Genomic DNA, 72,089 nt, shown 5'->3' with positions numbered 1-72,089 from the left:
AGAGAAGCACATGGGGGAGAGAGAGAGAGAGAGAGAGATCCTCTGTTGGGTTTTGAATTTGAGCTTGTGTTCTGATTGGTTGTCAGACTCCCATGGGACCATGCAGGGGTAACTCTGTAGGTTGCATTTTGAGTCTCAAGATTGGTTGACTCTTGCTGGGTGATGATGTAATGAAAGGGCTTTAGGCAATTCCTACTATGGCTCTGCTTGAAGGAGTAGATCTTTGTTATGTAGAATAGACGGCCCAGGCCTTCATGGCCCATTGACAAAAGTGGGGAGGGGCTGAGTTTCTGTCTCCCTTTTAGGGGAAATATTCTGCCTTTTTAATATTTCCTAAAATATCTCATTTTCCTAAGAGAGGGGTGGCTGCTACCTTCCTACGGTGGGAAGATGCATACTACAGTAATTGTGGTCATGTTGTGTGGCCTCTTGACCGAGGCAAGGGGGGAAATTAGATCATAAGTCCTCTTTTTCATGTCCCTCTTGATTTTGGACAATCCCTAAGTGACTGGATTTTAGTCAAGATCTCAAGAACTATCTGTAAAGTGATATTCAGATTAATGGAAAGTCAAATTAATTATATGTCAAGCCACTCCCCAAATTGTACCAAGGAGATAACCGTATTAGTATAGCTAGTATTATTTTCAGGAGAGAAAAAAATGTTAGCTCTAACAAAGAACGGATATCAGATAAATAAGAAAGTCAGAAATGGAGGTAGAGATGGGAAAGAATTTAATTTTACTTTAATTTCCATTAGAACAGGAACACTAACTGAAGGCTTCAGGGAACACAATTTAGTTTCGGCGCCAACCTCTCTCTCTGCAGTTGTATTTCTCATTGAAACTGAGGGAATAATCATTTATTTAATAATGGTCTGTTTCAAGGGTGAAATGCTACCGGTTAGACCGGTTCAGGCGAATCTGTAGTACAAAATGCTACCGGTTTGAGCGAACCGGTATTTCCAATGATCAGCTGGGCGACCATCAGCTGTGAAGAGCAATTTATATTAGCTAGAATTGTATTTCCTGCTTTCTAGCTAATCTAAATTGTATGGCACAGCGGATTCCCCACCCCTCGCTGTTCTACTTACCTTTGCAGACTTGGAAAGCTTCAAAATGTTCCTTTTTTAGCGCTGCACGGGCACGCCTCAGGCATGTATGTATGTAAAGGGCACACTCAGTAGCAGACTCAAAGATAGCAGACTTCAGAGGATTTCACCGTTGGTCAGTTCGTCCCAAGTTTGACAATTTTAAGATGTGTAAACTTCAGTTCCCAGAATTCCCCAGTCAGTTGCCAAGATGGAACTCTCAAAAGCCCGCATGTTGACTAGGGAATTCTGGGAATTGAAGTCCTACACATCCTTAAGTTGCCAAGATGGAGGAACATTGCTCTGACAAGAAGCTAGATGTAGCATTCAGAGAAGCCGATACTTGTGGATTTTTTTAGTTTGCACACTCCCTATCAAGATGCAATCAAAGCATAATTATATTTTGAGAATTATGCATTATGCAAATATGGAAAATTTCTACAGAAAGATCTATGTTAGAGAAAATAGGCCGAAAACTCATGCATATTAAAAGTAAAGGCAACGCCTGATGACGAACGGACGTAAATGTATTGTTGGAAACAACATGGAACGTGTTAATCCAGATTGCTTTCAATTAGAATTGCCTAGTGGTTTTCTACCCAAGTACTAAAAAGATATAATTCTTCTTACTTTTCTTTTCTTTTTTCTTTTCTTTTTTGAAAGGTCAGCTAGTTTCTGAAAAGTTCTGCATTCTCAGTTTTTAAGGCTTGTCGAGTGGAAATTATGAAGAATATTTTTACAATATTGTTCAGTCAGCCTAAAAACAGATATACATTCTCAAACGTGTCTACAGCAACTCAGGAGTTTGAAAGTCTATTACAGGAACAATAATATTTTTTTTTGTCCTGTGAAGAGAGGAACTCAAGCAGAATTATACAGGTAATCCTGAACTTATGACCACATTTGAGTTCCCAATTTCTGTTGTTATCTGAGACCTTTGTTAAGTGAGTTTTGTGGGAATGCTGCAAAAAAATCATAACTGTGAAAAACGGTCATAAGTCACCTTTTTCAGTGCTATTGCAACTTTCAATGGTCACTAAATGAACTATTGCAGTGTCCTGGGATCATAGGATCACCTTTTGCGACCTTCTTATGAGCAAAGTCAATGGGGAAGCCAGATTCACTTAATAGCCATGCACTGATTAACTTAACAACTGTGGCAAGAAAGGTCGTAAAACGGGGCAAAATTCACTTAACACTTAGCAACAGAAATTTTGGGTGCAATTGTGGTCATAAGTCAAGGACTACCTGTACCACTAAAAATGTGGAACATATAGAAAACTTACTGCTGATAAAATTAGCCTGACTAGGTGGCTCAAGTGGCTAAGACACTGAGCTTGTCAATCGGAAAGGTTGGCAGTTTGGCGGTTCGGATCCCTAGTCTAGGTCTCCTGTGTGAGCAGGGGGTTTAACTAGATGACCTCCAAGGTCCCGTCCAACTCTGTTACTGTTTAAATCTATTTCCTGTACAAATGTTATATACTATTTACTTGCTGCAGGAGGACAGTGAGAACCGCCGATTTCATTGCAATATGCAGTTCCCTCGTGAATGTAAAAGCTAACGTTACAAAGTCATCAGAAAGCCAAGCTTTTAATTAGGAATGAATTAAATGCTATGAAGCTGCTAATAAAAACTGCTTGAACAAAAAAAAAATGATTAAAATGCATCCGTAGTAATCCATTAATGTTTCACCGTTGCTTTTATTTGAAAACTAGTTGCCCAATCCATTTGAAATGCCTGTTAGGTACTTACATGAAATATTTTCACATTTCTATTTTTGCCCGGTAGAAATTGTTTTGAAAAAGGATTTTAATGGTGGAAGCACAGAGCTCAATTGTATGATTTCCCTGAGTTTTGTTACTGCTTAGACTCATCTCGCCATAAGTGTTCATGGGGTACATGTCTTTGCGTGTGCAGATGAACACACGTGCAGGCAAACATATTCATTTCAACGACAGGCTATCTATGGAGATACTCAGTCATCCAGGTCATGGTTGTCCCAAAGGTGCTGTCATGTCCCACTCCCACTCCGACGAACGAGTCAAGGAAGTCCGTAACAAACTTGGCAACAAAACCTTTGCAACTTGCCAAGTTCCTTCGAGATTTATCAAGGCAGGCAAGAGTCCAAGTTGTGATTTCAGCAATAGAGTCCGATATCAGCAAACTAGATAAGACTTTGCTTGACTCATGGTTGGAATGCCAAAAGCAGGTCCTTTATATAGGCTGTGGGGTGTGGCTCCATGACTCAGCATTTATCCAGGCCTGCCCCACCCCTCCTTCTGCTGGCGTCACCTCTCAGATCTCCGGAAGCGAGGATCCTCCCACTCTGAATTGTCTTCAGCTGGATCTGCTGTCAGCTTCTGGGAAAGGGAGGGGTCAGAGGGAGTAGGGCCGAGTGATTCCAGCACCTGGCTGGCTTCCTGCTCTGAAGGCTGAACCACACGCTGTATGAGTGAGGTTTATTGGGCTTGTCCTTTCACTCCTGGAATCTTCTCCGGGCATGGGGCCAGGGCCGGGGGCTGGAGGCATGACAGGCCGTTCATCTTTATTATCAGACTCGGAGTCTGATAAAAGGCCCGGTTGGAGACGGGAGGGGCCCGGCTGAGGAGAGGAGGGAGGACGAGTCACAACAGGTGCTTTTTTAAGAGGCAACTGGACTTTCTTTGTTTTTCCTTGAAGACATTTCGCTTCTTAACCAAGAAGCTTCTTCAGCTCTTTTTTCTTGGATGAGAAGGAAAACGACTTCAAGAAAAAAACCAAAGAAAGTCCAGTTGCCTCTTCAAAAACCACCTTTGGGACATTCCAAGGAAGACGTACAAATTTATTTATTTTATTTATTTATTTATTCAAATTTTTATACCGCCCTATCTCCCAAAGGACTCAGGGCGGTGTACAGCCAAATAAAAACATAGAAAAATACAAGTAAAAACAACAATTAAAAAACTTATTAAATAGGCCGAAATTAAAACATCGCTAAAATAATATAAAACCCCATTAAAACTAAATTTAAAACTAAAACCCTAGGCTAGCCCTGCGCAAATAAATAGATGTGTCTTAAGCTCGCGGCGGAAGGTTCGGAGGTCGGGAAGTTGGCGCAGCCCTGGGGGAAGCTCGTTCCAGAGAGTGGGAGCCCCCACAGAGAAGGCCCTTCCTCTGGGTGTCACCAGCCGGCACTGCCTGGCGGACGGCACCCTAAGGAGTCCCTCTCTGTGAGAGCGTACGGGTTGGTGGGAGGCAATCGGTGGCAGTAGGCGGTCCCGTAAATAGCCCGGCCAATAGCCCGGCCAAATGTTGCAGATGTGTCATCTGCATCAGATGTTGGCATCTCAGGAAGTTATGGTGAAGTTTTATGATGATGTCATATCATACAAGTCATTTCCTGCATTGACTGCTGTTTCCGCCTCCCTTCCCAAACCAGTGATGGGATTCGAAGTTTTTTACTAATGGTTCTGTGGGTGTGGCTTGGTGGGCGTGGCCCAGGGTTTTGACAGGCAGCACTTGGCCTCCTGCACCACCTGGGAACAAAAACAGGCTGGGGGGGGGACGCCCACCCCACCCCATTTAGGGCCTTATATATATTATCTAATATGTACTCAACAAATAAATAAAAAATAAAAATAAAGTCCTTTAGATGGTTTCATCCATCAAGACGAAGAAGAAAGGGAAAAAGGATAGAGAAAGAGTTTGTGTTTTAGGAACCTGTCTTTAAGACACAGAGACCTTAACTCCTGATGTGGAGATGCATTTAGAATAGAATAGAGCTGGAAGGGACCTTGGAGGTCTTCTAGTTCAGTCCCCTGCATATAAAACATTTGCTAGACCAATTCTTGAATACAGCTCGACTGTCTGGAACCCATACCACATTTCTGACATCAATACAATTGAACGTGTCCAAAAATATTTCACAAGAAGAATTCTCCACTCCTTTGAATACAACAAAATACCTTAAGCCACCAGACTTGAAATCCTGGGTTTAGAAAATTTAGAACTACGCCGCCTTCGAAATGATCTGAGTTTAATTCATAGAATCATCTATTACAATGTCCTTCCTGTCAAAGACTACTTCCGCTTCAATTGCAACAATACACGAGCACACAATAGATTTAAGCTTAATGTTAACCGCTCCAATCTTGATTGCAGAAAATATGACTTCAGTAACAGAGTTGTTAATGCTTGGAATACACTACCTGACTCTGTGGTCTCTTCCCAAAATCCCCAAAGCTTCAACCAAAAACTGTCTACTATTGACCTCACCCCATTCCTAAGAGGTCTGTAAAGGCAGTGCATAAGAGCACAAACATGCCTACCATTCCTGTCCTACTGTTTCCTTTCGTTATATCCAATTAATATAGTTATTACATACTCATACTTATATATATGCTTATATATTGTATAGTTATTTCATGCTTATGCTTATATATACCGTGTGACAAAATAAATAAATAAATAAATAAATAAATAAATAAATAAATAAATAAATAAATAAATCTCAAACAAGTGGCTTTCCAGTCTCTTCTTAAAAACCTCCAGTGATGGAGCCCCCACGATTTCTGAAGCCAAGCAGGTTCCATTGATCAATTGACTTTGTATATAATATACAAATGGATGAAGACTATTGCTTAACACATTGTAAGCCGCCCTGAGTCTTCAGAGAAGGGCGGGATATAAATTCAAATAAAAAAAAAATTGTCTTCACTGTTAGGAAGTTTCTCCTAAATTCCAGGTTGCTTCTCTCTTTGTTTAGTTTCCAACCATTATTTCTTGTCCTGCCCTTTGGTGCTTTGGAGAATAATTTGACCCCTTCTTCAGGGGTGAAATCTAGTTACCTTCCTTACTGGTTTAAAAATGCATGCGCTGCGTGCGCGCACGCTTGCTTTGTTCGCGCATGCACACATCACATGCATGGTCAGACCTTCTGAGCATGTGCAAAACCATCCGCAGAAGGTAAAAAACACATTACTTCCTGTTAAAACCAGGAAGTAATGACACCCAGGCGGGTGGGCAGAGCTTTGCTCCGACATCGCTACCGGATCGCCAAACTACTAGCCACGATCGCTACCGGACCGCGCAATCTGGTCCGATCCAGGAGCATTTTACTCCTACCCTTCTTCTTTGTGGCAGCCCCTCAAGTACTGGAATACTGCTATCATGTCACCCTTAATTCTTCTTTTCTTTAGACTAGCCTAAAGTGACCAGATTTCAGTGATGGCAAAGCCATTGACGGGGGGGTGGGGCTGCACATGCGTGCTGAGTCTTGCTACCTGCCTGAAGGAGGAGGAGCGTCTGCTGCTTCTCCACTCTTCCAGGCAGGCTCGGCTCTCCTCGGCTCCCCTCTCGGCTCTTCTCTTCCTCTCGGGTGAAGTCAAGCGGCATTTCTCCTCCCTCTCGTGCCCCCTTCTCCGCCACTCCCCCTTCTCCGCCTCCTCCTCTTGCGTTGCCGCCTCCCATTTTCAGAATGGGAGTGAAACAAAAAAAAAACAGGACTTTTTGGAATTGCCGCGGGACGCGGGACAAATTATTAAAAAGTAGGACTGTCCCGCCGAAAGCGGGATGTCTGGTCACTATAGACTAGCCAGACCCCCAAACCTGCAGCCCTTCTTCATATGGTTGAGCCTCCAGGCTTTTGATCACCTTAGTTGCTCTTCTCTGAACTTTTTCCAAAGTCTCAACACCTTTTAAGTAGTATGGTGACCAAAACTGGTTGCAGAATTCCAGTTGTGGTCTTACCAGAGTTTTGTAAATTGGCACCAATACTTCACACGATCTTGATTCTATACCTCTGTTTCTACAACCCAGGATTATATTACCTTTTTTTTGGCTTTTACTCCCCACCCATTTTCTACTCCCCACCCATCCTTGAGCAGATAGGAAACCACACAGCCGTGAGAACCGCTGTACTCGTTGCTGATCCATCTACATCTCCGTTGGCTTGTCTTCCCGGTGACTTAGATCCAAAGTGATGGGTGACAAGATCTAAATAATTTTCACACCTTGAGGCTGTCCTTGCCCACCGTCAAGAGAAGGGGGAAAATATTACTTTAATTCTGGTACAGCTCAGGATGATTTAAGGTTGTCTTCACCCAGGGCAGAAACAAACATGTTTGTACGGCACTTAAAGAGTACCTGTGGGTTGGGGGGTCAAAATGCTGGCCACCATCACTTCATCAAAGTGACATCCCCTTTTAAGGGGTCTCAGCTAGCTGGAAAAAGGGGCAGGGCTGCCACGTTTTGGACCACCGTGAGGATTTTTTAACAGAGTAGAATAACAGAGTTAGAAGGGACCTTGGAGGTCTTCTAGTCCAACCCCCTGCTCAGGCAGGAAACCCTAGACCAGGGGTAGTCAACCTTTTTATACCTACCGCCCACTTTTGTATCTCTGTTAGTAGTAAAATTTTCTAACCTCCCACCAGTTCCACAGTAATGCGCCGTGTATTGTTGTCTGCGCATGCCTCTCGCGCATCGTGGATTGGGTTTGGGGGGGGGCGCCGGCTACCAGTTCTGCTTGTCTGTTACAGCTGGGTGGTGTGGGGGGAGATGCGCGAGCTATTCTGGGACGAGGCTCTTCTGTTTGCGGTCGCACTATAGCGCCATTTAATTTCACTTACGTAACACGAACTAAACTTATGCGCGGGCGATACTAATAGTATATTTTCAGAAATTTAAATTGTCACGGGGAATTTTATGAAAACCTAACGAAAATGTTTTTAAATAATGCTATGACAATTTTTAAGAAAGTCAATTAAATTTTTTTAAAAAAGGAAAGTGCTTCAGTATCGGACAAAATCCCTACCACCCACCATGAAAACTGGAACACCCACTAGTGGGCGGTAGGGACCAGGTTGACTACCACTACCCTAGACCAGTGATGGCTAACCTTTTTGCAATTGCATGCCAAAAGCGCGGGGCGGAGTCCGGGGTGGCAGGTCATGCGCACGAGTGCCCATACCCATAATTCTATGCGCCCTGCCCCACACACATGCTCCCCCCCGCTCCTCCCACTTTTGGCACGTGATGGCCCGGTGGGCCCGGTAGAAGCTTACAGACAACCGTGACAACCAGAACTGGATGCAATATTTCAAGGGTGATCTTATCAAGCAATTATAAAATGGTATTAACACTTTTGTCAGATAGAACCCAGCCCAACAAGTTATAATATATTTCAGTTCCGCTCAACATTTTATTGTTTCACTACATCGTTAATTCTCTGCATTGCTTTCCTTTCCTTTGCTGCGGATCATTTTTGCATCCTACTCCTTCCTAGTCACATTGTTTTTTGAACTGCCCAGTTCTAAACAAAGGCATAAACTGCCTTGTTTTGTTTTATTTGCTGAAGAGGCAGGCAGACTTCCAAGTCCCCAAAGGAAGATTTGGACTGAAGCCATCAGTGATTTTTACCTCTTAAGGAGGTCTTCTGGAGCCTAGGTGGTTCTCCGAGGCAATCGTGGAATTGAAGACAACGCTGGAAGCTGCTGCTTTGCTTTGGAACACGCCAGATTCTCACTGAACTTTCTTTTCTAATTAAAAGAACCAAGGGAGGAAAATAGAAATAAATTTAAGTGGGGCAGAATGCCATGCTGACATCAAGGAAGGGACATCGGGGGGGGGGGGGTTTGCAGGGGTGAAATCCAGCAGGTTTGGACAGGTTCTGGAGAACCGGTAGCGGAAATTTTGAGTAGTTCGGAGAACTGGTAAATACCACCTCCAGCTGGCCCCAGAGGAGGGTGGGAATGGGGATTTTGCAGTATCCTCCCCCTGCCATGCCCACCAAGCCACACCACGCTCACCAAGCCACGCCCACAGAGCCAGTAGTAAAAAAAAAATAGATTTCTCCACTGGGGAGGTTGCCTTGCCGTCAAGTGGAGATCCCAGCAGGAAGCATAGCACATAGAATAATAGAGTTGGAAGCAACCTCAGAGGTCCTCTAGTCCGATCCTCTGCTCAAGCAGGAGACCCTATACCAGTGATGGTTAACTTTTTGGAGCCATGCCCAAAGCGCACAAAAGCACACAAATGCATATCCGTGTGCCCGAACCCCCAATATGCAGTGTGAGTGCCCCGCACACATACGGCCCACCCCTTGCATGCGCACACGTCTCCCATGCATGTGCGTGCATCCCTGTGCATGTCCTCCTCCCCCACCGCGCATGGGCCCCAGGTTCCCTGTGCCCCATTTTGGCTTCCAGGTTGGCGCAGGAGGCTTTTCAGGCCCAAAATGGGACACGTGGGCGCTGCGGGAGGCCCTCCCATGCCCTGTTTTAGACCTGGAAAGCATCCCCTGAGCATGCGCCCCACCCCCTTACGCGCATCCCCCACATATACCCCCCCATACATGTACAGCAGAGACCTGAAGACCAGCTGGCCAGCGGGAGGCATGCAGAGATGCGCAGTGGAGCTGGGCTGGGGCGATGGCTGGCATACCCGCAGAAAGGGCTCTGCATGCCACCTGTAGAACGCGTGCCATAGGTTCACCATCACAGCCCTATACCATTTTAGACAAATAGTTGTCCAGTCTCTTCTTAAAAGCCTCCAATGATGGAGCTGTCGTGTCCCACTCCTCCGCTGACGGCCGGGTCAGGGAAATCCGAATCAGGCTTGCCTCTGCAGCTCTGCCCAAAGTCCTAGCAAAGTCCTCAGAGCAGGCAGGAGACCAGTAAGTGACTTCAGCAAGATAAGTTCGACTTTGCCTGACTCAGAGACTGCCAGAAAGCAGATCCTTTATATAGGCCATGGGGTGTGGCTCCATGACTCAGCACTCATTAAGGCCTGCCCCTCCCTTCCTTCTGTTGCCTCCGCCTATCCAGTCTTCTGATGCGAGGGTCACTCCAATCAGCTGTTGGAAGTAAACTTTCCTCAGGCTCACATGCTGTGGAGGAGGGGGAGGGGTCTAGCTGCTCCGTTTGCCTGGGCATGGAGCCAGGGCTGGGGCCGGGGGATGCCCCCTCCTCTGCAGCCTGCTTGGGCATGGCGCCAGTGCTGGGACCGGGAGGTGCCCCCTCCTCTGCAGCTTGTCTGGGCATGGAGCCAGGACTGGGGCCGGGAGGCATACATTCCTCCGTGTTCGGGAGCAGATAAGCAGACCCCGGCTGCGGTGAGAGCAGACAAGACACAACAGGAGCACCCAAAACTTCCGAAGGCAAGCTATTCCCTTGGTTGATTGTTCTCACTGTTAGGAATGTTCTCCTTATTCTAGGTTACTTCTCTTCTTGGTTAGTTTCCATCCACTGTTTCTTGTCTTGCCTTTCGGTGTTTTGGGAAATAGTTTGACTCCTTCATCTTTGTAGGAGCCACTCCAATACTGGAAGTTTCTAGTCCTTCTTTTCACTAGCCACTCCAATACTGTCTCCCCTAGTCCTTCTTTTCATTAAACTACACATATCCAATTCCTGCAACCGTTCTTGGGGGTGAGGTCAATAGTAGATAGTCTTTGGTTAAAGCTTTGGGGATTTTGGGAAGAGACCACAGAGTCTGGTAGTGCATTCCAGCCATTAACAACTCTGTTACTGAAGTCATATTTTCTGCAGTCAAGATTGGAGCGGTTCACATTAAGCTTAAATCTATTGTGTGCTCGTGTATTGTTGTGATTGAAGCTGAAGTAGTCTTCAACAGGAAGGACGTTGTAACAGATGATTCTATGAGTTAAACTCAGGTCATGTTGAAGGCGGCAGAGTTCTAAATTTTCTAAACCCAGGATTTCAAGTCTGGTGGCATAAGATATTTTGCTGTAATCAGAGGAGTGGAGAACTCTTCTTGTGAAATATTTCTTCATATGTTTTAGCCTCCAGCCCCCTAATCATTTTGGTTGCTCTTCTCTGCACTCTTTCCAAAGTCTCAACTTATGGTTGCACCCTGGATGGATTAAGTACAATGCACTTTAATGTAGTCGGTTAAAGATCTGGCAATCTATTGGCACAGAGCTCAAAGGCTGGTCAATTTTCACCTTTTTTAAAATTTGTATTTTTTGTTTTGTTTTATTTGCTGAAGAGGCAGGCAGACTTCCAAGTCCCCAAAGGAAGATTTGGACTGAAGCCATCAGTGATTTTTACCTCTTAAGGAGGTCTTCTGGAGCCTAGGTGGTTCTCCGAGGCAATCGTGGAATTGAAGACAACGCTGGAAGCTGCTGCTTTGCTTTGGAACACGCCAGATTCTCACTGAACTTTCTTTTCTAATTAAAAGAGCCAAGGGAGGAAAATAGAAATAAATTTAAGTGGGGCAGAATGCCATGCTGACATCAAGGAAGGGACATCGGGGGTGGGGGGTTGCAGGGGTGAAATCCAGCAGGTTCGGACAGGTTCTGGAGAACCGGTAGCGGAAATTTTGAGTAGTTCGGAGAACTGGTAAATACCACCTCCAGTTGGCCCCAGAGGAGGGTGGGAATGGAGATTTTGCATTATCCTCCCCCTGCCATGCCCACCAAGCCACACCACGCTCACCAAGCCACGCCCACAGAGCCGGTAGTAAAAAAAAAATTAAGATTTTTCCACTGGGGGTTTGCCTTGCCGTCAAGTGGAGATCCCAGCAGGAAGCATAGCACATAGAATAATAGAGTTGGAAGCAACCTCAGAGGTCCTCTAGTCCGATCCTCTGCTCAAGCAGGAGACCCTATACCAGTGATGGTTAACCTTTTGGAGCCATGCCCAAAGCGCACAAAAGCACACAAATGCATATCCGTGTGCCCGAACCCCCAATATGCAGTGTGAGTGCCCCGCACACATACGGCCCACCCCTTGCATGCGCACACGTCCCCCATGCATGTGCGTGCATCCCTGTGCATGTCCTCCTCCCCCGCCGCGCATGGGCCCCAGGTTCCCTGTGCCCCATTTTGGCTTCCAGGTTGGCGCAGGAGGCTTTTCAGGCCCAAAATGGGACACGTGGGCGCTGCGGGAGGCCCTCCCATGCCCTGTTTTAGACCTGGAAAGCATCCCCTGAGCATGCGCCCCACCCCCTTATGCGCATCCCCCACATATACCCCCCCCGTACATGTACAGCAGAGACCTGAAGACCAGCTGGCCAGCGGGAGGCATGCAGAGATGCGCAGTGGAGCTGGGCTGGGGCGATGGCTGGCATACCCGCAGAAAGGGCTCTGCATGCCACCTGTAGAACGCGTGCCATAGGTTCACCATCACAGCCCTATACCATTTTAGACAAATAGTTGTCCAGTCTCTTCTTAAAAGCCTCCAATGATGGAGCTGTCATGTCCCACTCCTCCGCTGACGGCCGGGTCAGGGAAATCCGAATCAGGCTTGCCTCTGCAGCTCTGCCCAAAGTCCTAGCAAAGTCCTCAGAGCAGGCAGGAGACCAGTAAGTGACTTCAGCAAGATAAGTTCGACTTTGCCTGACTCAGAGACTGCCAGAAAGCAGATCCTTTATATAGGCCATGGGGTGTGGCTCCATGACTCAGCACTCATTAAGGCCTGCCCCTCCCTTCCTTCTGTTGCCTCCGCCTATCCAGTCTTCTGATGCGAGGGTCACTCCAATCAGCTGTTGGAAGTGAACTTTCCTCAGGCTCACATGCTGTGGAGGAGGGGGAGGGGTCTAGCTGCTCCGTTTGCCTGGGCATGGAGCCAGGGCTGGGGCCGGGGGATGCTCCCTCCTCTGCAGCCTGCTTGGGCATGGAGCCAGGGCTGGGACCGGGAGGTGCCCCCTCCTCTGCAGCTTGTCTGGGCATGGAGCCAGGACTGGGGCCGGGAGGCATACATTCCTCCGTGTTCGGGAGCAGATAAGCAGACCCCGGCTGCGGTGAGAGCGGACAAGACACAACAGGAGCACCCAAAACTTCCGAAGGCAAGCTATTCCCTTGGTTGATTGTTCTCACTGTTAGGAATGTTCTCCTTATTCTAGGTTACTTCTCTTCTTGGTTAGTTTCCATCCACTGTTTCTTGTCTTGCCTTTCGGTGTTTTGGGAAATAGTTTGACTCCTTCATCTTTGTAGGAGCCACTCCAATACTGGAAGTTTCTAGTCCTTCTTTTCACTAGCCACTCCAATACTGTCTCCCCTAGTCCTTCTTTTCATTAAACTACACATATCCAATTCCTGCAACCGTTCTTGGGGGTGAGGTCAATAGTAGATAGTCTTTGGTTAAAGCTTTGGGGATTTTGGGAAGAGACCACAGAGTCTGGTAGTGCATTCCAGCCATTAACAACTCTGTTACTGAAGTCATATTTTCTGCAGTCAAGATTGGAGTGGTTCACATTAAGCTTAAATCTATTGTGTGCTCGTGTATTGTTGCAATTGAAGCGGAAGTAGTCTTCGACAGGAAGGATGTTGTAACAGATGATTCTATGAGTTAAACTCAGGTCATGTCGAAGGCGGCAGAGTTCTAAATTTTCTAAACCCAGGATTTCAAGTCTGGTGGCATAAGATATTTTGCTGTAATCAGAGGAGTGGAGAACTCTTCTTGTAAAATATTTCTTCATATGTTTTAGCCTCCAGCCCCCTAATCATTTTGGTTGCTCTTCTCTACACTCTTTCCAAAGTCTCAACTTATGGTTGCACCCTGGATGGATTAAGTACAATGCACTTTAATGTAGTCGGTTAAAGATCTGGGAAACTATTGGCACAGAGCTCAAAGGCTGGTCAATTTTCACCTTTTTTTTAATTTGTATTTTTTGTTTTGTTTTAATGGGTATATTGGCTGGCGGCTTGGCTAACTTGGTCTAGTTCAGGGGGTCTGCAAACTTGGCTCTTTTAAGACTTGTGGACTTCAACTCCCAGACTGCCATTTCATACCGTGTTTTCCCCAACTCTGGAAGTTGAAGTCCACAAGTCTTAAAAGAGCCAAGTTTGCAGACTCCTGGTCTAGTTCCTTGGGTTAATACATAGTTCATGTTGTGACTCCAGCCCCTGAACCTGGCCCCATGCCCAAAAGTAAGCCGGTAAGGCTTACCTCAGGAGCACCGATTCCTTTGGCTCAGCTCCAGGAGCCAGAACCAGGCCAGTCGGAGGACGTAATGAGGCCGACATCCCCTGATTCCTCCCTTCCTCAGGCTACGCCCTCAGACGCAGCTGATAATCATACTAATCAAGCCTGGATCAACCCACACTTCAGAAGATTAGAGAGGCGGCATCATCAGAAGGAAGGATATATAGGGAGCTTTGGGACTGCTCTCAGTTCCACGGGAAGCAAATTAGCTGAACCTTGTCAAAGTGAGTTGAAGTCTTAATCTGTTTGAATTTTTTGGCAGGCAGCTGCGTTTTCTCGGCCAGGACTGATAGGAGCCGTGAACCCACTGGCTATAGGCCAGCTCGTTACTCCAGAGTGAGGACGGAGACAGAACAGTTCACTCAGGTAGTCCTTGACGTTTGACCATAATTGAGCCCAACATTTCTGTTGCTAAGCAAGACTGTTGTTAACTGAGTTTTGCCCCATTTTACAACCTTTTGTCTTGTCCCACTCCTCCGCTGACAGCTGGGTCAGGGAAATCCGAATCAGGCTTGCCTCTGCAGCTCTGCCCAAAGTCCTAGCAAAGTCCTCAGAGCAGGCAGGAGACCAGTAAGTGACTTCAGCAAGATAAGTTCGACTTTTGCCTGACTCAGAGACTGCCAGAAAGTAGATCCTTTATATAGGCCATGGGGTGTGGCTCCATGACTCAGCACTCATTAAGGCCTGCCCCTCCTTCCTCTGTTGCCTCCGCCTCCAATCTTCTGATGCGAGGGTCACTCCAATCAGCTGTTCTTGGGAGTAAACCCTCCTCAGGCTCACCTGCTGTGGAGGAGGGGGAGGGGTCTAGCTGCTCCGTTTGCCTGGGCATGGAGTCAGGGCTGGGGCAGGGAGATGCTCCTTCTGCAGTTTGTGTGGGCATGGAGCCAGGACTGGGACCGGGAGGCATACATTCCTCAGTGTGCGGGAGCAGGTAAGAAGGCCCCGGCTGCTCTGAGGGCGGGCAAGACACAACACCTTTCTTGCCATGGTTGTTAAGTGGAACGTGGCTGTTGTTAAGTTAGCACAGCACGGTTGTTAGGTGAATCCGGCTTTCCCCATTGACTTTGCTTATCCTTCAGATCTGGATTGTAGGTACCCCCGGGTTTGTCTGTTGAAACTTTGAATGGTGTCGTGTCCCACTCCTCCGCTGACGGCTGGGTCAGGGAAATCCGAATCAGGCTTGCCTCTGCAGCTCTGCCCAAAGTCCTAGCAAAGTCCTCAGAGCAGGCAGGAGACCAGTAAGTGACTTCAGCAAGATAAGTTCGACTTTGCCTGACTCAGAGACTGCCAGAAAGTAGATCCTTTATATAGGCCATGGGGTGTGGCTCCATGACTCAGCACTCATTAAGGCCTGCCCCTCCCTTCCCTCTGTTGCCTCCGCCTCTCCAATCTTCTGATGCGAGGGTCACTCCAATCAGCTGTTCTTGGGAGTAAACCCTCCTCAGGCTCACCTGCTGTGGAGGAGGGGGAGGGGTCTAGCTGCTCCGTTTGCCTGGGCATGGAGTCAGGGCTGGGGCAGGGAGATGCTCCTTCTGCAGTTTGTGTGGGCATGGAGCCAGGACTGGGACCGGGAGGCATACATTCCTCAGTGTGCGGGAGCAGGTAAGAAGGCCCCGGCTGCTCTGAGGGCGGGCAAGACACAACACCTTTCTTGCCATGGTTGTTAAGTGGAACGTGGCTGTTGTTAAGTTAGCACAGCACGGTTGTTAGGTGAATCCGGCTTTCCCCATTGACTTTGCTTATCCTTCAGATCTGGATTGTAGGTACCCCCGGGTTTGTCTGTTGAAACTTTGAATGGTGGCTAAATGACGGACCATTAGACAAGGACTGCCTGCATTTTCTGAACTCTGTAGCACATGTTGCCATTTCATACCGTGTTTTCCCCAAAATAAGACCCTGTCTTATATTTTTTTGAGCCCTGAAATAAGCGCTTGGCCTTATTTTTAGGGAGGTCTTACTATTTTGGGGTGCATGGAGCAAGACGGGGCTCCTCTTGCCGTCTTACCTTATTTCCAGATCTGTCTCCTTAACCCTAACCACAGGAAATGACGGAGACCGGCTGCGCATGCAGTTAAATATTTTCGGGGAGGGCTTATTTGGGGGGGGCTTATTTTAGCACAAGTGCTCACAAGCCCAATTGGACTTAGTATAGGAGGATGTCTTATTTTAGGGGAATCCCATCACCCTTCTCCTTCCACTTATGACTGAATGACTGTAACTTTGTCGCTTGTATCCTTACGATTTATATTGATATTGTTTCCTGATTGCTTCTTTGTAGCCTATTTTTTATTTTAATTTATTTTAATTTGAATTTATATCTCCGAAGACTCAGGGCGGCTTACACTGTGTTAAGCAATAGTCTTCATCCATTTGTATATTATATACAAAGTCAACTTAATTGCCCCCAACAATCTGGGTCCTCATTTTACCTACCTTATAAAGGATGGAAGGCTGAGTCAACCTTGGGCCTGGTGGGACTTGAACTTGCAGTAATTGCAAGCAGCTGTTTTAATAACACACAGACTTAGTCTGCTGAGCCACCAGAAGCCTATGACTATCATTAAGTGTTGTAAGTGTTGTACCTTTATGAAGGTATCTTTTCTTTTATGTACACTGAGAGCATATGCACCAAGACAAATTCCTTGTGTGTCCAATCACACTTGGCCAATAAAAAAATCTCTATTCTATTCTATTCTATTCTATTCTATTCTATTCTATTCTATTCTATTCTATTCTATTCTATTCTGTTCTGTTCTGTTCTGTTCTGTTCTGTTCTGTTCTGTTCTGTTCTGTTCTACTCTACTCTAAACAGTGTAGTGTAAAAGATGGCTGAGAACCTGGGGAAAAAAAACCCAATGGGGAGACAGAGGGAGAGAAACCCCATGGACTGGAATTAATGTAACTCGCACAGCAGGCTAGACTTAAATATATCTATTTTGCCACCGAAATTAATTTAGCATTCCAAATTCATCGGCGTTGGAAGATAAAGCCATAAAACGGGCCTGCCAAGTCACGCTTAGCTCAGGTTTTTCCTCATTCTTTCGGTGGAAAGAAGACAAGGAAAGCAGGAGGGGGGGAAAATAACGGAGGGAAAAAAAATAACAGAAAGAGTAAGAGATAATTTTCTAGGTGTGCAGACAATTCATCCGACAGAGGTACAGCTCTGGCGCCATTTTTACCTGGAGCAGAAGATTAAAAGGTGAAATTAATACCGAGTTTGTGGAAACACGGAGAAGCTTTCTAAATGTATGCAGATGGGAAATGAGCTGTCTTCAGGGCTCTTAGTTTCTCTAGAGAAGGCTGGGCTTGGGTGCATTGGTGTGACAGCCACATTTGGAAGGACTAGGGGGTGGGGTGACATGATAACAGTATTCCAGTATTTGAGGGGCTGCCATTTTGGTTGTTTTCCAAAGCACCTGAAGACAAGACAAGGAATGGAAACTAATCAAGGAGAGAAGCAACCTGGAATAGAATAGAATAGAATAGAATAGAATAGAATAGAATAGAATAGAATAGAATAGAATAGAATAGAATAGAATAGAATAGAATAGAATAGAATTTTATTGGCCAAGTGTGATTGGACACACAAGGAATTTGTCTTGGTGCATATGCTCTCAGTGTACATAAAAGAAAAGATACGTTCATCAAGGTACAACATTTACAACACAATTGATGGTCAATATATCAATATAAATCATAAGGATTGCCAGCAACAAGTTATAGTCATACAGTCATAAGTGGAAAGAGATTGGTGATGGGAACGATGAGACGATTAATAGTAGTGCAGATTCAGTAAATAGTCTGACAGTGTTGAGGGAATTATTTGTTTAGCAGAGTGATGGCCTTCGGGAAAAAACTGTTCTTGTGTCTAGTTGTTCTGGTGGAGAACAACTCTGGAGGAGAAACTTCCTAACAGTGAGGACAATAAATCAGTGGAACAGAAGTTGCCTTCGGAAGTTGTGGGTGCTTCATCACTGGAGGTTTTTACGAAGAGACTGGACAGCCCCTTGTGTGAAATGGTTTTCCTGCTTGAGCAGGGGGCTAGACTAGAATACCTCCAGGTCTATTCTACTCTGAAGAGGGAGCTGTCATGGTTGAACTGCACCATTGTAGCGCCCATCCTGAGCCAATCCTGATGGCTGATTATTTCTTATAGCTCTTCTTAGATGACATGTTGTATTTTGTTTTGGCCATTTTTGTTCATTGGTTCATTGTCACCCAAAATTAGAAGGGAAGGAGATAAGGAGGAAAGGAGGGAGGGAGGGAAGGAAGAAAGGGAGGAAGGAAGGAGGGAGGGAGGAAGAGACAGGGAGGGAGGGAGGAAGGAAGGAAAGGGAGGGAGAGAGGGAGGGAGGAAGATGAGAGAGAGGGAGAGAAGAAGAAAGGTGAGAGGGAGGGAGGAAGGGAGAGGGGACAGAAAGAGGGAGGAAGGGAGAGACAGGGAGGGAGAGAGGAAGGAAGGAAGGAAGGAGGAGGAGGAAGATGGGAGGGAGGGAGGGAGGAAGGAAGGAAGATGAGAGGGAGGGAGAGAGGAAAAAATGTGAGAGGGAGGGAGGGAGGAAGGGAGAGACAGGGAGGGAGAGAGGAAGGAAGGAAGGAAGGAAGGAAGGAAGGAAGGAAGGAAGGAAGGCCAAAAGGGCAGTGCAGGAACCCCTAAAACAGTGCAGAAAATAAAAACAGCCTTTTTTTTTTCTTCAAGAGAGAAAGACTCTGAGGCAAGTGCTCAGGAGATAATTAAAACTTTCGGCAGACTGCCAAAAGCTATTATTAGAAATAACAAAGCAGATCCTGAAAATGCTCAAAACCCAAGCTAAAAATAACTCACCAAGGCAAAACCAGAACTCCCTTTTTCCTGTCCCCTGACAAAATTAACCCCCAGGATAGCAAAGGCAAAGGTCCTGGGAAAAGGATTAACTCATTAAGGCAGGACGAAGACAGGATCCAGGGCAATCACTTTAACCAGAGGCACACACATAAACCCACCAAGCTAGAAAGGGGAATTACGCATAAAAGACTGAGTCACACCTCCAATCTGCTTGCAAGCCAGGAACGCTGGAGCTGTGTCACTTTTTGCTTCTTGCCTTCCTACATTAAAAGAATTCCACTTTCTGGCCGCTGGCTTCTGCTTCCATTTCTTCTCAGCATCTGCGGTGTGTCCCAGCTGGGAATAAACCAGGGGACAGAAGGAAGGAAAAAGGGAAGAGAAAGCTTAATGAAGGAGAAGGGGAAGAGAAGAAAGAAATGATATAAACCCATAACTTCAGGACCAGATCATAAGCAGGTCTATCATAACTTTGAACAGCCATTAAGCGACCAGTCTTTAAGCAGGACAACCTATATAGTAGTGGCCAAAATTGTGGAAACCTTCTGGGAAAAGTTTATTTTCTAAAACTCGCTAATAACACCACATTTTTTTTAGTAGTACCATAACATTATATATCAATGGAAAGACAATTTAATCTAGAATGTAATGCAATAACTTTTATGAAGGATTTCCTATTACTGTAGAATAGCAGTTATAAAGAAGAAAAGTGGAACACGCAGAAAAAATGAGATATACAAAAATGATCACCATGTCTAACTTACTTACCCAACTTAGTTGGGCAACCTTTAGCATGAATGACGGCCTTACAACGTCTTCCCATGGAGTGAACCAAGTCTTTTAGTTCTGCAGCTGTTCTAATATGAAACCAAGGTTGAATGATTGCTTCTATTAACTGGGTTTTATTGCTGGGTCGCTTCTAACTAACAAGTTTCTTTAGTCGGCTCCATAGATTTTCCATTGGGTTAAGGTCTGGGCTATTCCCACGCCATTCCAGCAGTGCAATATTATTATCTTGAAACTGCCAAAAAAAAAAAAAGTAGTTTTATTAGCCATCAAATCTCAAAAATACACTTTTCCCAAAAGGTTTCCACAATTTTGGCCGCTACTGTAAAAATGAAGGGGTCCTTGGTGCTCTCTGAGCTTGGTGGGTTTCTGGAAGGCATTTCATTACCAAACTAGGTGACGTCATCAATGCACAAGGACGCTACAGTTCAAATATTCTCTTCTACGAAGGAGTGTTGCAGGGATTTGGACTGAACACAAGTAGGTAAGAAGAATTATGCAGAAGTGGCCTGGACATATCAAGGGGATGAATGAGAACTGAAGGATTAAGACGAATATAAGAAGGAAGGAATGGAAGAATATAAGAAGGAAGGCAAGGAAGGAGAAGATCAGGAAGAAGATTAGGAGGAATGCAGTTGATGAGAGTTGGCAAACAGGGAGGCAAGCCGCCCAGCGTCACCTTTCTGGTGGAATGAGTGGCATATAAATTTAATTAATAAAGAAAATATGTTTAAAGGTCTAAAGGCAGCATATCAAAAGTATGAAAACAAGAATAGTTTGTAAAGGTAGAAAGATCTGGAGAGGGAAAGTTAAGGGACTTTTAATAAACTAGAATTAGCTATATTTTCTCTTCCTTTTTTAGAATAGAATAGAATAGAATAGAATAGAATTTTTATTGGCCAAGTGTGATTGGACACACAAGGAATTTGTCTTGGTGCATATGCTCTCAGTGTACATAAAAGAAAAGATACGTTCATCAAGGTACAACATTTACAACACAATTGATGGTCAATATATCAATATAAATCATAAGGATTGCCAGCAACAAAGTTACAGTCATACAGTCATAAGTGGGAGGAGATGGGTGATGGGAACAGTGAGAAGATTAAAGTAGTGCAGATTTAGTAACTAGTTTGACAGTGTTGAGGGAATTATTTGTTTAGCAGAGTGATGGCCTTCGGGAAAAAACTGTTCTTGTGTCTAGTTGTTCTGGTGTGCAGTGCTCTATAGCGTCATTTTGAGGGTAGGAGTTGAAACAGTTTAGGTCCTCAGTTTATAATATAATATAATAATATAATATAACAACAGAGTTGGAAGGAACCTTGGAGGCCTTCTAGTCCAACCCATTGCTCAGGCAGGAAACCCTACACCATCTCAGTCAGATGGTTATCCAACATTTTCTTAAAAATATCCAGTGTTGGAGCATTCACAACTTCACAACAAGTTTCCTTCCTTCCTTCCTTCCTTCCTTCCTTCCTTCCACTTTTCTGTGCTTTGCACAATGATGTTTGTCCAGTGCATCTATGGGGTTTACCCATCGATTCTGGAACTTCAATATATATATATATATATATATATATATATTTGTTTTCTGAGGTTTTCACGGGTGTTTGTATATAGGTCTTTGGTTGTTCGGGTTTTCTCCCGTGTAAAATTGGAAGTGTCTTGGCGACGTTTCGACGAAGTCTCATTCGTCATCTTCAGGCTTCAGCTTCGTGCTTCTGGGAGCAATGTGTGATCGCAGCTGTTTCTTCCTTTTAACTGCTAGTGGGGATTTGAACTGATTGGGTGGGAGCTTGGCTGTGCTCTGATTGGATGGGGGGGGTTTTGTGCTCTGATTGGCTGGGGGTGTGTCCTGTGTTGGTGGGGGCTTGTTTGTGCTCAGTTTAGTCAGTGTTGCAGGGGGATTTGAGCTGGTGAGCTGCATAGCTGTTGTTTGGCTTTGTGGTCGTGCTACATCTTCATAGTGGGTGTCAGTCTGCTGCATGTATGGATTGGAGGGGTTTGAAATGGCTAATGTTGCAGCTGCGGTCTGGCTTCTGGTCCTTGGTCGTGCTTCATGATCAGTGTGGGTTTGGGTCTGCTTTCTGGGTGGATGTGCGGTGGTGACATCCTGTGTGGACCTCGTGAGTGTGGGTCTGGTGTCATTCCTCGTGTTAGGGACTCGTTTGTCAATAAGGGCGGGTTTCCAAATGGCTGGTAGGCGGGAGGTGTCATCTCGTTTGTTCATGCTGTGTGGGCGTTTTTCTATCTCAATGGCTTCTCTGATTATTCTGTTGTTAAAGTGTTCAGTTTTGGCGATAGTTCTGGTCTTTTTAAAGTCAATATCGTGTCCTGTGACTTTAAAGTGTTGGACCAGGGAAGAAGTTGGTTCCTCTTTTTTGAATGAGTTCTTGTGTTCTTCAATGCGTGCACTTATTCTTCTGTTGGTTTGTCCAATGTATGTGGTGGGGCAGGCGGTGCATGGGATTTCATATACTCCTTGATTTTCACACATTGCTCCCAGAAGCACGAAGCTGAAGCCTGAAGATGACGAATGAGACTTCGTCGAAACGTCGCCAAGACACTTCCAATTTTACACGGGAGAAAACCCGAACAACCAAAGACCTTTTATATATATGGTCTATTATTCTTTTCTGATTAGGAGAAAACCCGAACAACCAAAGACCTACATACAAACACCCGCGAAAACCTCAGACACCCGCGAAAACCTCAGAAAACAAACCAAAGACCTACATATATATATATATATATATATATATATATATATATATATATATATATATATATATTAATATATATATATATATATATATATTTTTTTCATTTAAATTTAAATGTGTCTTTTAAAAATCTCAAACATGCCTAGAGAATGTTGTAATCTTTAGTTTAGTTTAGTTTATATCTTTTTTTTTCATTTAAATTTAAATGTGTCTTTTAAAAATCTCAAACATGCCTAGAGAATGTTGTAATCTTTAGTTTAGTTTAGTTTATTTAGATTTTTATACCGCCCTTCTTCCGAAGGACTCAGGGCGGTTCACAGCCAAAGTAAAAACAATACAATATACATAGTAAAAACAATTATAAAAATCTTATTAAACATCAGGCCAGATTAAAATTATTAAGAACATAAAAACCCCAAATTAAATCAGAATATTAAAACTGCTAAAAATTTATTTTTAAAAATTTCTATGCCAGTCCTGTGCAAATAAATAGGTAGGTCTTCAACTCGCGGTGAAAGGTCCAAAGGTCAGGTAGTTGTCGTAGTCCTGGGGGAAGTTTATTCCAGAGGGTGGGAGCCCCCACAGAGAAGGCCCTTCCCCTGGGGGCCGCCAGCCGACATTGTTTGGCGGATGGCACCCTGAGGAGTCCCTCTGTGAGAGCGCACGGGTTGGTGGGAGGCAATTGGTAGCAGTAGGTGGTCCCGTAAGTAACCCGGTCCTAAGCCATGGAGCGCTTTGAAGGTAGTAACCAAAACCTTGAAGTGCACCCAAAAGACCACAGGTAGCCAGTGCAGTCTGCGCAGGAGCGGTGTTACATGGGAGCCACGAACGGCTCCCTCTATCACCCACGCAGCTGCATTCTGGACCAACTGGAGCCTCCGGGTGCTCTTCAAGGGGAGCCCCATGTAGAGAGCATTGCAGTAATCCAAGCGAGAGGTAACCAGAGCATGAGTGACCGTGCATAGGGCATCCCGGTCCAGGAAGGGGCGCAACTGGCGAATCAGGCGAACCTGATAAAATGCTCTCCTGGAGATGGTCGTCAAATGATCTTCAAAAGACAACCGCCCATTCAGGAGAACGCCCAAGTTGCGCACCCTTTCCATCGGGGCCAATGACTCGCCCCCAACAGTCAGCCGCGGCTGCAGCTGACTGTACCAGGTTGCCAGCATCCACAGCCACTCCGTCTTGGAGGGATTGAGCTTGAGCCTGTTTCTCCCCATCCAGACCCGTACGGCTTCCAGACACCGGGACAGTACTTCGACCGCTTCATTGGGGTGGCCTGGGGTGGAAAAGTACAGTTGGTACCTCAACCCAAAACCACTGATGATCTCACCCAGCAGCTTCATATAGATGTTGAACAGGAGAGGCGAGAGAATCGACCCCTGCGGCACCCCACACATGAGGCGCCTCGCGGTCGATCTCTGCCCCCCTGCCAACACCGTCTGCAACCGGTCAGAGAGATAGGAGGAGAACCACTGATAAATGGTGCCTCCCACTCCCAAACTCCCCAGCCTGTGCAGCAGGATACCATGGTCGATGGTATCAAAAGCCGCTGAGAGGTCTAATAGGACCAGGGCTGAGGAATAACCCCTGTCTCTGGCCCTCCAGAGATCATCAACCAATGCGACCAAAGCCGTCTCCGTACTGTATCCGGGCCGAAAGCCGGACTGGAACGTTTGGTTTTATTCTTATTATTTTTCTTCTCTCCCATTCTTGTTGGTTTAGATTTGCTCAAGTTTTTGTCACCTTTACTTTTCTGCTTACAGGAGAATAATGTAAATTATCTTACATCATATAAGCGGCCAGCTGCCAAAAGTCAAATTGATTGTGGCAGGATAGCAATGTAATAAATAAACAAACAAATCAATCAGCTAATTAATTAAAATAATGATGTTCTTCCTTTGTTCTTAAATAAGAAATCTACTTTGGGTTTCCCCTTCTGATCATGAAATATGCCAACAGCATCATCTTTTTGGGAGGCACCGAAATTAACAGAAAATTTGGATAGACAGGACAAAATGCCCCTATTTGTCTCTATAAATCAAGCTGGTTGATTTAAATGTCTGGGCACTTGTGCAGTCACCAAGGAGCAACGCCTGACTCTTATTTTCTCCTTCCCAAGATGAGACGTTAGAAAAAATTGTCCTGCCAGCTGAAGTCCTGGACATTGCAAGCATCTTTAGCCAGTTCTTCAGTGTTTGGGAAGCAAAGTTGTTTCTTATTTTGACTGAAGAGTCTCTAGAACAGGGGTGTCAAACTCGATTTCATTGAGGGCCACATCAGGCTTGTGTTTGACCTTGGGGGGCTAGGGTGGGCGTGGCCAGGATGGGTGTGGCCAGCTCGACGTCACTCGTGGCAGGGGTTCCTGAGGTGCCAGCAAAAACAGGCTCCCGAGCTCCGTTTTCTGCTGTGACGACCTCCTGCAACCTGTTATGTCTGCGCCCCCCGAGCCGGGCCTGCTGCCAGAAAGTGACTTGGACAGTGAGGGGGAAGGGCCGTCAGGACTTACCTCGGGAGCACCAGCTTGCTTGGCTCAGCTCCAGGAGCCAGAAACAGGCCAGCTGGAAGAGATAATGAGGCCTCCATCCCCTGACTCTTCCTCCCCCCCCCCAGGCCACACCTGCAGACCCAGCTGACGGCAATCAGGCTTGGTTTCGTAGGCAGGAGAGGAGGGAACAACAGAAGCAAGGATGGGGCAGGCCTAGGAAGTGCTGAGTCATGGAGCCACACCCCACAGGATATAAAAGACAGCGAGAGCTGCTATGTCTCTTTGTAACAGGCAAATCCACTGATTAAGAGCTGAAGTTTGTTTCTAGGTGACTCACCAGCGTCGTAGAAGATAACAGAGGCTCTTGGCAGACGCTGGCTATTCTTCTGCCAGAGCTGATAGTGATGGCTAATTAAGCCATCATTCGGATGGAGGCGAGGAAGGACAGAACACAACCCTTTGCCCGCGGCCCTCCCAAGCTTCATTTTTGCTGACAGCAGCACCACCGGTGGCTCCTTCGCTGTTTCCAGGGTAACCCCATAGGCCAGATCTAAGCACCCGTGGGCCGGATTCGGCCCCCGGGCCTTGAGTTTGACACCCTTGCTCTAGAAGTCTGTAGAGATTCTCAGTCATCCAGGTCATGGTTGTCCCAAAGGTGCTTTATCAGGGGACAACAAGAAAAACAAGAAAGTCCAGTTGCCTCCTGAAAAAGACACTTTTGGAAAAAGAGTCTCTAGAAATACACCATCTACCTATTGCGTGTTATCAGAGGTGTCCACAGCACGTAGTCAAAAAACAAAAACAAGATGGCTCCACAATGGGCGGAGTTTCAATCACACTGCCATCTCGACTATTTTTTTAATCATACCCTGCTGACATCTCTGTGTATTAAGTACAAGTAGTCTTCGACTTACAGCCATAACGGAGACTGCCCTTCACGGTCGTAAGTCCTGACACAAAATAGGGTGGTCATGTGACTTATCCAATTTCACCACCGTTTTTGCAACGCACATTAAGTAAATGCAGCAGTCACTAAGTGAAACAATGGTTGTTATAGGTGCAGCCAAAAAAGCCAATGGAATCCTAAATTACATTAACAGAGGTTAATTGCATTGATCAAGATCAAGTGAGGTACTGATACCACTCTGTAAAGCCTTAGTAAGACCACACCTAGGATACTGCACCCAGTTTTGGTCACCACACTATGAAAAAGATGTTGAGACTCTAGAAAGAGTGCAGAGAAGAGCAACCAGGATGATTAAGGCTAAAACATATGAAGAATGGTTGCAGGAACTGGGTATGTCTAGTTTAATGAAAAGAAAAACTAGGGGAGACATGATAGCAGTGTTCCAATATCTCAGGGGCTGCCACAGAGGGGAAGGGGTCAAGCTATTTTCCAAGGCAGCTGAAGGCCAGACAAGGAATAATGGATGGAAGCTGATTAAGGAGAGATTCGACCTGAAATTAAGGAGAAATTTTCTGACAGAGAGAGCAATCAATGCATGGAACAACTTGCCTTCAGAAGTTGTGGGAGCGTCATCACTGGAAACTTTCAAGAAGAGACTGGACTGATGTAGGGTGTAGGGTCTCCTCTTTGGCTGTGGGATTGGACTAGAAGACCTACAAGGTCCCTTCCAACTCTGTTAATCTGTTAATCTGTATGCAACTCTTTAAATCAAAATAAAGCAAATCCCAGCTTTGTGAAGCATGATTTGTGGCCTGTATGAGCCCAGTCTAGTGGGCCATATCCTGCAAACTATAGTTAAAACAAACCTAGCCTAGTCTAATGCTGGGAAAGATTGAGAGCAAAAGAAGAAGGGGACGACAGAGAATGAGGTGGCTGGATGGAGTTACTGAAGCAGTCGGTGTGAGCTTAAATGGACTCCAGAGGATGGTAGAGGACAGGAAATCCTGGAGGAACGTTGTCCATGGGGTAGCGATGGGTCGGACATGACTTCACAACTAACAACAACAACAAACATAGCACAATGTGTGAACTTCCCCATGAGGTCCCTCAAAAACATAGGAAGTAACAACTACAGATAGTCCTCAATTTACAACACTTTGTTGAGTGATTGTTTAAAGTTACAGCAACACTGAAAAGAGTGACTTACGACTGTTTTTCCACACTTATGACCATTGTAGCCATCCCCATGGCGCTGTGATCAAAATTCAGATGCTTGGCAACTAACTCATATTGATGATGGTTGCAATGTCCCGGGGTGGTGTGATCCCCTTTTGTGACCTTCCGACAAGCAAAGTCAGTGGGGAAACCAGATTCACTTAACAACCATGTGGCTAGCTTAACAGCTGCAGTGATTCACTTAACAACTATGGGAAGAAAGGTCATAAAACAGGGCAAAATCCACTTAACAAATGTCTCGGAAACATAAAATGGGGTCAATTGCAGTCGTAAATCAAGGACTAGGGGAGTCCTTGTCATAAATCAAGGGGAGTTTCCACCAAAGCTGAAATATATTCCCACACATTTGGAAAAGCCGAGAACAATGACGTAATGATTGCTGTATTCCCACAATGCAAAGCTGATACCTTATTTCAGGATGCTGCCAAATGTCATAAGCTTTTTGGATCGGGTCCAACTTGAATTTTTCAGCTGCATTGTGCTCTGAGCTATACTTCACCTGCAGTTCTTCAAGTGAGCTTTGTGAATTGATCAGTGCCCCAATCCTTCCAGCCTCTAGGTGTGACTTACAGACATTCAAATGGCAATCAAATAAAATTATGTCGGAAAACCCTGAGTAGCAAAATTGCAATAACTCAGATAGAATAGAATAGAATAGAATAGAATAGAATAGAATAGAATAGAATAGAATAGAATAGAATAGAATAGAATAGAATAGAAAATATGTGACATCCCTTTTTAGGGGTCTCAGCTAGCTGTAAAAAGGAGTAGGGCTGCCATGTTTTGGGCTACCATGTGGATTTTTTAACAGAGTAGAATAACAGAGTTGGGAAAGGCCTTGGAGGTCTTCTAGTCCAACCCCCTGCTTAGGCAGGGAACAAATGGTTATCCACGATTTTCTCAAAAATTTCCAGTGTTGGAGCATTTCCAACTTCTGGTGGCAAGTTATTCCACTGATTAATTGTTCTCACTGTCAGGAAATTCCTCCTTGGTTCTAGGTTGCTTCTCTCATTGATTAGTTTCCATCCGTTGCTTCTTGTCCTGCCCTCAGGTGCTTTGGAGAATAGCTTGACTCCCTCTTCTTTGTGGCAACCCCTGAGATATTGGAACACTGCTATCGTGTCTCCCCTACTCCTTCTTTTCATCAGACTAGACATACCCAGTTCCTGCAACCATTCTTCATATGTTTTAGCCTCCAGTCCCCTAATAATATCAATTAATGGGGAAAAAAATATTTTTTTCTGCTCATCGTATCTGATTCTGCAGTTTTCTTGGCAAGGTTTTTCAGGAGTTATTTTTGTCATTGCTTCCTATCTAGAGCTGACAGAAAGTGACTGGTCAAAGTTACTCAGAGGCCTAAGGCAGAATTAGAACTCCCAGTCTCCCAGTTCCTAGCCTGATGCTTTAACCACTATGCCAAACCAGCTCTTACAATTAAAGAGAGCCCTTGATTGATGACCATAATGGAGCCATTCTGTTATTTCTAACCCACCCTAATATATCAGCACAACGAAACAAAAAAATGGTATGGGCCTTCCTGACTTAAATCTCTGCCAAAAAAAAAAAAAATGATGATGCACTTGAAGTTTTCTTACCTTTAAAAAATAATATCGAAAACACTTTCTGACAAGTCAGTTTTTTATGTGCAACTTAACCTTGAAAAGACTGCGCCAAGCGATTTGCTACTTCTGTGTATCTCAGTTGTACGTATTTATTAGATCACCCTCACGTTCCAACATTGTGACTGTGCCAATCAATAACATAGATCAGCCTGGATTAAATATTTCCCTCCTCCTTATTTAACAATGTTTTTTAAACAAAAGTCTTCTTATCCACTCACAATCGCACCCAGGTATGATTGTTGAATGAAAATAAAGCCTTAGAATAGAATAGAATAGAATAGAATAGAATAGAATAGAATAGAATAGAATAGAATTTTTATTGGCCAACTGTGATTGGACACACAAGGAATTTGACTTGGTGCATATGCTCTCAGTGTACATAAAAGAAAAGATACCTTCATCAAAGTACAACACTTACAACACTTAACGATAGTCATAGGGTACAAATTTAACACTTAATGATACAACACTTAATGATAAGCATATAAGCAATCAGGAACAATCACTATCAATATAAATCATAAGGATTGCCAGCAACAAGTTATAGTCATACAGTCATAAGTGGAAAGAGATTGGTGATGGGAACTATGAAACGATTAATAGTAGAGTGCAGATTCAGTAAATAGTCTGACAGTGTTGAGGGAATTATTTGTTTAGCAGAGTGATGGCCTTCGGTAAAAAACTGTTCTTGTGTCTAATTGTTCTGGTGTGCAGTGCTCTATAGCGTCGTTTTGAGGGTAGGAGTTGAAAGTTTATGTCCAGGATGTGAGGGGTCCGTAAATATTTTTAACTCATAGAATCATCTATTGCAATGTCCTTCCTGTTAAAGACTACTTCAGCTTCAATCACAACAATACAAGAGGAAACAATAGATTTAAACTTAATGTTAACCGCTTCAATCTTGATTGCAGAAAATATGACTTCTGTAACAGAGTTGTTAATGCTTGGAACACACTACCTGACTCTGTGGTCTCTTCTCAAAATCCCCAAAGCTTTAACCAAAAACTGTCTACTATTGACCTCACCCCATTCCTAAGAGGTCCGTAAGGGGCGTGCATAAGAGCACAAATGTGCCTACCGTTCCTGTCCTATTGTTTTCTTTCTTTCTTTCTCTTTCTTTTTGATTTGTGCAGTATACAGGTCCTCAATGGAAGACAGGTTGGTAGCTATTGGTTTTCTGCAGTTCTAATTATCCTCTGAAGTCTGTGTCTGTCTTGATGGGTTGCAGAACCAAACCAGACAGTTATAGAGGTGCAAATGACAGACTCAGTAAGACCACACTTGGAATACAGCATCCAATTTTGGTCACCACATTATAAAAAAAGATGTTTGAGACTCTAGAAAGAGTGCAGAGAACAGCAAAACAGATGATTAGAGGACAGGAGGCTAAAACATACAAGGAACAGTTGCAGAAATTGGATATGTCTAGTCTTGAGCTGGGGTTGAACTAAAAGACCTCCTAGTTTCCTTCCAACTATGTTGCAGGATTTGGGTTTGTCTAGTCCAGACAAAAGAAGGACTAGGAGTGACATGATAGCAGTGTTCCAATATTTGAGGGGTGCCCCAAAGAACAGGGGGGTCAACCTATTCTGCACAGCACCAGAAGGCAAGAGAAGGAGCAATGGATGGAAATCAATCAAGAAGAGAACCAACCTAGAAATAAGGAGAAATTTCCTAACAGTGAGAACAATTAACCCCTTCCTTGATCGGGACTCCTTACACACGGTCACTCATGCCCTCGTCACTTCCCGCCTGGACTATTGCAATGCTCTCTACATGGGGCTCCCCTTGAAGAGCACCAGGAGGCTCCAGCTAGTCCAGAATGCGGCCGTGCGGGTGATAGAGGGAGCACCGCATAGCTCCCATATAACACCCATCCTGTGTGGCCTGCACTGGCTGCCAGTAGCCTTCCGGGTACAATTCAAGGTGTTGGTTACCACCTTTAAAGCGCTCCATGGCTTAGGACCGGGGTATTTGCGAGACCGCCTTCTGCCACCGATTGCCTCTCAACGACCTGTGCGCTCCCACAAAGCTTTGCTGGCTGAGGAACTCTGGGAGATGAAGTCCACAAGTCTTAAAGGGACCAAGGTTGGAGACCCCTGGACTAGAAGACCTTCAAGATCCCTTACAACACTATTATTCTGTTATTCTGAAAAGAACGAATCAACATAATAATCCTCATAATTCACAAAGAACCTTTCTGGTTGTTCACAGAGAAATGATAAATTGTTTAGGACCAGACCATTTATTAATTCTTTTTTTTTTGGCTGAAATAATTCCTGCCCATGGGAAGGTAAAAACAAAACCTGAAAATGATTTTTTTTCCCCCTCTCCGTGCCAGGCCAGGTTCTCCCATGGGCTCAATCCTCAGCTCCCATTTTTATCTTCTTTTTATCTCCAGTGCAGTAAATGCCTTTCAACATGGAAACCAGCCTTCCCAATAGGCAATGCGAAAGGAGAGGCTGGACATCTGGAACAGTGAAGGTGAGTTGCCCGTCGTTCAGTGAGGTAGCACTTTGCTGCACTCTTGCTGCAGGACAGAGAGACGAGCTGGCTCTGCATTGCCGTAAACTGAACCTGAGGAAATGTCATGACGTCCCATCTGACGAGGCCCTGGGAGAGATCAGGCTGTCCGGACAGCTGGGACTTACCGAAATGGTCAGCGGAGAGAACTTATCTGGTTACAAATTGGCTGATAATCTTCCAGCCCAGCACTCAGGCCTGAATATTACTTTCCAGTTTCAGTTAACAGGATTTTGTGTGGGGTTTTTCTCCCCACAGAAAGAAAAAAACATAGCATGGATTTAGTCATACAGACAGATGATGGATGGATGGATGGATGGATGGATGGATGGATGGATGGATGGATGGATAGACAGACAAACAGACAGACAATAGATAGGTAGGAAGGTAGGTAGGTAGATAGATAGATAGATAGATAGATAGATAGATAGATAGATAGATAATGATGATGATGAGAGAGAGAGAGAGAGATGATGAAGAGAGAGAGAGAGAGAAATAGAAATAGAAGACAGATGATAGAGAGAGATAGAGAGATAGAGATGATGATGGTAGAGATAATAGCTAGACAGACAGACAGACAGACATGATAATAGATGGGATGATAGATAGCTTGAGATGGCTTCCGACCCGGGTACAGTACGGAGACGGCTTTGGTCGTGTTGGTGGATGATCTCTGGAGGGACAGGGACAGGGGTTGCTCCTCTGCCCTGGTCCTATTAGACCTCTCAGTGGCTTTTGATACCATCGACCATAATATCCTGCTGCACCGGTTAGGGAGTTTGGGAGTGGGAGGTACCGTTTATCGGTGGTTCTCCTCCTATCTCTCTGACCGGTCGCAGTCGGTGTTGGCAGGAGGGCAGAGATCGACCGCGAGGCCCCTCACATGTGGGGTGCCGCAGGGGTCGATTCTCTCGCCTCTCCTGTTCAACATCTGTATGAAGCCACTGGGTGAGATCATCAATGGCTTTGGGGTGAGGTACCAACTGTACGCTGATGATACGCAGCTGTACTTTTCCATCCCAGGCCATCCCAACGAAGCTATTGAAGTGCTGTCCCGGTGTCTGGAAGCTGTACGGGTCTGGATGGGGAGAAACAGGCTCAAACTCAATCCCTCCAAGACGGAGTGGCTGTGGATGCCGGCACCCCGGTACAGTCAGCTGCAGCCGCGGCTGACTGTTGGGGGCGAATCATTGGCCCCAGTTGAAAGGGTGCGCAACTTGGACGTCCTCCTGGATGGACGGTTGTCTTTCGAAGATCATCTGACGACCGTTGCCAGGAGGGCTTTTTATAAGGTTCGCCTGGTTTATTTATTTATTTATTTTATTTTTTATTTATTTATTAAATTTTTATACCGCCCTTCTCCCGAAGGACTCAAGGCGGTGTACAGCCAAAATAAAAACAAAATATATACAATTTAAAACAACATTTAAAAAGAGCAAATTTTAAAGGCTGATTATTAAAATTTAGATTTAAAAATTTAAAAATATTAAGAATACCCAATTAAAATTCATCACTAATTATGCCAGTCCCGCTTTAATGAATAAATATGTTTTGAGCTCACGACGGAAGGTCCGAAGATCAGGCACTTGACGCAGGCCAGGGGGAAGTTCGTTCCAGAGCGTCACTGCCCCCACAGAGAAGGCCCTACTCCTGGGGGCCGCCAGCCGACACTGTTTGGCGGACGGCACCCTGAGGAGACCTTCTCTGTGAGAGCGTACGGGTCGGTGGGAGGCAAAGGGTAACAGCAGGTGGTCTCGTAAGTACCCGGGTCCTAAGCCATGGAGCGCTTTAAAGATAGTTACCAAAATCTTGAAGCACACCCGAAAGACCACAGGAAGCCAGTGCAAGCTACGGAGCAGCGATGTCACGTGGGAGCCACGAGCGGCTCCCGTTACTACTCGCGCAGCCGCATTCTGGACTAACTGCAGCCTCCGGGTGCACCTCAAGGGCAGCCCCATGTAGAGAGCATTGCAATAATCCAGCCTAGACGTAACCAGAGCGTGAGTGACCGTGCATAAGGCATCCCGGTCAAGGAAGGGACGCAACTGGCGAACCAAGCGAACTTGGTAAAAGGCCCTCCTGGCGACGGCCGCCAGGTGTTCATCAAAAGACAGCCGTCCATCCAGGAGGATGCCCAAGTTGCGACCCCCCTCCTTTGGGGCCACTAACTCCCCCCCAACAGTCAGCTGCGGATGCAGCTGACTGTACCGGGATGCCGGCATCCACAGCCACTCCGTCTTGGAGGGATTGAGCTTGAGTCTGTTTCTCCCCATCCAGACCCGTACAGCTTCCAGGCACCGGGACAGCACTGACCGCTGCTGGGGTGGTCCGGGTGGAAAAGTACAGCTGAGTATCATCAGCGCACAGATGATAACTCACCCCAAACCACTGATGACCTCACCCAGCGGTTTCATATAGATGTTGAACAGGGTAGGCGAGAGAATCGACCCTGAGGCACCCCACAAGTGAGGCGCCGAGGACGACCTCTGCCCCCCTGTCAACACCGTCTGCGTCCGGTCAGAGAGATAGGAGGGGAACCACCGATAAACGGTGCCCCCCACTCCCACCCCCTCCAACCCGCGCAGCAGGATACCATGGTCGATGGTATCAAGGCCGCTGAGAGATCTAATAGGACCAAGGCAGAGGAACAACCCCTGTCCCTGGCCCTCCAGAGGTCATCCACCAACGCGACCAAAGCCGTCTCCGTGCTATAACCGGGTCGGAAGCCGGACTGGAACGGGTCTAGATAGACAGTTTCCTCCAGGTGCCGGGGGAGCTGCCATGCAACCACACTCTCTACAACCTTCACCACAAAGCGAAGGTTGGAGACTGGACGTAATTACCCAAAATAGCTGGGTCCAGGAAGGCTTCTTGAGGAGAGGTCTCGACAGACAGACAGACAGACAGACAGACAGACAGACAGACAGACAGACAGACAGACAGACAGACAGACAGACAGACAGACAGACAGACAGACAGACAGACAGACAGACAGACAGACAGACAGACAGACAGACAGACAGACAGACAGACAGACAGACAGACAGACAGACAGACAGACAGACAGACAGACAGACAGACAGACAGACAGACAGACAGACAGACAGACAGACAGACAGACAGACAGACAGACAGACAGACAGACAGACAGACAGACAGACAGACAGACAGACAGACAGACAGACAGACAGACAGACAGACAGACAGACAGACAGACAGACAGACAGACAGACAGACAGACAGACAGACAGACAGACAGACAGACAGACAGACAGACAGACAGACAGACAGACAGACAGACAGACAGACAGACAGACAGACAGACAGACAGACAGACAGACAGACAGACAGACAGACAGACAGACAGACAGACAGACAGACAGACAGACAGACAGACAGACAGACAGACAGACAGACAGACAGACAGACAGACAGACAGACAGACAGACAGACAGACAGACAGACAGACAGACAGACAGACAGACAGACAGACAGACAGACAGACAGACAGACAGACAGACAGACAGACAGACAGACAGACAGACAGACAGACAGACAGACAGACAGACAGACAGACAGACAGACAGACAGACAGACAGACAGACAGACAGACAGACAGACAGACAGACAGACAGACAGACAGACAGACAGACAGACAGACAATAGATAGGTAGGAAGGTAGGTAGGTAGATAGATAGATAGATAGATAGATAGATAGATAGATAGATAGATAGATAGATAGATAGATAGATAGATAGATAGATAGATAGATAGATAGATAGATAGATAGATAGATAGATAGATAGATAGATAGATAGATAGATAGATAGATAGATAGATAGATAGATAGATAGATAGATAGATAGATAGATAGATAGATAGATAGATAGATAGATAGATAGATAGATAGATAGATAGATAGATAGATAGATGAGAGAGAGAGAGAGAGAGAGAGAGAGAGAGAGAGAGAGAGAGAGAGAGAGAGAGAGAGAGAGAGAGAGAGAGAGAGAGAGAGAGAGAGAGAGAGAGAGAGAGAGAGAGAGAGGGAGAGAGAGGAAGGGAGAGAGAGAGAAGACGAGAGAGAGAGAGAGAGAGAGAGAGAGAGAGAGAGAGAGAGAGAGAGAGAGAGAGAGAGAGAGAGAGAGAGAGAGAGAGAGAGAGAGGGAGAGAAAGAGAGAGAAGGAGAGAGAGGGAGAGGGACAGATTCCTACCCAAAGACAATTAAAATAAACTGCAGGCTCTAATTACATCCAGTCAAATGTATATGAGACTGCAGCCTTACTTTCATTATGTAAATAAAGAGGGGGAAAATCAGTGAGCCTCAAATCATCCAGGTATAAAAATGAACCTTAGACAGTGAGTCTATACCCTGACTGTATCTGCTAGCAAAATATTGACTGCTCCTGTATGAGCTTCCAGGAGATTAGCTTCTATCTTTCCCCCCCCCCTTTCTTTATTCTTACAATGTGTAGAATTTTGGAAGCAAAATGCATGACTATATACTAGATAGAATATATTCCAGAATTCTAGAATTGCAGAAGGCCACTTAGGCCCTCAAGCATCTCAGTCCGAATTAAAGCATCCAATTAACGCACAGGACAGAATCTATAGTGTTGGAGTCCAAAACTAGAAGTAAAAGGAAAACACCGAGCATATTTGAGAATTAGATACAGATTCCTTGCAATTTATTTCTTGTATCTGTTCTGCACATCAGCTCTGGACAGCGGAAAGGACAGTCCGGCGCAGCTTCAAGCAGAGAAGTAGCTACTTCAGCTGCAAATGCTGGGATGGGCCAGTGGTGCAGTGCCAGATGTGCGTCACATCTGGCTTGCGTTCTGTTTTCAGGATTGAAACAAACAAAATGTAGAAAGGGAAGACTAGGAAGGGAATGACCGAATAAATGATTTGGAAGGGACCTTGGAGGTTGTTGTGTCTTGCCCGCTCTCACCGCAGCCGGGGCCTTCTTATCTGCTTCCGAACGTGGAGGAATGTCCTAGTATGCCTCCCGGCCCCAGCCCTGGCTCCATGCCCAAGCAGGCTGCAGAGGAGGGAGCATCCCCCGGCCCCAGCCCTGGCTCCATGCCCAGGCAAACGGAGCAGCTAGACTCCTCCCCCTCCTCCACAGCATGTGAGCCTGAGGAAAGTTTACTTCCAACAGCTGATTGGAGTGACCCTCGCATCAGAAGACTGGATAGGCGGAGGCAACAGAAGGAAGGGAGGGGCAGGCCTTAATGAGTGCTGAGTCATGGAGCCACACCCCATGGCCTATATAAAGGATCTACTTTCTGGCAGTCTCTGAGTCAGGCAAAGTCGAACATATCTTGCTGAAGTCACTTTCTGGTCTCCTGCCTGCCTTGAGGACTTTGCTAGGACTTTGGCAGAGCTGCAGAGGCACGCCTGATTCGGATTTCCCTGTCAGCGGAGGAGTGGGACACGACAGAGGTCTTCTAGTCCTCAAGCAGGAAACTCTATATCAGTGATGGCAAACCTTTTGAGCTGCAGAAATGTTGCACATGCACACACACGCTCGTCAGGACTGCACTCTGGAAAAGCTGAACTTTCGCTTTCTAGCACGCATGCACGTCCGACGATCAGCTGGCTGGTGTGCAGGCACATGCCAAGTTTTGGCACTGCCACGCATGCGAAGGGGCCGCGCTCCGGACAAATCAAACTTCCAAATTCTGGCGCGCATGCACACCCGACAATCAGCTGGCCGGCGTACATCTGCACACTGGTTTTCGGCACTGCCGTGAGCGCAAAGGACAGCTGATCGTCCGACACGCATGCATGCCAGAAACCGGGAAGACAAACAGGAAAGGCCAGGCGTGCCGGGCGACATGGCTTCACGTGCCATTTTGGGCACACATGCCAAAGGTTCGCCATCACGGCTCTATATCACGGGTGAAATCCAGCAGGTTCTGGCAGGTTCTGGAGAACTGGTAATGGAAATTTTGAGTAGTTCGGAGAACCGGCAAATGCCAACCTCTGGCTGGTCCCAGAGTGGGGAGGGAATGGGGATTTTGCAGTATCCTCCTCCTGGAGTGGGGTGGGAATGGACATTTTACAGTATCCGTCCCCTGCCATGCCCACCAAACCACGCCCACCAAGCCAAACCACGCCCACCAAGCCCACAAAGCCACACCCACAGAACCAGTAGTAAAAAAAAAATTGGATTTCACCACTATCCGTAATCATAGAATAGACTGCAGAAATCATTTCCTCTGGGGCCACCATTCCATCAACAGTTCCCACTTGGTCAAAGTACAATGGCCTTCTTCTTGACAGGCATATGTTCACCAATATTATGCTACGAATGAGTCCAAGTATCTGAACTGAGCATCATTCAAGATGCCAGATCCTCTTACAAAGAGATAGAGAAATAGGGAGAGTGTGATCATTTTTGACAGCTGACGCTCAGGCCGGGAACTCATTTTTTTCACACAGAGATCCGCTGGAATCTTTTAGACACGTTGGAAGAACTTCTCTTACGGGTCAGCTAATGGCCGGCATTATCCATGAGGGATTAGTTCTCTCAGGAAGATTGCTGGGTTCATTTTTCTGGCACAGGACATGTTCCAGCCAGCTCCTTTCCTATCCTGGATAGATGATGTCAAAAGCCACCGGCCCTACAAGAAGAATTCATTCCCCCTTGAAGTTTATTTTATTTTTTTTCACCTAGGATCTTCTCACAAACCATTTCCCAACCAGCCCCAGCTGTCTGAAACGATTAGATTTATTTATTTATTTTATTTATTTATTTATTTTGTCATAACAATATATGTAGGTATCATACAAAAAGATTATATAATATATAAACACATATATGGGTAAATATAAGGAGGTATAAGCAGATATGTATATAGGAAGAAGAAAAGAAAAACAATAGGACAGGAACGGTAGGCACGTTTGTGCGCTTATGCACGCCCCTTATGGTCCTCTTAGGAATGGGGTGAGGTCAATAGTAGACAGTTTTTGGTTGAAGATTTTAGGATTATGGGAAGAGACCACAGAGTCAGGTAAAGTATTCCAAGCACTGATGATTCTATTACAGAAGTCATATTTTCTGCAGTCTAGATTAAAGCGGTTGACATTAAGTTTAAATCTGTTGGTTGCTCTAGTATTATTGCAATTGAAGCTGAAGTAGTCTTTGACAGGAAGGACATTACAATAGATGATTCTATGAGTTAAACTTAGGTCTTGTCGAAGGCGACGGAGTTCCAAGTTTTCTAAGCCTAGGATTTCAAGTCTGGTGGGATAAGGTATTTTGTTGTTTTCAGAGGAATGGAGAACTCTTCTTGTAAAATATTTCTGGACACGTTCAATTGTATTGATGTCAGAGATGTGGTGAGGGTTCCAAACAGGCGAGCTGTATTTTAGAATTGGTCTAGCAAACGTTTTATATGCTCTAGTTAGTAGTGTGGTGTTTTTGGAAAAGAAGCTACGCAAGATTAGGTTTACAACTCTTAGAGCCTTTTTTTGCTATGTAGTTGCAGTGGGCTTTGGCACTTAGATCATTTGACATGAAATTTGTCTCCTTCCATAAACCTCTTCCCCTTTCTCAGTTTCCTGCTTTCCTTTGGCTGGATAAAATAGAATCAGCCGTTATTTCGAGGGAAATTACAGAAGCGAGGCTGCCCCTGAATCTCTCTCTCTCTCTCTCTCTCTCTCTCTCTCTCTCTCTCTCTCTCTCTCTCTCTCTCTCTCTCACACACACACACACACACACACACACACACACACACACACACACACGAAGGCAGCTGCCGTGACTCTGAGCGGTGCACAAAGGCCGTTTCTGAACATAACCGGCGACCTTGGGACCCGCACAAGCTGTTCACCGCAATACAGGGATTGAGTTTGCGCGCTGAAGATATGGAACGGACCGGATTTTTTTTTTTGGCAGACGGTGCTTTCGATCTGACGTGGCACTTCTGCCAAGGAGGAGATTTATAGAGGGGATTCTTGCTGCCAGCCTGGATTGAGACGTGCTGAACTTGAAACGCGACCCCACGATATTAGAAGCAAATGGTGACAAGGACCCACCAGGAGTGCTTCATTCTGGCTGGAAGTGGCCTTGCCAAGGAAGACGTTCTCTCGATTGCTCTTAAATGTGGTGAAGCAAATGGGAGTTTTGTGGAAAACTACAGCGGGGACATTGCCTGGTGCTCTTCCCATTGTGTAATGCTTGTCAATGTTCCAGGTAACGCACCCTTAGCAAACAGAACTCCAAGGTTCCTCAAAGAATAGTTTTATTGGATATATCATATTGGCACAGGCCGGTGAAAACCTACTCTAAATGTTCCCGCGGTTTGCAGCTAATTCAAAGTAAAAGTTTCTGGGTGTTATCATAAAAGAGGACCTGACCTGGGGCGCTCGCATTGCAGAACTGGACAACCAGCTAAACATGAGCCAGCAGTGTGCAGCGGCAGTCAAAACGGTCAATGCAATCCTAAACTGCATTAACAGAAGGATACAATCAAGATCAAGTGAGGTTACTAATGCCACTCTATAAAGCCGTAGTAAGACCACATCTAGAATACTGCATCCAGTTTTGGTCACCACACTAAAACAAAAAAGATGTTGAGACTCTAGAACAGGGGTCTCCAACCTTGACAACTTTAAGACTTGTGGACGTCAACTCCCAGAATTCATCAGCCAGCTTTGCTGGCTGAGGGATTCTGGGAGGTTTTTTTTGTTTTGTTTTGTTTTTTGTTTTTTACATTTATATCCTGCCCTTCTCTGAAGACTCAGGGCGGCTTACAGTGTATAAGGCAATAGTCTCATTCTATTTGTATATTGAAGTTGTATATTGAGTTGAAGTCCACTAGTCTTAAAGTTGCCAAGGTTGGAGATCCCTGCTCTAGAAAAAGTGCAGAGAAGAGCAACCAGGATGGTTAGAGGCAGAGGTGGTATTCAGCAGGTTCTAACCAGTTCTGGAGAACCGGTAGTAGAAATTTTGAATAGTTCGGAGAACCGGTAAATACAAACCTCTGACTGGCCCTGCCCCCATCTATTCTCTGCCTCCTGAGTCCCAGCTGATCGGGAGGAAATGGAGATTTTACAGTATCCTTCCCCTGCAGTGGGGTGGGAATGGGGATTTTGCAGTAACCATCCCCTGGAGTGGGGTGGGAATGGGGATTTTACAGTATCCTTCCCCTGCCATGCTCACCAAGCCACGCCCACCAAGCCACACCCACAGAACCAGTAGTAAATAAATTTGAAACCCACCACTGATTAGGGGAATGGAGGCTAAAACATATGAAGAATGGGTTGCAGGAATTGGGCATGGCTAGTCTAGTGAAGAGAAGGACTAGGGGAGACATGATAGCAGTCTTCCAATATTTGAGGGGCTGCCACAGAGAGGAGAGGGTCAATCTATTTTCCAAGGTACCTGAAGACCCAACAAGGAAAAATGGATGGAAACTGATCAAGGAGAGATTCCACCTGGAAATAAGGAGAAATTTTCTGACAGTGAGAAAAATCAACCAATGGAACTGAAGTTGCCTTTGGAAGTTGTGGGAGCTTCATCACCGGAGGCTTTCAAGAAGAGATTGGACTGTCATTTGTCAGAAATGGTGTAGGGTCTCCTGCTTGGGCAGGGGGGTTGGACTAGATGACCTATAAGGTCCCTTCCAACTCTGTTAATTTGTAAATATAAAATAAATTTGGTCTACTCAACCCGGCTCCGTGGAATCTTCTATTGCTGTAGGTGCAGGGGAGCAGAAATTATCCAAATCCCGTTTTCCACCCTGTGAGTAGTTTCTATACTATTCCTCCACTTTGGAGATGGCTGACTTCCCTGTCACTGTGAAATAGCATCAGAACCTCTTGGTGCAATATGTAAAACATTCCTGCTGCAGAGATAAAGATAAGTAGTCCTATAGGGAAGAGAGCAGGGCTCTGGTTCACATACTGTGCTAAGCCATAATTTAACAATGATTAGGGGACTGGAGGCTAAAACATACGAAGAACAGTTGCAAGAACTGGGCATGGCTAGTCTAATGAAGAGAAGGGCTACATGGGAGCAGTGGTCCAATATCTCAGGGGCTGCCACAAAGATGAGGGAGTCAAGCTATTCTCCAAAGCATCTGAGGGCAGGACAAGAAGAATGAGACTATTGCCTTATACATTGTAAGCCGCCCTGAGTCTTCGGAGAAGGGCGGGGTATAAATGTAAACAAAAAACAAAACAAAAAAAAAGCAATGGGTGGAAACTAGTCAAGGAGAGAAGCAACCTAGAACTAAGGAGAAATTTCCTGACAGTTAGAACAATTAATCAGTGGAATAACTTGCCTCCAGAAGTTGTGAATGCTCCAACACTGGACATTTTTAAGAAGATGTTGGATAACCATTTATTAATTTGTTATTAATTACACTTCTTAGTGCTTAATAAACATTGTGCTGTCTGTGTATTTAATTTGCTTAACAATACAGATTCCATTCTTACTCACCACCTCTTTTTTCTAACCACCGGCAAAATAAGTTCCATGTTTGATAATATTCCGTGTCTTCTTTCTGTTTGATTTTCGATGTAAATCTATCCATTTCTGCCCAGTCTAGTATCTTCTTAATTTTTTCTTCATCTTGCGGGGTTTCTTCATCTTTTCAAAGTTGTATGAAGATAATCCTCGCTGCTGTTAAGACATGTAGTACTAAAAACATACTTTTCTTATCAAATTCGTGTGATGTCATCCCTAATTAAAACAGTTCAAGTTTAAAATCTACATGTTTCCCTATTATCTTTTCTAGCCATCTATGTATTTATGCCCGCCCCCCCAAAAATGTCTTAACAACATTATGGGCCCCGGCAAAGCAGTGTATTGGGGCCCCTATGACAACTACTCACCGGAATAAAAATGTAAATGGTCGATAAAATTAAACATATATTTATTTTATTGGCACTTCCAGCATTGTCTCGTCTCATCATCTATGGAAAAAAATCAGTGTCAATTTCTATTAATGCGTGTCAGTATTAATTTTTTTAAAAAATGCAGTAAAATGTAATAAATATGTTGTTCTATTTATAGGATACAAGGTGCATTGAAGGCAGTGGTGAAATCCAATTTTTTTTTTACTACCGGTTCTGTGGGCATGGCTTGGTGGGCGTGGTGTGGCTTGCTGGGTATGGCAGGGGACGGATACTGCAAAATCTCCATTCCCATTACTCCAAGGGAAGGATACTGTGAAATCCCCATTCCCTCCCCACTCCTGGGGGAAGGATATTGCAAAATCTCCATTCTCTCCCCACTCTGGGGCCGGCCAGAGGCGGTATTTGCTGGTTCTCCGAACTGCTCAAAATTTCCCCTACAGGTTCTCCTGTCAGAACCTGCTGGATTTCACACACCGCTTATTGAAGGGTTAACATACACAGATTAATATGGGGCTCCTATGCTCGTGGGGCCCACGGGCAAGTGCCCATCAGGCCCACGCGTTAAGACAGCCCTGAGTTTCTAATTCGTAACTTATTTTGGGCTTCATAATTGACCCCATCTTGAAGGTGGGAGCTCAGACAGTTTCTAATTCATAGCTTATTTTGGGCTTCGTAATTGTCCTCATCTTGAAGGTGGTTCAGTTAACTAGTAAGCAGCAAGTACAATTGGCAGACAGGACAAGATATCATTTCCCGACCGTTATCCTGGAAAACCCTTCCTGTAAGTAGGAGTGGAGCCACAGTAACCCAATGCCTCCTCCCACCCTCAACCTTCAAAAGCAAAGTTGGTTCAGGAACAGCGGCTGGATAAGGATATCAAAAGCTGCTGATAAATCAAGAAGAAATAAAAAGTGTCTTTCTCCGAGCAGTCTGTCAGTGAAGGTCATCCGTTCGAACAACCAACATCTCTTCTACCTGAAATTCTTATATGAACCTGGACTGGAATAGTTCCTCAATGTCCTCCAGGCCAAAATAATTATGAATTAGAAAACTGCCTGACTTTTCAAAATACTCTAACCAGAAGGTGCCTTGCTTGGTCTTGGTGTATCGCATTATACAAAATGGAGCCGATATTTGTTAAATTGGCACAGTATGTGAATCAGAGAGCCCTGCTGTTGTGGCCTGTCGGCTGCCGGCCCCTCAAGCAGCTGAATCAAAGGAAGAGACAGAGACGTGGGAGTCAGGGTCACCATCAAGGCAACCTGAGAGCTCCGAGGGGGAAGAGGGAATGGAGCTGTCGGGGGGGGGGGAGGCAGAGCCTGGGCCTTCCGTCAGCCCTCAGATGGAGAGTCAACAGCCCCCAGGTTTGGAGGTGGCTGATGGGGAAGAGGAGGAACAGCTGAGTCCAGTGCCTGAAGTGCAGATGTGCAGAAAGCAGAGGAGAGGAGAGCTGTGGAAATCTATGGGCCGGTCCTTGGGATGGAAGAGCCACTGCTGCTAGTGAAGCCCCACCCTAGCTCTGGGGATGAAAGGCAGGGGGCAGAGATGAATAGATGTGGCAGACAACTATTCCTCTTCCAGCCAGATGGACTTATTAGCCTGCAGTAAGAGAGAAACTTATTGCCAGGGCTGCTGGTGCTCTTAATAAATCATAGATTTAACTACAGAGGGTTTGTCGTGTTCAGGGACCTGGGTCAGTCAGAACACCTGCTCTCTTCCCGACAGGACTACATAGCTTTACCCTAAGGCTGGTTAGCCACTACTGTCGTGTCCCACTCCTCCGCTGACGGCCGGGTCAGGGAAATCCGAATCAGGCATGCCTCTGCAGCTCTGCCAAAGTCCTAACAAAGTCCTCAGGGCAGGCAGGAGACCAGAAAGTGACTTCAGCAAGATATGTTTAGACTTTGCCTGACTCAGAGACTGCCAGAAAGCAGATCCTTTATATAGGCCATGGGGTGTGGCTCCATGACTCAGCACTTATCCAGGCCTGCCCCTCCCTTCCTTCTGATGCCGCCACCTATCAATTCTTCTGAAGCGAGGGTCACTCCAATCTGCGGCTGTTGGTAATAGACCTTCCTCAGGCTCACATGCTGTGGAGGAGGGGGAGGGGTCTAGTTGCTCCGTTTGCCTGGGCATGGAGCCAGAGCTGGGGGCTGGAGATACTTGCTCTTCTTCAGCCTGTCTGGGCATGGAGCCAGGGCTGGGGCCGGGAGGCATACTAGGACATTCTTCAGCATTCGGAAGCAGATAAGCAGACCCCGTCTGTGGTGGTGAGATCGGACGAGACACAACAGCTACCAACTTAAGCACTTTGCTCCAAAGATGGGATTAGTAATTGGATGATAATTATTATAAACTTCTGACTCCGTGGAAAGCATCACTTCTGAGCAGCTCAGTTACCACTTTCCCAAGCATTGTCAATGTCGATCAGAATAGAGATGGAAGGGACCTTCAAGGTCATCTAGTCCAACCCACTTCTGAATGCTGGAGCCCATCTTCAAGGAACTTTAGAGTTCCTGCGGTATGTGGCTTTTTGGGCACAGCTCCCAACAGGGAGTCCTCAATGTATGACCACACTCGAGCCCAAAGTTTCTGTTCGTTAAGTGAGTTTTGTTGCCCCATTTCTACCATTTTTCTGGCCACCTTGTTAAGTGAATCACTGCAGTTGGTAAGTCAGCAAGCTGGTTGTTAAGTGAACCTGGCTTCCCCATTGACTTTGCTTGTCAGAAAGGCCCTCTGGAGGCATGGAAACTGCCCATTTCCTGACTTCTGGTGGGCCTGGTAGGCCCGTTTTTTTGCCCTCCCCAGGTTCCAGAAGCTTTCCAGGGGGCTGGACTAGAAGACCTTCAGGGTTCTTCCAGCTCTATTCTATTCTAAAATTTAGTATAATCATGACACCATGATTATATTTCTTTGCTCCATTCAAGCTTTGCTAGCTCTTATAGTTTTTGCACGAGGTTGATCTTTGGTGTTTTTTTTTTCCCCTCTCTTCTTCTCCTTCCTCTTCTCGTATTTGTGAACTTTTTTTCCCCATAGTAATCTGGGAGAAATACTGCAGTGACCAGAATAATAAGTGAATAGCCTGAAGTGAGAGGAACTGCTCAGCGGTCTTAACTCAGTTAAGGCTAGCTAAGGTCTCATCCCTTGGAAGGGAGGATGGCTCCGAGCGGAGGGATTGCTGTTGGGTTGAAGGCAGGGATGCTCTTCGTTGGGAGTTGGCCAAGTGCTATCCCCCTCAATGCTCTCGAAACCTCCCCTGCATGTCGTCAATGCTGCACTGTCAGTGAGATTCAAGGCTGCAGAAAAATCCAGCCGAATCAGCAATCTGCCTTCTTGCTTCTCTGTCCAAGAACAATCTACGTCTCAAAAGGAAGGCAGAATGTTGGCCAAAAGGGAAGGGAGCCACCACCTTCCCGCCATGACCTTCTTGCTCGTTCTTTCTCGGTGTGGGACAGAGGACAAGACAATGCCTTTCGTGATGGAATTGGGACAAGGTTTTCTTTTTAAGAAAAAACGAAAAGGGGAAGAATGTTGGCCAGGAAGAACGCTTAGAGAAGAGGGAGAAATAAAGTCATTTGATGGAACGAGGATAGAATAGAATAGAATAGAATAGAATAGAATAGAATAGAATAGAATAGAATAGAATAGAATAGAATAGAATAGAATAGAGTAGGGTAGGGTAGGGTAGGGTAGGGTAGGGTAGGGTAGGGTAGGGTAGGGTAGGGTAGGGTAGAGCATAACAAAACAGAACAGAACAGAATAGAAGTAGGAGTAGAATAGAATAGGACAAGACAGGACAGGACAGGACAGGAGTAGACTAGACTGGACTGGACTAGACTAGAAGAGAACAGAACAGAACAGGAGGAGAGGAGAGGAGAGGAGAGGAGAAGAGAAGAGAAGAGAAGAGAAGAGAAGAGAAGAGAAGAGAAGAGAAGAGAAGAGAAGAGAAGCTGGACGGGACATTGCAGGACTTCTAGTCCAGCCCCCTGCTCAAGCAGAACATATACCGTTTCATACAAGTGACTTCTTAAAAAACCTGGAGCACCCACAATTTCTGAAGACTTGGCGCCTGGAGTTGTGGGTGCTACATTGCTAGAGGTTTTCAAGAAAAGTTTAGACAAACATTTGTTCGGGATGATATAAAAACTCCTTCTTTGGCCTAGGGGGGTTGGACTGGAAGACCTCCAAGGACCTTCCAAAGTCTCTTCCATCCCTATAATTTTATGATGCTTGGAAGTAAAAGTCCAGAGATACTCTGGGGTATAGAACAAGAGGTCAGTCATGTTCATCAATAGCACTTAGACTTACATACGTCTTCATAGCGCTTTGCAAGCCACTTCTGAGCGGTTTACAGAGTCAGCATATGGCTCCCAACAATCTGGGGCTTCATTTTACCAACGTTGGAAGGATGGAAAGCTGAGTCAACCCTGAACCAGGCAGGATTGAACTCTTGGCAGTGGGCAGAGTTAGCCTGCACTATTGCACTGCGCCACTCTGGCTCAGATTGCTCCAGATTAGGAGATTGCTCCAGATTATTTGAATAAATTTCAGAGTTTCCTTGGAAAGGGGAAAAGAAGCGACGTGAAAGAATTGGAAGAAACGATGCCTTTTCGTCCTACATTCTCTTCTTTTTTTTTAATTGTTAATATTTTATTATCACACAATATGACAAACACACAACATACAACATATATATATATATCCTCTTTTTAACCAATGTTTCTTAGTGGTCTTCTTTCCGTTTTCTACCTTTCCCCCCTTCTCTCTCTTACTGTTTTATTTTCTTTATTGTTCCCTTTTCTTTGGTTACACTGTATTTTCTAACACTAATAGCCTTACTTTTATACATTTATACATTTCTATATATTTGTTATCTACATATTTTACATGTTTAGATTCTCCCCTGTATATATTGTTCTTTATTTCTAGTCTCAAGCCATTCATACCATTTGTTCCAAATAATCTAGTCTCTCCTTTTTCTTTAATTTCTTTTGTTAATTGGTCCATCTCGGCACATTCTAAAACTTTTTCTATCACTACTTCATCTGTTGGTGTCCTTTCCTACATTCTTAAGAGGTTCCTCCAGGGCTCCCTATTTTGTTATTTTAAACTGGTGATATTTGGAATGCTCCTTTGAATTTCTCCTTGCGTTTGGACTCCAGAAATAATCTCGTTCCTCAGATCGAATGGATGAATTGGGAATCGTCCAAACTGTGTACGAGCCATAGGTTTGACTTTGTCCAAACTTGGGGCTTCTTTCCATGCGCCGTTTCCCACAAACACATATCTATCCTACCAGGACCACAGGTTTTTCTTGTTAAATTTTGATGCTTCTTACTCTTACACTTTTTTTTTTCATGTCAAGATAAAGTTAGAGCACCAGTAAGAGAAGCTCATTCTGAAAAACCTCAAACGCCTAACCTTGGCTTTCTGGTGGTCTCCCATCCATTACCTGACTAGTCTGATCCTGCTTCACTTCCAGGCTCAGACAGGTGCTGCCACCTACTGAAACTTCTCTGCACTAAACCAGCAGTAAAATCAAGCAATATAATATGAACCAGGTGAGTTTCTGCAAATGGCTGGTGGCCAGCGCTCTATCTACTGCCTCTGGTGGCTCAGCAGACTAAATCTGTCTGTTATTAACACAGCTGCTTGCAATTACTGCAAGTTCAAGTCCCACCAGGCCCAAGGTTGAGTCAGCCTTCCATCCTTTATAAGGTAGGTAAAATGAGGACCCAGATTGTTGGGGGCAATAAAAGTTGACTTTGTATATATTATTATTATTATTATTATTTTATTATTTATTAGATTTATAAACCGCCCTTCTCCCGAAGGACTCAGGGCGGTGTACAGCCAGGATAAAAAAAAGCAATATACAGTTAAAATACAATTAAAAAACTTATTATACTATATGGATGGAATTAGAATAATTAAGAATCTAAAAACCCCAATTAAAAACAGAGAAAAATTTAAAATTTAAAATGAAACAATTTAAGAAAGCCCCGCACGAACAAACAGATATGTTTTCAGTTTGCGGCGAAAAGTCCGAAGGTCAGGAATTTGACGTAAACCAGGGGGGAGTTCATTCCAAAGAGTGGGGGCCCCCACAGAGAAGGATCTTCCTCTGGGGGCCGCCAGCCGGCATTGTCTGGCGGACGGCACCCTGAGAAGGCCCTCTCTGTGCGAGCGTACGGGTCGGTGGGAGGCATGAGGTAACAGAAGGCGGTCCCGTAAGTACCCAGGTCCCAAGCCATGGAGCGCTTTAAAGGTGGTTACCAAAATACAATATAATATAATATACAAATGGATGAAGACTATTGCTTAACACTGTGTAAGCCACACTGAGTCTTCGGAGAAGGGCGGGATATAAATTCAAATAAATAAAAAAAAATTGTTGAGTGGATCTTTCTGCAGAGGCTGTGTCAGTGAGGGCTGCTGCTGGTTCGGTCCGGTTCAGGCAAACCAGTAGTTCCAATGATCAGCTGGCTCCACCCACCCACACCCACCCTATCCTGTCCTATATTTCCTTCTTTCTGGCTCACCTGATTCATGCGACACAGCTGTTTTCTGCACCTCCACTGTTCTACTTACAGGCTGCCTTAGAAGGTAAACAGATGAGCTTCAAATTGCTGTGTTTTGAATGCTGCACCTGTGCGTGTAAAGTGTGCATGCACGCACAAAGTGCGCGCTCACAGAACCGGTTGTTAAACTGGTTGCAACCCACTACTGTGTACTGAATACACAATGTGCTTGAACACGGCACACATCTGTTTTGATAGGTTCACCCAAAAGGTTGAACCATAAGCAAATAGACAGGATTTGCATAAAGCCAACATAAACCCAACATGAGTTTGTCAAAAACAGATCATGCCAGACTAATCTTATTGCATTCTTTGACAAAGTGACGACATTCATGGACCAGAGGAATACTGTCAATATAATTTGGGCCTCTGGTGGCTCAGACTGCTAAGACAGTCTGTTATTAACACAGCTGCTTGTAATTACTGCAGGTTCAAGTCCCACCAGGCCCAAGGTTGACTCAGCCTTCCATCCTTTATAAGGTAGGTAAAATGAGGACCCAGATTGTTGGGGGCAATAAGTTGACTTTGTACATAATATACAAATGGATGAAGACTATTGCTTAACATAGTGTAAGCCGCCCTGAGTCTTCGGAGAAGGGCGGGATATAAATGCAAATAATAAAAAAAATTACCTGGACTTCAGTAAGGCATTTGATAAATAAATTTGCTCCAACACTGGAAGTTTTTAAGAAGATGTTGGATAACCATTTGTCTGAAGTGATATAGGGTTTCCTGCCTAGGCAGGGGGTTGGACTAGAAGACCTCCAAGGTCCCTTCCAACTCTGTTATTCTATTTCTAATCTATTAAGCAGCCAAACAACACAGCCAAAGTTAACCCTGAGAAGCATTTGGTGCTAATTTTTTAACCTAATGGTCAACATTGATAGTTATGCCTGTTACAAAATGTTTCATGGATGGAATATGGGGATGGAAGCAGCCACAGAGGCCACCTTATCAACATCCCTCTTTAACGCAGAAATCCAGATTAAAGCAATCCAGACAGAGGGCTGTTCCATGTGGAAGCAAACTTTATGTATCCTGGAACTGGAATGAATTGAGTTTTGGTCACGCTACAAAAAGGGTGTCGACATGCTAGAAAGAGTGCAGAGAAGAGCAACAAAAATGATGAGGTGATGGAGACTAAACCATATGATGAACAATTGAAGGACTTAGGGTATGTCTAGCAGGGGGGAAATCCAGCAGGTTCTGACAGGTTCTGGCGAACTGGTAGCAGAAATTTTGAGTAGTTCAGAGAACCAGCAAATACCACCTCTGGCTGGCCCCAGAGTGGGGTGGGAATGGAGATTTTGCAGTATCCTTCCCCCAGGAGTGGGGAGGGAATGGGGATTTTGCAGTATCCTTCCCTTGGAGTGGGGAGGGAATGAAGATTTTGCAGTATCCTTCCCCCAGGAGTTGGGTGGGAATGGGGATTTTGCAGTATCCTTCCCCCAGGAGTGGGGAGGGAATGGGGATTTTGCAGTATCCTTCCCCCAGGAGTGGGAGGGAATGGGGATTTTGCAGTATCCTTCCCTCAGGAGTGGGGAGGGAATGGGGATTTTGCAGTATCCTTCCCCCAGGAGTTGGGTGGGAATGGGGATTTTGCAGTATCCTTCCCTTGGAGTGGGGTGAGAATGGAGATTTTGCACTATCCTTCCCCCAGGAGTGGGGAGAGAATGGAGATGTTGCAGTATCCTTTCCCTGCAATGCCCACCAAGCCACGCCCACCAAGCCACACCACGCCTACCAAGCCACGCCCACAGAACCAGTAGTAAAAAAATGGATTTCACCACTGATGTCTAGTCACACAAAGAGAAGGACTGGGGTCACAGGACAGCAGTCTTCCATTATTTGTGGGGTTGTCACACAGAAAAGAGTGGGTGGGGAGGGTCAACTTATTCTCCAAAGTACCAGATTGCAGGACAAGAAGTAATGGATAGAAGCTTATCAAAATGAGATTCAATCTAGAACTGAGAGCTCTCCTATCAGTACAAACAATCAGTGGAACAGCTTGCCTCCGGGAGTTGTGGGTGTTTTTATCATTGGAGGCTTTCAAGAAGAGAGTGGATAGAGAGTCTTTTGCAGGGAGTGGGACTAGAATACCGCGAAGGTCCCTTCCAACTCTATTATTCTGTATGATTTAAGATCCAAATATCATATTAAAACTTCCATTGATAAGGATCCCACTATTTCTCAGGGTCATTGGTTCCATGAGGGAATCCTCAGCAAAGCTGGCTGAGGAACTCTGGGAGTTGGAGTCCACAAGTCTTAAAAGAGCCAAGTTTGCAGACCCCCTGGCCTATACCATTTCAGACAAATGGTTGTCCAATGTTTTCTTAAAAACTTCCAGTGTTGGAGCATTCACAACTTCTGGAGGCAAGTTGTTGCACTGATTAATTGTTCTCATTGTCAGGAAATTCCTCCTTAGTTCTTTTTTAAAAAAAATAATATTTATTAAATTTTCAGACATTAAAATACACAGTACAAAAAGAAACATAATACACACACAAAAAGTATAAACAAACAAAGACAGACCCATCAAAATTTCAAATACTAGTAACAGCTTTTCTACATCAGTATCTCTATCCTACTTAACTTCTTTACACAAATTCTACTTCTAAATATCTCTGTCTTAAATTTACATCCTTGTTTAGATTATCTTAACTTCTGTTCACAATTCGATCTCATAACAAAAATATCCCTTAAGTTTTGTATTTACTCTCCAGCCAGGAATACCATCTATTCCATATTAAATAGTACTTGGTGTCTTCCCTCTCCTTCATTTCCATAGATAATCCGTCCATTTCTGTACATTCATATTTTTTTATTATTATAATTTGGTCCGGAGAGATATCTGGTTGCTTCCAATTCTCTGCTATCACAATTCTACTCGCTGTTATTATGTGTAATATGATCTATTGTATATTTTTTTCCATTTTCCCTTCCAGAATACCCAGGAGAAATAGTTCCCGTTTTCTTGCTATCTTCTGCCATTTTTTTTATCTTCCCCCAAAATTTCCTAATCTTAGGGCAGGTCCACCACATGTGGTAGAAAATCCCTTGTTTGTGACCACACCTCCAACAATTCGGGAACCTCTTCAAGAACATCCTGGCTAATCTGACTGGTGGCAAGTGCCATCGGTAAAACATTTTGTAAAGGTTTTCTTTATAAGCAGCTGACATCCTTAGCTTGTAGTTCTAAGTTGCTTCTCTCCTTGATTAGTTTCCACCCATTATTTCTTGTCTTGCCTTCAGGTGCTTTGGAGAATAGCTTGTTTCCCTCTTCTGTGTGGCAACCCCTGAGATATTGGAAGACTGCGATCATGTCTCCCCTAGTCCTTCTTTTCATTAAACTAGACATACCCAGTTCCTGCAACCGTTCGTCATATCCTTACAAATCCAACCTAGGTTCTGTAAAGGTGCCTGACATTTATTTCTAAAATAGAGGAAAATGTTTCTTTGCAGCTAAGCAATAAAACAGGATGTTAAAGCACCCCCCTTCCTCTCTGGTGGCTGCTACTCAGCAATCCAGCCCAGGACTTTGAAACTTCCCTTGTAGTTTGCCAGGCTGATGCAGTTTCAAAAGTTTGGGGGGCGGGTGTGTGTGTTGTTAATACATCTAAAGGTTTCAAGGGGATTCCTGACACCCAGTGGCTCTGATCTCATTTATTTAGTGCTGGCCTCTCTACGCCAGAATAAAGGAATTGTAGCAAAATTGCAGAGAAGAAGAAGAAGAAGAAGAAGAAGAAGAAGAAGAAGAAGAAGAAGAAGAAGAAGAAGAAGAAGAAGAAGAAGAAGAAGAAGAAGAAGGAGGAGGAGGAGGAGGAGGAGGAGGAGGAGGAGGAGGAGGAGGAGGAGGAGGAGGAGGAGGAGGAGGAGGAGGAGGGGACATGGTGGGGAAGGGAGGGGAGGAGAAGAGGAGGACGAGAAGAGGAGGAGGAGGAGAAGGAGAAGAAGGAGGAAGAGGAGGAGGAGGAGAAGAAGAAGAAAAAGAGGAGGAGGGGGGAGGGGAGGAGAAGAGGAAGAGACGAGGAGAAGAAAAAGAAGAAGAGGAGGGGGAGGAGGGGGAAGAAGAAGAAGAGGAGGAGGAGGAGGAGAAATAATGCAGAAAAAACAGCTAATCTTTTCTTAGAAAACTGGACCCACTCTGCAGCGCCCACATGTCCTTCACTTTATGAAAACTTAACACTGCATTGCAGTAGTTCAAAAATTCTACTGCATTCAACCTCAGAGGATGGGTTGGAGCTGCACCTACAAGGTAGAATAATCCAGCCTGAAAACTGGGAAATAATTGACAATTACAAAGAATATTGTTTCCTAGCTGCCTCCGGAGTGAACCCGAAGTCTCTCGTTTAGGTCGAATCCACTGCCAAATGCAATCCTCCAATGCATCCCTACCTCTGTCCTCACCGAGGCCAGTCAGGTGGAACCTCGTGAATCTGAAAAATCCATGTTTGCTACAGAAAGGCTGCCTGCCAGTTAACGTGGGAGGTGTTTTAGGGAAATATCACTAGTGAAGAAAAGGACCATTGTCCCATCCTGCCTTCCTGCTGTCCTTTAGTTCAGGGAGATATGTGGAGTTCAACCCCCAGAATTCCCCAGCCAGCAATACAGGCTGGGAAATTCTAGGAGTTGAAGTCCATGTAGTTTAAAGCTTTCCAATATTGGGACTTCCTGAATAGAATAGAATAGAATAGAATAGAATAGAATAGAATAGAATAGAATAGAATAGAATAGAATAGAATAGAATAGAATAGAATAACAGAGTTGGGAGGGACCTTGGAGGTCTTCTAGTCTAGTTCCTGCTTAGGCAGGAAACCCTACATCACTTCAGACAAATGGTTATCCAACATCTTCTTTAAAACATCCAGTGTTGGAGCATTCACAACTTCTGGAGGCAAGTTGTTCCACTGATTAATTGTTCTAACCGTCAGGAAATTTTTCCTTAGTTCTAGGTTGTTTCTCTCCTTGATTACTTTTCGTCCGTTGCTTCTTGTCCTGCCCTCAGGTCAGTGGTGGGATTCAAGTAATTTAACAACCGGTTCTCTGCCCTAATGATTTCTTCCAACAACCAGTTTGGCAAACTGCTCAGAAAGTTAACAACCGGTTCTCCCGAAGTAGTGTGAACTGGCTGAATCCCACCACTGCTTCAGGTGCTTTGGAGAATAGCTTGACTCCCTCTTCTTTGTGGCAGCCCCTGAGATATTGGAACACTGCTATCATGTCTCTCCTAGTCCTTCTTTTCATCAGACTAGACATAGCCAGGTCCAGCAACTGTTCTTTATATGTTTTAGTATCCAGTCCCCTAATCATCTTGGTTGCTTTTCTCTGCACTCTTTCTAGAGCTTCCACATCTTTTTTATAGTGTGGTGACCAAAACTGGATGCAGTATTCTAGGTGTGGTCTTACTAAGGCTTTATAGAGTAATACTAAGAGCCGAGGGCACAGTGGCACAAGGAAACAATAATTAAAGACTTAATAGCCAGCCATCAACACCCTAATTAACAAGTATAAAAAAAAGTATAAACATAATTTGGATACATGAAAAGACTAAGTAAAAAGGAATATTAGGACAGGGACGGTAGGCACGCAGGTGCACTTATGCACGCCCCTTACAGTTTAAGCTTAAAGTTTTGGGGGTTTGGGGAAGAAACTACCGAGTCAGGTAGTGCATTCCAGGTATTGACCACTCTGTTACTGAAGTCATATTTTTTGCAATCAAGTTTGGAGTGGTTTACCTTTAGTTTGTATCTATTATTTGCTCGTGAATTGTTGTGGTTGAAGCTGAAGTAATCATTGACAGGTAGGACATTGTGGTAGATAATTTTATGTACTATGCTTAGGTCAGACAGAAGTCGGTGTAGTTCTAAGTTGTCTAAGCCCAAAATTTGGAGTTTGGTGGCATAAGGTACTGTATTTCATTGCGAGCAGAGGAGTGGAGGACTCTTCTTGTGAAATATCTCTGTACTCTCTCGATTGTATTTATGTCCGATATGCAGTGCGGGTTTCTCCTTTTCCTTCTCCATCACTATCCCCATCTCCCTTTCTCCTTTTCTTTCTCATCCTCCTCCTTTTTCTTCTTCTTCTCCTTCTGCTCCTTCTCCTTCTTTTTCTCCCTCTCTGTCCCCATCTCCTTCTCCTGTTTCTTGTTCTACTCCTTCACTTGCCTCATCTCCCCTCCTCCTCCTTCCCCTTCCCCTCCTCCTCCTCTTCCTCCCTCTTCCTGACTCTCTGACTCCCTTCTTCCTTTCTTCTCCTTCTCCCTTTTGCAGATGATGGAGAATAATTGTTGCAGACTTTTTCCCCCTTGCCAAGCACTAAAAGGAGATTTAAAAGAGAGAATGGAGGTTTGCAGTTAGGGGAGGGTGTAGGGTCTAGTCATTTTTAATCTGAGATGTGGAGAATTCAGCAGTGTTGACAGTTCACCTTCTTTGCGACTTGTATTTCTTAACCTAAAAGTTCATGTGCAGCGACAAACACGGGCTTGGCTGCTTAGTTCAGTTTCGCGTTTGAGATTTGTCCAACGAAAATGCACGTGAGCTACTATCAACTAAGAGTAATATTTTCGTCAGTATGAACTGGGGACAAAACGTCTCCAAAAATAATTTGCTGGAGACGTTTTAAGATTCTTAATTTTCAGAGACTCCCCAGTTCATTAATGACTCCCTGTGCTCCCCATTAAAATATTCTGCAAAATTGTTTCCCATTTGGGTAGTCTACCGATACGGTGGGGAGAGGGGAGGAGAATCTGGGGACAGTTTTCTATGCTCATTTTCTCCCATTTCTTTGAAGGACACGTCCATAATCTGGTCCTCTGAACTTTTAGGAGAAACATGCTTCCTGCCACAGTTGAGGAGAAGGGCTGAGAATCAATAGGGTTGAAAAATCTATTGACCATTCAGACTAAGAGATATCAGACTGCCTTTGAATGATTAAGATGTATTATTTCTGATTGCTATGGGGGAGGTTAGGATTTGATGAGAATTGCAGGAGTATAATTGTGTTAGGAGGGAAAACTTTTAGCATATGTTTGTTTTATTTTTAAACTATACCTTGTGTTTGTTCCAGGAAGTCGGGGGTGGGAGGGGTTTTGAAGGAGGAAAGGGGAAAGGGGAAACCTTTTTTGTAAAAACTTTTTCAATAAAAAAATATCTATTGACCACAATCCAAGCATATCATTCATTCATCTTTCTTTTTTTTTCCCCTACATAAAATCAGAAGTTGGAACAGAATTGGGCTTTCCTACTTGTGCTAATGTATACTCCCAGAAGGATCTGTTGAGTAAGAATTTTTGCTAAATTGGTCTTGGACTTTAAGCTGATTTTAATGTAAATGGATTCAACGATATGATAAAAATTATATCCTTGCTTTCCTTTATGGGCAGGTAGTAGAGAGAACAGTTGACCTATTAAAGGTAGTGTTGTAGGAAAAATCAGGTCTGGTTCCAAGCTGAGAGAAAAAAGCTGGAAATGAAATGGAGGCCGCGTTCAGGAAAGATGATCTCACTTTATTTGGCAACCAGAAACCTCAGGGACAGCAGCATGGTTTCTGGGGTGGCTGACAACATGGGGTTGAGGGTACGTGGGCTTTAATACATTCTTTGGGGTTTTGTGATCGAGATCCGGAGGAGGAGGAAGGAGGAGGAGGAGGTTGAAGGAGGAGGCGGAAGAGGAGAAAGAGAAGGAGGAGGAAGGGAGGAGGAAGGGAAGAGGGTTGAAGGAGAGGAAGGGGAAGGGGAAAGGGAGGAGGTTGAAGGAGGAGAAGGAGGAGAAGGAGAGGGAAGGGGAGGAGAAGGAAGGAAAGGAGGTTGGAGGAGGAGGAGGAGGAGGAAAGAAGGAGGAAGAGGAGGTTGGAGGAAGAAGGAGGAGGCAGAAGAGGAGAAAGAGAAGGAGGAGGAAGGAGGAGGAAGGAGGAGGAGGTTGAAGGAGGAAGGGAAGGGAAGGAGGAAGTTGGAGGAGGAGAAGGAGGAGAAGGAGAGGGAAGGGGGAGGAGGGGGAGGAGGTTGAAGGAGGAGAAGGAAGGAGGAAGGAGGAAGAAGAGAGGAGGAGGTTGAACAATAGGAAGAAGAGGAGGAGGTTGAAGGAGGAGGTTGAAGGAGGAGGAGGTTGGAGGAGGAGAAGGAAGGAGGAGGTTGATTGGCTGATGCCTCAGCCAATATACTATTTAAAGAGGGGTTTTGCCTGTTGGCTTTGCTGGGATCACAATAAACCAAAGAGCTGTTGTCTTGTATCAGGCCCGAAGGAAGGAGGAGGAGGAGTTTGGAGGAAGAAGAAAGGGGAGGTGGTTGGAGGAGGAGGAAGAAGAGAAAGAGGGGTGTTGTGTATGTTCCTATTGGTGGGAATTTCTGGTGGGAAAAGATTTAAATCCTATTGCCTGACACCTGGCGCAGGTGTGTATAAAAGGGGGATCTTCTGCCTGTATTCTTTGCTGAAGTCTCACACTAAATAAAAGAGCTGTTGTCACTAGCCTGGTCTTGCGTGTCCTCCATTACCCAATCTAACAAGGGGGAAGAGAAGAAGGAGGAAGGGAGGAGGAAGGGAAGGAGGTTGGAGGACAAGGAGGAAGAGAAGGAGGGGGAGGATGTTGAAGGAGAGGAGAAGGAAGAGGAGGAGAAGGAAGGAAAGGAGGTTGGAGGAGGAGGAGGAAGGGAGGAGAAAGAGGAGAAAGAAGGAGGAGGAAGGAAGGAGGAAGGGCAGAAGGTTGAAGGAGAGGAAGGGAAAGAGGAAGAGAAGGAGGTTGGAGTAAGGGAGGAGGAGAAGGAAGGGGAGGAGAAGGAAGGAAAGGAGGTTGGAGGAGGAGGAGGATAGGAGGAGGAAGAGGAGGAGGTTGAACAATAGGAAGAAGAGGAAGAGGAGGAGGAAGGGGAAAGGGAGGAGGAGGAGGTTGGAGGAGGAGGAGAAAGAAAGAGAAAGAGGAGAAAGGGAAAGAGAAGGAAGGGGGAAGTTTGAACAAAGAAGAGGATGAGGAGACCGAAGGGAAATGGTTGGAGGACAAGGAGGAGGAGAAGGAAGGAGGAGGTGGGGGAGGAGATTGAAGGAGAGGAGAAGGAAGAGAGGAGGAGAAGGAAGGGGTTGGAGGAAGAGGAGGAAGAAGAGAGGAGGAAGGGGGGAGGAGGAGGAATTTGTAAACTTGCAAGATTCTATTAATGTAATCTTAAGTAAGAAATAGCTGGTACTCCTGCTTGTGCTTCTTATCTGGACTACTTCACAAGGTTAACATGGCCTTCGGTTTTCAACTCTAAGGCAAAGGGACACAGAATAAATCCTTAACTATCTACCCTCCATTTGCACTTTCCTCAGTAGGTCATGAAGACTCAAGGAATCAATGCTATCAGATTCACACTTCCAAGCTCCACCTATACCATGTAGAAGATCCAAATTATAAACCAAGGACATTCAGATCTATTACCGCTCAGGGCCGGTAATTATTAGGCAATTTCCTCAATGAATGCTTTTATTATGCAAACTAAAATACATTAAACTAAAAAATAAAGTCAGAACAAAACCAGATAAAAATATCACAATCAGTGAATAAGTAAATAATAAAAGCCTCCCTAATCTTATAGCGAGGGATGCGGTGGCTCAGGGGCTAGGACGTTGAGCTTGTTGATCGAAAGGTCGGCAGATCAGCGGTTCTAATCCCTAGTGCTGCCGTGTAATGGGGTGAGTTCCCGTTACTTGTCCCAGCTTCTGCCAACCTAGCAGTTTCGAAAGCACGTAAAAATGCAAGTAGAAAAAATAGGGACCACCTTTGGTGGGAAAGTAACAGCATTCTGTTTGCCTTTGGTAACAGCGTTCGGTGCGCCTTTGGCGTTGAGTCATGCCGGCCATATGACCACGGAGACGTCTTCGGACAGCGCTAGCTCTTCGGCTTTGAAACGGAGATGAGCACCGCCCCCGAGAGTCGGCAACGACTAGTGAGGGGAACCTTTACCTTTACCTTTAATCTTATAACAGTATGACAAAATTTAATTATAACACACACCAATCTGCTAAAACAAAAAAAATACAAAAATACAAAAAAATACCAAAAAAATCAGTATTTTTTTTAAGGAATTGCAGCTCTTTTGTTGAGGTTTGATCAAGCCCTTTGCAGGGGTGAAATGCTCCCGGTTTGGACCGGATCTCCCGCTCCGGTAGCGGTGGTGGCTGGTGGCTCGGAGAACCAGTAGCAAAAATCCCTCCCCCTCCCCCCCATGCCCAGCTGAGCTGCACGATCATCAGAGGTTTTTTTTTAATCTTTTAAAAGCATTTTTTCTTCAACCAAAAAAATGCTTTTAAAAGTAAAAAAAAAAGCCTCTGATGATTGCGCGGCTCAGCTGGGATCATCAGTCTTTTAAAAGCATTTTTTCCACAGCTTCTTTGGCCGAAGAGGTTGTTTTAAAAAATGCTTTTAAAAGGCTCTGGCGATCCCAGCTGAGTTGCCTGATCGTCAGAGGCTTTTCTTTTCTTTTAAAGGAAAATGCTTTTAAAAGAAAACAAAAGCCTCTGATGATCAGGCAACTCAGCTGGGATCGTCAGAACCCTTTAAAAGCATTTTTTTCTACAACCTCTTCAGCCGAAGAGATTGTAGAAAAAATGCTTTTAAAAGTAAAAAAAAAAAGTTGGCCATGCCCACCCAATCACATTACTCCCCCGCCCACCAAGCCACGCCCACAGAACCGATAGCAACAAATTTTGCATTTCACCACTGCCTTGGAGGCCTTCTAGTCCAGCCTCCTCTCAAGCAGGAGACCTATTCCATTTCAGAAAAGTGACTGTCCAGTCTCTTAAAATCCTCCAGTGATGAAGAAACTTCTGGAGGCAAGTTGTTCCACTGGTTAATTGTTCTGACTGTCAGGAAATTTCTCCTTCGTTCTAAGTTGCTTCTTTCCTTGATTAATTTCCATCTGTTGCTTCTTGTCCTGCCCTCTGGTGCTTTGGAGAATAATTTGACCCCCTCATCTTGTGGCAGCTCCTCAAATACTGGAATACTGCTATCATGTCCACCCCGGTTCTTCTTTTCTCTAGACTAACCAAACCCAAATCCTGCAACCGTTCTTCATGTGTTTTAGCCTCCAGTCCCCGAATCATCTTTGTTGCTCTTCTCTGCACTCTTTCTAGAGTCTCAACATCTTTTTTACATTGTGGCCACTAAAACTGAATGCAATATTCCAAGTGTGGCCTTACCAAGGCATTATAGAGTGGTATTAACACTTCCCGTGATCTTGATTCTATCCCTCTGTTTATGCAGCCCAGAACTGTGTTGGCTTTTTTGGCAGCTGCTGCACACTGCTGGCTCATATCTAAATGGTTGTCCACTAGGACTCCAAGATCCCTCTCACAGGTACTACTATTGAGCAATATATATGGTACCTGTGCATTTTGTTTTTTTGGCCTAAATGTAGAACCTTACTTTTTTCACTGTTGAATTTCATTTTGTTAAATAGCGCCCAATGTTCAAGTCTGTCAAGATCCTTCTGTAACTTGAGCCTATCTTCTGGAGTGTTGGCTATTCCTGCCAGCTTGGTGTCATCTGCAAATTTGATGAGTTCCCCATCTATCCCCTCGTCCAAGTCATTGATGAAGATGTTGAAGAGTACTGGGCCTAAAACAGAGCCTTGGGGTATTGATACTTGTGATTGTAATACTTGGGAACACACCTGATTTTGATTCTACACTTCTGTTTACACAAATACAGTCATACAGTCACTTGCGTCAATGCTGTTGTAACTTTGAATGGTCACTAAACAAATGGTTGTAAATCGAGGACTACCTGTATCGACTACCTTTTGAAATTGTCAAAAGCTCTGCCTCTCAAGAGTAAGTTTACTTCCACATGTTCAGGGAGGAAGCCAAGAAAAATGAATGGTTTTGGTAGCAATAGCAATGCCTCTTAGACTTATATACCGTTTAATAGGGCTTTCCAGCCCTCTCTAAGTGATTTTCAGAGTCAGCTTATTGCCCACCCCCCAACAATCTGGATCCTCATTTTACCGACCTCGGAAAGATGTAAGGCTGAGTCTAACCTTGAGCTGGTCAGGATCGAACTCCTGGCAGTGGACAGAACTTGTCTGCAATTGTCTGCAAAAACAGCTACCGTTTGTTTCTTCCCAGGTGATGTTGGAGGGTTGGTGTTGATTGAGAGAAAGGAAGCTAACCAGTGACTGGTTCTGGGTAGGTGGCCATTCTTAAGCTGCTTATACAACCATTAACCTAGGGGTGAAATCCAGCAGAATTCTGGAGAACCGCTAGTGGAAATTTTGAGTAGTTCGGAGAACCGGCAAATACAACCTCTGGCTGGCCCCAGAGTGGGGTGGGAATAGAGATTTTACAATATCCTTCCCCTGCCATGCCCACCAAACCAAGGCCACCAAGCCACACCATGGCCATCAAGCCATGGCCACAGAACCGGTAGTAAAATAATTTAGATTTCACCACTGCATTAACCTGGTTAATGAGTCAATCCAGTCTCCGGGCTGATGCCATGGCTTGATTGCACATTAATCAACTACGGAAAAAAAGAAACCAACGCTATATTAAAGCTATGCAGTACCTGGAGGAGATTTTCATGCAGGATTACAGGAAGGAAGGAAAATGTTGCACTCCCCCTTCTTCAGCTAGTGAAATTTTAATGATTTTCAAACTTCTTTTATGTTTCCAGATAGCCTTTGCAAATGATATTTGCATAGACACACATTCCAGAGACTTTAGCCCCAGAGAGCGCAAGAATATATTTATAAGGCCATCGGATTTCCTTATTAAAATATAAAATTGTGTAATGAGACATCAAACTATTTTAAAACCCCTCCCCAAACTTGCCACAGGTAGTTCTCGATTCGGACCCCAGTTGAGCCCAAAATTTCTGTCACTAAGTGAAACATCCGTTAAGGGAACTTTGCCCCATTGTACAACCTTTCTTGCCACAATTGTTGAAGTGAATCGCTGCAGTTGTCAAGTTAGTAACACGGTTGTTAAATCAGTCTTGATTTGCCCATTTGATTTTGCTTGTCAGGTCTCAAAAGACGATCACAAGATCCTAGGAACCTGCAACCGTCATAAATACGAGTCAGTTGCCAAGAATCTGAATTTTAATCACATGGCCAGGGGGATACTGCAATGGTCATAAGTGTGAAAAACAGTCGTAAGTCACTTTTTCCAGCGCTGTTGTAACTTTGAACGGTCACTAAATGGACTGTTGCCAGTTGAGAGCTATCTGTACTCTACAATTATGTAGACTCCAGATTCCCAGCAATCCAAAGAGGAAAAAAAAACCTTGTGTCTTTTTAAAGTTGCATCATATCTAAAAAGACATTTAGGGAATAAAGGATTGAACAAATGGGAGATCTGCATTCCATATAGATTAGCTTCCCGTCACACTTCATAATGCCTTTATTGCAAGGGTGAAATCTAATTTTTTTTTTGCTACCGGTTCTGTGGGCGTGGCTTGGTGGGTGTGGCTTGGTGGGGGATCATGTGACTGGGTGGGCATGGCTATGTGACTGGGGGGTTAAAAAACAGAAACTCATTAGCAATGTCCTGCTGGAGCAGGGTTGGACTAGATGACCTCCAGGTCCCTTCCAGCCCGGGATTATCCTCTGAAGCTGCCTCTAGTGCCAGGTTTGTACTCCTTCCTTCCTTCCTTCCTTCCTTCCTTCCTTCCTTCCTTCCTTCCTTCCTTCCTTCCTTCCTTCCTTCCCTCCCTCCTTTCTTTCTCTCTCTCTGTTGTGTCTGCACCCTCCGAGCCGGGGCCCCTGCCAGAAAGTGACTCGGAAAGTGAGAGGGAAGAGCCATCAGGACTTACCTCTGGAGCACCGGCTTCCCTGGCTCAGCTCCAGGAGCCAGAGGCAGGCCAGGTGGAGGAGATAACTAGGCCTCCGTCCCCTGACTCTTTCCCCCCCCAGGCCACGCCTCCAGACCCGGCTGATGGCAATCAGGCTTGGTTGGACCCTAGGTTTCATAGGCAGGAGAGGCGGGAACAACAGAAGCAAGGGTGGGGCAGGCCTAGGAAGTGCTGAGTCATGGAGCCACACGCCTCAAGATATAAAAGCAGCAAGGGCTGCTATACCACTTGGTGGCAAGCAAATCAACTACTTAACTAGAGCTGAAGTACTGTTTGTTCCTGGTTGACTCATTGGCATCAAGAGAGATAACAGAGACACTTGGCAGATGCCCGCTAGTTTGCTGCCAGAAGCTGATAGTTGCCAGCTAATTAAGTCATCGCTCGGACTGAGGTGAGGGGGACAGAACACTCTCTCTCAAAACAAACCCCCCCAAACCCCACTTTTCCACCCAGCAGGCTCTGCTAGCCAAACCAAAAATTGGGGGGGGGAGTCTGTTTTTCCTCCCAGCAGGCTTCCCTAAAGTTTCCCTGAAGTCTGCTGGGAGGAAAAATGGACTCCCCCCATTTTTTTTGGCTAGCACCCATCTGAGCTGCAAGATCATCAAAGGCTTTTTTTTTTACTATTAAAAGCATTTTTTCAGCCAAAAAAATGCTTTTAAAAGTAAAAAAACCCTCTGATGATCACGCGGCTCAGCTGGACATGGGCAGGGGGGAGGAGGGGAGGAATTTTTGCTACTGGTTCTCCGAACCACCTGCCGCCATCGCTACCAGACCAGGCGATCCGGTCTAAACTGGGAGCATTTCATCCCTGCTTTATTTTAACCTGATAATCTTCGGCCTTTGACAGCTGTCAACAGATTCGGCAGATGCAAATATGCAGGAGCATTAAGAAGCTCTCATGGTCCCTTTAATTCTCCAGCAAAGGTGGACGTGGATGAAATGATGAAATGTTATTTTAAGGCCAAATGCAATTCAAATTTTTCAGTGGACCCTGGAAAAGCTCATACATGGATACCCAGGCTATTCCCTTGTGAGTGAAGCACAATTGTGCAACGTGCTAAAAAGAAGCAAGTAATAAAAAGCCAACGGAACTAAAGCCCGAGATAAGAAAAGGAGAGAAATATAATTAAATTAAATCTAGGTTGTTCTAATCCCAGTTTAGGGCATAAAAGCTGGTTGGGTGATATGGGGTCAATTACCAGGAAACTGAGTGTTCTAGCCACGTCTTAGAAATGAAAGCTGGGTGAGTGACTTTGAGCCAATCACCAGAAGATCATGAGTTCTAATCCCGCTTTAGCCATGAAAACTGGTTGGGTGACTTTGGGCCAATCACAGGAGACTGTGAGTTCTAGTCCTGCCTTAGAAATTAGAGCTGGGTGGGTGATTCTGAGTCAATTACCAGAAGATCGTGAGTTCTAGTCCCACCTTAGCCATGAAAGCTGATTGGGTGACTTTAGGCCAATCACACAAGACTGTAAATTCTAGTTCCGCCTTAGAAATTAGAGCTGGTGAGTGATTCTGAGTCAATTACCAGAAGATCGTGAGTTCTAGTCCCGCCTTAGCCGTGAAAGCTAGTTGGGTGACTTTGAGCCAATCACAGGAGACCAGTGTGTATCGGGTGTGCTGTAGTTGAGGGATAATAAAGCCCCATCTTCAAAAAGGAACTCAAAAGAGACATCCTAACGTTTGATTGGATAACCATGTTTGGATTCTCATTTTTTAAAACAATGGGTGGAATAAACCTAGATTAGAGACTTTGGGCAAAGAGTTCTTGTAAAAGCAACTCCACTATGGTTCCTAGGTGGCTGGAGCTGCCATTCACAATGATCACCCTTCTGCTTATCTTTTACTACAACCTTATTCGTCAGCTTCCATTTGCATTTGAGATACAACAATGAAGTTAATAACATAGGTATTTGATTTTTTCAATCATTCCATTCCTTAGCATGAATACTTAATTGCTAGTTCAACAAGCAATACAAATCTGATGTGACCCTCAACTCAGGGGTGAAATCCAGCGGGTTCTGACAGGTTCTGGGAAACCAGTAGTGGAAATTTTGAGTAGTTTGGAGAACCGGCAAATGCCACCTCTGGCTGGCCCCAGAGTGGGGTGGGAAGGGAGATTTTGCAGTATCATTCCCTTGGAATGGGTGGGAATGGAGATTTTGCAGTATCCTTTCCCCAGGAGTGGGGCGGGAATGATGATTTTGCAGTATCCTTCCCTGTGGAGTGGGGTGGGAATGGAGATTTTGTAGTATCTTTCCCCTGCCACGCCCACCAAGCCACGCCCACCAAGCCACACCCACAGAACCAGTAGTAAAAAAGGCATGTAACTGCCTCAATTTAACAAAAGTTGGACAATCCTGAGCTTCAAGATCCTATCAAGCTTTTTAAAACAATCATTGTTTGCTTGCTTGCTTGCTTTTTAAAATGATTTTAAGTTCTTCACTCCGCACTTTTCTGACTTTCTTAACATGTTCATCAGGAGTCCAAAAAATCATCAGCGAAACTAGCTGTCAACCCTGAAGCTGACCCGGAGGTGGCCATTTTCTTTTCTGTAGCTTTTTCTATAGGGTTTTTTCTTCACATGGCTTCAGGGTTGACACAGTCTGGAGCTGAAGTGGGGTGTAGAGATAGCTGGGGTTTGGTAGCCAAAACAAAACAATTCTCTTATGAGCCAAGGCCATTCCAAATGCTGGCTGGCCAGAGGAAGAGGAGGACAAAAGTAACCAGGAAACCAGCCAGCACCCCAGATTGGACAATGTGACTTATAGTTTGGGAGAACCGAAAAACTTTGACTTTTTATTGAGGTGGAAAACGGGGGAAACACTCAGAGTTGGAATTTCACCAGTCTGTGCCAAGACGATATTTCCAAATAAAACTGGTCTTTAAGAAATCGACCTGCCTTGGAGTTCTGTTTGAAATGGGTGTATTGTGTCAAGAATCTTGGCGTGCTCATCTCAAACAATCTAAGCCCCAGAGCTCACCGTAACAGCATTAAGAATTGTTAACCTAATTTTGCGAAAGCTTCTTCTCCGGTAACATTGTATTGCTAACTAGGGCATACAAAACCTTTGCCAGACCAATTCTTGAATACAGCTCGTCTGCCTGGAATCCACACTGCATATCAGACATTAACACAATTGAACGAGTCCAGAGGTATTTCACAGGAAGAGTACTCCACTCCTCTACTCACAATAGAATCCCTTATGCCACCAGGCTTGAAATTTTGGGCTTGGACAATCTGGGACTGCGCCACCTGCGGTCCAATCTAAGCATAGTACACAAAATCGTCTGCTACAACATCTTACCTGTCAATGACTTCTTCAGCTTCAACCTCAATAATACATGGGCAAACAATTGATACAAACTCAAGGTAAACCGCTCCAAACTTGATTGCAGAAAATACGACTTCAGCAACAGAGTGGTCAACGCCTGGAATGCTCTATCCAACTCCGTTGTTACAGCCTCAAACCCTCACAGCTTCAACTTCAAACTGTCTACCGTGGACCTCACCCCATTCCTAAGAGGTCCGTAAAGGGGGCGTGCATAAGTGCCTCAGCGTGCCTACCATCTCTGTCTTACTGTCCCCATTTATTTATATTCATTTCTCTTGTTCGTGTCCATGTTCATACATACTCATACCTGCTATCTTGTACATGTTTGACAAACTAATAAAATAAAAAATAAAATAAAAATTACTTGGAACCCTGACACTAGCCCTCTTCTGAAAATGCAGCTGTGGGTTGGGAATACCATCTCCTTTGATGGCCTTGACATCTCTACTTCCAGTTCTGCTACGGGGAATGCCGTAGAAGCTGCAACCAGAAAACTCATGTCTCTCTATTCATATTTGCATATATATTAATATTTGCATCTCTTCCAGTCATGCAAATATATACTTAATCCCAACCAACTATATACTTCATTTTAACCACGGTTTTAGGTTGACATTGTGTTCATGTTGCTTTGGATGGTTAACTTCTACATCCCTGCAATCTCCAAGGTTTTTCTACTGGCACCAAACGGGTAAAGGGAAAACAATTTCTACACGCCCAATCCCTATGGATGGTGAACACTGTAATTGGAATGGCAGAGAAATGCCTTCGCTTTGCATTTTAATGCGGACCGATCTAATTTGCACTTTGCCAAGCCATCTGCGGAATGTAAGGCAATTACATTTCAATATTTACATTTTTCTAAATTTTGCAGCTCGGTTCCTCAATGGAAACCTCAGCGCAAAAATGCATGGATCGGATGAAAAGAATCGCACAAGAATATTGCTTACGGAAGGAGGTACAGTAGATGAAGAAAGATCTTCCCACGATCTCCTTGACAATAGACATTAAAGAATCCACGTATGCTTAATCTTAAGAAAGGATGACGGGATATGGAAAAGGGAAGGGAAGGAGAAAGAAGTGGAGGAATTCTCAATTGATTCTCTTGTGTCCCAGGTTCACCCAGGGACACCAGAAATGTTAAGTCACAAAAACGTATTCATACAACTGAATATTAACAGATTAACAGAGTTGGAAGGGACCTTGTAGGTCATCTAGTCCAACCCCCTGCTCAAGCAGGAGACCCTAAACCATTTCTGACAAAATTGCAGGAACTGGGTATGTCTAGTTTAATGAAAAGAAGGACTAGGGGAGACATGATAGCTGTGTTCCAATATCTCAGGGGCTGCCACAAAGAAGAGGGAGTCAAGCTATTCTCCAAAGCACCTGAGAGTAGAACAAGAACAAGACAAGAAGCAATGGGTGGAAACTAATCAAGGAGAGAAGCAACTTAGAACTAAGGAGAAATTTCCTGACAGAACAAACAATAAGTGGAACAACTTGCCTGCAGAAGTTGTGAATGCTCCAACACTGGAAATTTTTAAGAAAATGTTGGATAACCATTTGTCTGAAATGGTGTAGAGTTTCCTGCCTGGGCAGGGGATTGGACTATAAGACCTCCAAGGTCCCTTCCAACTCTGTTATTATGTTATGTTAAATGGCAGTCCAATCTTTTCTTGAAAGTCTCAAGTGATGAAGCTCCCACAACTTCCAAAGGCAACTTTTGTTCCATTGGTTGATAGTTCTCACTGTTCCTCATTTCTAGGTTGAATCTCTCCTTGGTCAGTTTCCATCCATTATTCCTTGTCTGGCCTTCAGGAGCTTTGGAAAATAGGTTGACCCCCCTCCTCTTTGTGGTAGCCTCTCAGGTATTGGAAAACGGCTATCATGTCTCCCCTCGTCCTTCTCTTCATTAGACTAGCCATGCCCAGTTCATGTAACCATTCTTCATATGTTTTAGTCTCCAGTAATGATAGAAACAGTTACCACTCTATAAAGCCTTAGTAAGACCACACCTAGAGTACTGCATCTAGATTTGGTCACCACACTATAAAAAAGATGTTGAGACTCTAGAATAAGTGCAGAGAAAAGCAACCAAGATGATTAAGGGACTAAATGCTAAAACATACAATGAACAGTTGCAGGAACTGGGCATGGCTAGTCTAGTGATGAAAAGGCCCAGGGGTGACATGATAGCAGGTTCCCAATATTTGAGGGCTGTCACAGAGAGGAAAGGGTCAAGCTATTTTCCAAAGTACCTGAAGGCCAGACAAGGAATAATGGATGGAAAATGATCAAGGAGAGAAGCAACTTAGAACTAAGGAGAAATTTCCTGACAGAACAAACAATAAGTGGAACAACTTGCCTGCAGAAGTTGTGAATGCTCCAACACTGGAAATTTTTAAGAAAATGTTGGATAACCATTTGTCTGAAATGGTGTAGAGTTTCCTGCCTGGGCAGGATTGACCATAAGACCTCCAAGGTCCCTTCCAACTCTGTTATTATGTTACGTTAAATGGCAGTCCAATCTTTTCTTGAAAGTCTCAAGTGATGAAGCTCCCACAACTTCCAAAGGCAACTTTTGTTCCATTGGTTGATAGTTCTCACTGTTCCTCATTTCTAGGTTGAATCTCTCCTTGGTCAGTTTCCATCCATTATTCCTTGTCTGGCCTTCAGGAGCTTTGGAAAATAGGTTGACCCCCCTCCTCTTTGTGGTAGCCTCTCAGGTATTGGAAAACGGCTATCATGTCTCCCCTCGTCCTTCTCTTCATTAGACTAGCCATGCCCAGTTCATTAACCATTCTTCATACGTTTTAGTCTCCAGTAATAATAGAAACAGTTACCACTCTATAAAGCCTTAGTAAGACCACACCTAGAGTACTGCATCTAGTTTTGGTCACCACACTATAAAAAAGATGTTGAGACTCTAGAATGAGTGCAGAGAAAAGCAACCAAGATGATTAAGGGACTAAATGCTAAAACATATGATGAACAGTTGCAGGAACTGGGCATGGCTAGTCTAGTGACGAAAAGGCCCAGGGATGACATGATAGCAGGTTCCCAATATTTGAGGGCTGTCACAGAGAGGAAAGGGTCAAGCTATTTTCCAAAGCACCTGAAGGCCAGACAAGGAATAATGGATGGAAAATGATCAAGGAGAGATTCAACCTAGAAATAAGGAGAAATTTTCTGGCAGTGAGAATAATCAACCAATGGTTGCCTTCAGAAGTTGTGGGAGTTTCATCACTGGAAGCTTTCAAGAAGAGACTGGACTGTCATCTGTCAAAAATGGTGTAGGGTCTACTTGAGCGGTGGGTTGGACTAGATGACCTACAAGGTCCCTTCCAACTCTGTTCATCTGTAATCTGTATATCCAGTGAGGAACACAGTGGCTCAAGTGACTGGAATGCTAGCAAGCTCACGTTCAAGACCCGAGAGCTGTCATGGGGTGGGGTGAGCTCCCGTCCTTCACTCCAGCTCGCTGCCAGGAATTGGGTGTCCCCAGGACAATGGTGATGTCACTGACTAATCCTTTCAACTCTGATATAAGTACAATATACATACATACATATATGTTTTCTGAGGTTTTCACGGGTGTTTGTATGTAGGTCTTTGGTTGTTTGGGTTTTCTCCCGTGTAAAATTGGAAGTGTCTTGGCGACGTTTCCAAAGATGGATGGATTCCAAAGAAATAAGATTACCAAGATAATCCAAAAAGAACCCCCCACTAAAATCCAAGACAGAGAACAAGAAAACAGCACAGCCTTCCTCCCATATATAAAAGGCACCACAGACAGAATCAGCAAGATCCTCCACAAACACAACATCAAGACAGCATTCTGCACAAACCGAAAAATATCCACCATCCTAAGAAACCCCAAAGACAAAATTGAGTTAGAAAATCAAGGAGTATATGAAATCCCATGCACCGCCTGCCCCACTACATACATCGGACAAACCAACAGAAGAAGAATAGAATAGAATAGAATAGAATAGAATAGAATAGAATAGAATAGAATAGAATAGAATAGAATAGAATAGAATAGAAAAGAAAAGAATAGAATAGAATAGAATAGAATAGAATAGAATAGAATAGAATAGAATAGAATAGAATAGAATAGAATAGAATTTTTATTGGCCAAGTGTGATTGGACACACAAGGAATTTGTCTTGGTGCATATGCTCTCAGTGTACATAAAAGAAAAGATACGTTCATCAAGGTACGACATTTACAACACAATTGATGGTCGACATATCAATATAAATCATAAGGATTGCCAGCAACAAGTTATAGTCATACAGTCATAAGTGGAAAGAGATTGGTGATGGGAACTATGAGACGATTAATAGTAGTGCAGATTCAGTAAATAGTCTGACAGTGTTGAGGGAATTATTTGTTTAGCAGAATGATGGCCTCAAAAAAAACTGTTCTTGTGTCTAGTTGTTCTGGTGTGCAGTGCTCTATAGCGTCGTTTTGAGGGTAGGAGTTGAAACAGTTTATGTCCAGGATGCGAGTGATCTGCAAATATTTGCATGCATTGAAGAACACAAGAACTCAGTCAAAAAAGAGGAACCAACTTCTTCCCTGGTCCAACACATTAAAGTCACAGGACATGATATTGACTTTAAAAAGAACTATTGCCAAAACTGAACACTTTAACAACAGAATAATCAGAGAAGCCATTGAGATAGAAAAACGCCCACACAGCATGAACAAACGAGATGATACCTCCCGCCTACCAGCCATTTGGAAAACCGCTCTTATTGACAAACGAGTCCCTAACACGAGGAATGACACCAGACCCACACTCACGAGGTCCATACAGGATGTCACCACCAAACATCCACCCAGAAAGCAGATCCAAATCCACACTGATCATGAAGCACGACCAAGGACCAGAAGCCAGACTGCAGCCGCAACATTAGCCATTTCAAACCCCTCCAATCCATACATGCAGCAGACTGACACCCACTATGAAGATGTAGCACGACCACAAAACCAAACAACAGCACTGCAGCTCACCAGCTCAAATCCCCCTGCAACATGGACTGAACTGAGCACAACCAAGCCCCTACCCAAACAGGACACACCCCCAGCCAATCAGAGCACAAAAAAAACCCCATCCAATCAGAGCACAGCCAAGATCCCACCCAATCAGTTCAAACCCCCACTAGCAGTTAAAAGGAAGAAAAAGCTGTGATCACACATTGCTCCCAGAAGCACGAAGCTGAAGCCTGAAGATGACGAATGAGAATTCGTCGAAACGTCACCAAGACACTTCCAATTTTACGCGGGAGAAAACCCGAATAACCAAAGACCTACATACAAACACCGTAAAAACCTATAATATAATATAATATATATATATATATATATATATATATATATATATAATATACATACATACATACATATATATATATATATACATACATATATATAATATAATATAATATAATATAATATAATATAATATAATATAATATAATATAATATAATATAATATAATATAATATAATATATATAATATAATATAATATAATATAATATAATATAATATAATATAATATAATATAATATAATATAATATAATATAATATAATATAATATAATATAATATAATATAATATAATATAATATAATATAATATAATATAATATAATATAATATAATATAATATAATACAATTATGTATAATATAATACAATACAATACAATATATTATATATATTGCATATATAATATATATTGTATATATAAGAAGCATCTGAGCAGCCATCTGCTGGGGTGTTTTAATTTGGATTTTTGTCCCAAACAGTGAGCTTAATTTACTGCCCCTTCCAGCTCTGATATTCTATCATGTACATCAGGAAAAATAAACAGAAAGTTGCGGTTGAATTTTGGAAATAATAACAATGGAGATAAAACTAAGTAAAAATCAGGGGTGAGATTATGGACTAAGAGATCGTAATTGTAGAATGTAGGACAATGGATGGAATATTTCATAGACTGCCATTAAAAAGTGTTCCGGAAATAACTGTCCTGCAGATTTTATATGAAATACATGCAGAGAGAAACATTGCATCTTTCCCTGCCAAATAATTTATGTGCAGTTGTTGCTGGCTTTTTTTAACATGACAATTAAAATTAGGCAAGAACATTGCAAGCCTGGAGTGGATACTTCAAGGAATAAACCAAGCTCACAAATTAATTAACTACAGGTAATGATCCTTGACTTACGACCATAACCAAGCCCAAAACTTCTGTTGCTAAGAGAGATGGTTGTTAAGTGAGTTTTGCCCTCATTTTAGACCTTTTGTGCCACAAATACTTTTAAAAGTAAAAAAAAAGGCTCTGACAATCAGGCA

The sequence above is a fragment of the Ahaetulla prasina genome, chromosome 3, assembly GCF_028640845.1.
Source record: "Ahaetulla prasina isolate Xishuangbanna chromosome 3, ASM2864084v1, whole genome shotgun sequence".
Taxonomy (NCBI): domain Eukaryota; kingdom Metazoa; phylum Chordata; class Lepidosauria; order Squamata; family Colubridae; genus Ahaetulla; species Ahaetulla prasina.
Note: the sequence above shows the minus strand (reverse complement) of the source record.